The sequence below is a fragment of the Cricetulus griseus genome, chromosome 3 (assembly GCF_003668045.3).
Source record: "Cricetulus griseus strain 17A/GY chromosome 3, alternate assembly CriGri-PICRH-1.0, whole genome shotgun sequence".
Classification (NCBI taxonomy): domain Eukaryota; kingdom Metazoa; phylum Chordata; class Mammalia; order Rodentia; family Cricetidae; genus Cricetulus; species Cricetulus griseus.
In genome coordinates, this window is record NC_048596.1 from 218,983,458 (window position 1) to 219,044,405 (window position 60,948).

Below are 60,948 nucleotides of genomic sequence, written 5' to 3' on the forward strand. Positions count from 1 at the left end.
CACACCAGCGACAACAGCTTTGTCGAGCTCCCTGCCCTCAGCAGGTGTTAGCTGGAGTTGGGGCACAGCCTAAAAAGACAATCACTGCCCTTCCCTAGACCTGCACAAGGAACCTCAGTCCCAGCATCCCAGCCGCCTCTGCCGTCTCTTTGTCTCAGATCCTTCACACTCATCCTCTCTTCCTGCCACCAGAAGGGGCTAGAAAACTTTTTTAAAAGTTCAGGTGAAAAGCTCGAGTGGAGCCAGAAGGGAAATGTTCACTGCAAAGTTTAGGTTCAGGGTGGGGCCGCTTCCTCTGCTATCCTCCAGACAACCACCACCCCGGCCACATCCCCAAGGGCGTGGCAGCCCTCGAGCAGGGCCCAGGACTCTTCTCCCTCCCAGAGCCCCACCACTCGCGTGGATCATGCCTTACTTCTCTCGCAGCCGCATGATGTCCTCTGCCAGATTGTCACGCTCCACCTCGACGCGTGCCTTGTCATTGGTGAGCTGATCCACCTGCCGGCGCAGCTCCCGCATCTCCTCCTCATAGAGGTCGCCCAGGCGCGACTTGCCCTGGCCCTTGAGCTGCTCGAGCTCGGCTAGCAGGATTTTGTTCTGCTGCTCCAGAAAGCGCACCTTGTCGATGTAGTTGGCGAAGCGGTCATTCAGCTCCTGCAGTTCTACCTTTTCGTTGGTGCGGGTGTTCTTGAACTCGGTGTTAATGGCGTCCGCCAGCGAGAAGTCCACCGAATCCTGCAGCAGCCGCACGCCCGGCATGCTGCTCCGCAGGCGCACCGCAGAGGATCGGGTCACATAGGCGCCACCAGGGGATGAGGAATAGAGGCTGCGACTGGTGCTGGGGCGCAGCGCGCTGCCCAGGCTGTAGGTGCGGGTGGACGTGGTCACATAGCTCCGATTGGAGCTCGGCCGGCTCGAGGTGCCGGGACCACCGAACATCCTGCGGTAAGAGGACGAGGACACGGACCTGGTGGACATGGTTTCGAGGGCGAAGGTGGGCTAGGCTGCTGCAGCTGCAAGGACTGGCTCCGATAGGAGAGCGAGGGCACGGTGCAGGCGAACCGTGGGAGCGCTGCTGTCTCTGGGGTCCCCGAGCAAGAGTGGCAGAGGACCGGACCCCGCCAAGGGCGCTGCTTTTATAACACTGTTGGGAAAGAGGGTCCCCTCCCACTGTCATCCTAGCCGCGGGGCGCGCCAACCAATGGGCACCCAGAGAGAAGTGAGGAAGGCGGGAGGGGGAGGAGGGGAGGGGGGCTCCCTGGAGCCTTCTTCCAGGGCCGTCGGTGATCCGACACAGTCCCCTTACTTCTTAGACAGGGCTAGGACTTTCAGGGGCTTTCTGGATGATCACACAAATTCTCTGCTCACGCCTGGGTTCTAAGAAAGGAGGGAGGGATCGAGGGATGGATGTGTGGGGGAAGGGGAACTCCGGAAAGTTGAGCGAAGTGGTCCCTGGCACTGTGCCAAAGGGGCGTGGGACAAGGCGCGCCGGTGGGAGGGGCGCGGTCTCGGCGCTGCGGTCTTCTGGGACTGGGTGGGTGGGAAGACCTGTGAACAGAGGAGCAGGAAGAGCCAGCAAAAGCGGTCCTGCAGATCGGAAGGCGGGGAGAGAAACAAAGAGGGCCTGAGATTGGGGTGTGGGGCGGAGAAGCACTTAGCCTAGGATACCAGGTTCAGGGCCGGGCTCTTGGACACTTTGTAGAGGGCATGTTTTGGGTGGTCGTATCCTGGGATCTAACGGACTCAATCCAACTCCAGAGGGCCAGGATCCAAGGCCTCTGGAGTAAAGCCCAGGGGACCAGGGTGGGGTCGCTGAGTCAGTGGTGATGACTCACCCAGCCCTGAGGGTGAGATCGTCTAGCGGTTCAGGGAAAACCGTTAGTTGAGATTGACTCCAGACTCTGAGAACTCCAAGCTCATTGTCCCAAGTTTTTAACCAACTCTGAGCACGGCCACTCTTTTGATTGTTTTATGGAGACACCAGTGTGGTGAGTTCTCCTTAGGAAAAAGCCTCTGGGACACAGAAAACATCCCACCCCTCCCAGACCGCAAACATACTCAGAAAGGCTTTTCTTGCAAAGTTCCCTCCCGCGTTTCCCTCCCTTCTCTTCTTCCTGCATGAAACCACACCCTAAGTTCTGGGTGAAAGAGGAAACTACACTGGTAGTTTCAAAAACAAGCTCAATGATCACGGCCTTTTCTGAAAGTGGAATTCATTAAAAGATAACCCGAGCCAGACAAGAATTCATTAGGTATTGGGAAAAAAAGTCCAATTGTCCAATTTGATGAATGAGTTCAAATGAAAGGCAATTACGTAACTTAAGAGATACACTGAAGAAACAGATTTGTGTTGATTTTAGGGCACTGATGCAGGGGACAAGATTCTAGTGACTGGTCTGGACAATGTCACAGCTCCTTTCCCCCACCCCGCAAGAACTCGTGAAATATAACTTGAAATGGAGATGCAACTGTCCACAGAACAAAAGATTCAGACAGTGTTTAGATCCAGCGACTGCCACCTTTCAAAGGGAAAGCAACCGCTCAACCCAAGGCTATTGTTCCACTGTTAGCAACTAGGAAGGACTAAGGGATCTCCATTCTCCCAGGGAGATGGAGCTTCCAGGAAAGGGAAGACAGGCCCCTTGAGATTAAGAAGAAAAAAAATCAATCACAGTTGCTTTGGGGAGTACTTTGAAGGGGTATTTATGAAGTACCGAAAGAATTAATTACAAAAGAACTGGGAAACGGGTCCAACTGTGAACAGACAAGGAACAAGAGCTTGTGTTGTATTTTTGCTTTTGTTTTTCTTTGGGGCAGAGAGTATCCCCAGCTTACCTGGCAATTAAGAGAAATGGCTTAGGAACACTTGAAGGGTTTATGTTAGCATCTCTGTACAGGCCTCTTTGAAGCAGTGGTGTGTTTACCTCATCTCAGTTCTGGGCAATGTTGCTGCCAAGGTTGAGGCTGCAGGACCCTCTGTGGCCTAGCTCTCCTGCTGTGGCTTCCTTTATTCTCTCTTTCAATGAGAGGCTGTGGGTCCTTCCCAGAGAGCATTCCTGGGGTTAGCCTGTGCCTCACGTTACCCATCCTGTGTACTGAGAGCCTTTTATTCTAGCAAATGTCACCATTGTGAGTTTGCTTGGAATGGCCCATGATGAGAAAAGTGATTTCCCTGTGGGAGGAGGGAGCACAGCCCTTCCCCCTACATGGCATGTTGATTCCAGAGCAGTGCAGTGGCTTTGTCAGTGGGCTCCAGCTGAATGAGTCACTGTGGAAAATGAGGACTGGATTCTGGTGTGGTGTGGCAGTGTGCCATGTGGGCACCCACAGCAAATTCCTCAGGTTGTGATGACTTCTTCAGTAGGCTCTGGTCCCCTTCATCACCTGAAGAGTATCCCTTCTCTCTGGCCAGTTTCCCTTCTGTAGACTCGGGAACATCTACAAATATTCTCCTTTTACTGTTGATGTTTGCTGATCACTGCAATGGATGGAACTGTGTGTTTACAAGCACACACTGTTCAATTTATTCTTCCTCTTAGAAGTTTTTAATAGGTAGACAGACAAGTGAAAGCTACTACAAAATATTTTTACTCATTCATGGAGAAGTGGAGAAGTAATGAGAGTTGGGAAATCATTTGCTTCACTTTACACACACACACACACACACACACACACACATGAGAGAGAGAGAGGAGAGAGAGAGAGAGAGAGAGAGAGAGAGAGAGAGAGAGAGAGAGAGAGAGAGAGAGAGAGAGAATCTTACACAGCACTATACCCAGTAGGTGATATTCGCAAAAGATAGAAGTCAGTATGTTGAAATGAGTAGCTTCACCATCACTCACTATGTACTCACTTTTGAAAGTAAACAGTCTATGAACATAGCTTTCTCAGTTTTCATATTTATTTTTAATTGCTACGAAAGTCTATCTCAAGTATTTTTAAATGTTGGACTTATGTGTGATGCAAGTTTGTACATTAATAAATTAAAGGTCATATGATCTGTAGGCCAGGCAAAACATTATCACATGTAAAATACTAACAGTGAGTTTGAAATTTGCAAGCTTTGGCCATGTCAATTGAAAGTGGTGACTTGAGCTGACAGACCAGCCAGCCGTGTGTGGTCAAGAGCTTAGTGGCCTATGGAGGCTTTTGAAAAGCTGCCTACAGGAGGTCATATCAAGAGGACTGCAGCTAGCAGAGCTTCTGGATGAATATTAGGAATGAGAAGGCAAATAAAATGAGGCATAGTGATGCCAACCTGTAGTCTTACTACTTGGAAGATTGAGGCAGGAAGATTAGGATTTTAAGGCTTTTTTTTTTTCTCTGCATAGATAGCTATTTCAAGGACAACCTGAGATCCATGACACCCTCTTTTCCATCTAAACAAACAAAATACAAAAGCATAAGTATCACATAGCATCCTATAAATGCATGTAGGTTTTATGCATCAAAATTAAAATCAAAGAGGCTAAAAACACGCCAAAACCGAAGTCATGATAATAAATAATAAAAAGTGTTTTGATTTTTATACCTTCTGGATGGTAGGTATTGTATGTACATTGAATTTAACTTAATGCTGCTGCAGCATCCATCAAGCTATACTTGATCATTCTTTCAGGCAGATAGTGTCTTTTCTATTTGATTTCATGGTGATAGTTATCATACCATCAACTTAATTCAATACATGAATAACATTGAGGCATTTACTATGTCCCAGAAACTAAACAGACAGAATAATTACTTAATATCTTGCTGGTAGGTGCCAGACTCCTAGAGGTGTTTGGCACAGGTGTACAACAGGTAAATTGTCACTGAACATAATCAGTAATGGGTGGGATTTGTTTTCACCTTCACCCTAAATGCATATCTTAATAAGGAGTCAAATATTTTCACCTAAACTCTGCTCTGTTTCTCAAGTATCATTCTAAGCAAAATTAGACAACTCATCTCAAACCCTGAAACCCACCATCCACAGCAGCATCCCCAATTTCACTCTTTGGGGCATTTCAGTGATGAAACAAGACTGGACACTTTGCCATTTCCTTACTTTGCATCTCTTAGGTCCAGAGGGAATGGTGTCCCACTGATACCTGCAGCCAAGTATCTATTTTATTGCTGTCACTCAAGTTCAGGTACTTAAGTCCTTTTGTACCTCCTACCTGTGATACTATAGCTGACTTTTCACTTCATCCAGATGCCCAGGACTTCCACCAATGCATCTGTCCATCTTAACTCCATTTTCTTAAAAATTTTGATTTTAAAATTCCAAGATAATCTAAAGAGGACTACTCATCCCTCTGCTACGACACAGGCACTATGAAACGAAAGTTTCTTCACTATTCTTCACTGTTCTTTTTCCAGTGGCTACAGGAGAATGCTTGTATGAAAGGGAAGAAAGGGAGTGAAGCTAACATTCAGTGGCATTTGTTACATTCATTCAGTATACTCATTTCTTTTTATGTGATTGATCTCAAACTTTATGGGAAGTTATGATCTATATATTTTATTAATATATTTGGGGTATATTTATTGAATATCTAGTCAGTGCTAGACATGCTGCCACAAACTGGAGAAGACCAGTGTGGTCCATATCTTCTTGCACCATTATATGAAGTCTGTGTGAGTATATGTATGGTACAACAGAGACAATACTCAAAGAAAGTTTTTTTAAATTAAAGACCATGATACCCAAAGATTAAACAAAATAATTTGTATCTGTTTTCTCAACGGTATCCCATGCTTCTCAGTCAAGTAAGGTAAGTCAGAAATTTTTCTTACATGTAAGGAATAATAAAGGAGCAGGAAGAAAGAAGCAGGTTGGGTATGCCTGTAATCCCAACACTTGGAAAGTGGAGGTATTAGGCTACATACCTAGTTCAAGGCTAGCCTGGAGAGGTGAGAGCCTGTCTCAAAAAACAAAACAAAACAAAATAACAAGAACAACAAAAAAACTTTGTAGAGTGTGATGAGTAGTAAGTGAGAACCATGGTGGAGATACAAATGGAATGCTGGAGGGTTTAGATGATGAAATAATATCAATTTGAGGGAGACCAGAAAATGTATGTAATAAGACATTTTTGAAGAATGATATGGTTTCTACAATAGGTCATGGTGGAGAAAGTATCTCCTAAGCTGTCCAATCAGCATGGGCAAAAATAGGGGCTTCTAAGGAATACCAAGAAGCTCAGAGTTGCTGCGTTATGACAGAGGTAGGGGGAAGGGAACTGGAAGCTAACATGGGACCATGCGTTGGAAGACCAAATGCCAGGGAGAGGAGTTGGTAACTGATGCAGTGGGCAGTGTGAATTCACTGTGGTTTCTGAGGAGAAAGGCATCCTTGTTGCTGCACTTTAGGGGTTTGCTGTGGCATGTTGTTGATGAATTGGGTAGACTGACTGGAGAGCTGTTTGTAGTGGATCAAAGGAAACTGAAGCGAAGGTGATTCTTAGAGGCTGGAGTTAGAGGAAACACAAAAGCAAACACACCTCTGGGCTCTCTGGACAAGGCAATTAAGAGAATGAGTATATTCTAGGCAGAACAATTTAGGTGGGAAATTAATTTGAGGAAAATGATTATTCATTAATGTCTCTCACCAAGCAGGCTATTTACTATTCTAATCAATGTAGATTAAAATCTCGTAAAGGTGAGGTAGAATTGTTTTCACTCTACATCATTTCTTACCCCCTCACAGGAATAGTTTATGCTAGTTGCCTTTGACTTCCCATTATCTCCTTTTAGTGTGTTTGGTTTCCATAGCTACAATGATGATGTCTTTGGTATCTCAACACTATTCTTAGAAGAATAGAGGACAAAGAAACTTCTCTAGAGATGTCTTTCAACTTTGGAAAGGAAAAGCAGATAGTTTTCCATAAACTTAAACATAAAGTCTAACTTCTTAATTGCCTTGTTACAATCTGCAGTAGAGGAAAAAAGGTGGAAAATGGGTAGACGGAAGGAAACATTTAGCTGCCCTGCAGAAAGGAAATCTAGTGTAGATACCAAAACAGTCCCAGAAAATGCTATAGGGAGAAGTACAGCTGGATTCTCTGAATTTGTTCACTTATTGAGGGAGGAGAGAGGAAGAATGAGAAGAGAAAGAAGATTGGGGAGCAAAAGTCTCCACCAGCCCAGTTACATAATTTAGATGCCACATCCCTAAATGAAATTGTTGTAGTATAGTTACTTATCAAGACTACTGTAGCAAAACTCATACGTATTTGTACAGTGGCTTATAATGTTATTTCCATCACTGTTTAAAGATTAGGGAAGGGCCAGAAGTTAGCATCTCTCAGGTAAAGCAGCCTTGGCTGAGAGGCAGGGATGGTACAGGCTTCATCTCATACCATGACTTCATTCCTGCAGCCATGGAATGAAGGAAATCCAGGAGGAAGCCGACCCCCAAGAAGAAGATGAACCCTAGAGACCCAGTTCACTTGCCCCTTCTGCAACCACAAGAAGTCTTATGACGTGAAAATGAACTATGTTTGCAACACTGGAATCATCTGTACTGAAATCCTAGAGGAATTCCAGACACCCATCACATACATACCTGTCAGAACCAGTGCCATGAATACAGCGATGGGAAAGACACCTTCAAGACAGACAATCAGTAGCAATATCAAGGATCTTTCCCTCATTAGTCCCATACATGGTTGTAGGTACAGGGCTTTGACAGCCCTCCTTCTGTGTGCATGCAGTGGATGTGAATGAGTAGATGTGTGTGTGGCTGTTGATATGGCTGTAATGGCAGCCCTGGCTGTTTGTAAATGGGATGTAGGTGAAGGGTTTCTGGGTCTCACCACGCTGCCCAGGGTGGCCAGCTTCATCACCAGCACCTTGCTTTGGGGGAACTGGATTTCCTGTCCTTCCCACCTCCTTGTGCTTGTGGTCTTGGAGTCAAGGCTGCTGACTACCCTGGTCCCTTGGTTGGACTTTGCCAGGGAGCCCGTTTTCATCATCTTTTGCTTTTGTATAAAAGGTAGGGGCTGGACTTGGGACAGCTGTCACTCACAAGCCTGTAAATAAAGCAGCCAGTATGGAAGAAAAAATATATTATGGGATAATGTCATCTTTTGGGGGGTGGGGTTGGTTTTTCGAGACAGGGTTTCTCTGTGTAGCTTTGAAGCCTATCCTGGCACTCGCTCTGGAGACCAGGCTGGCCTTGAACTCACAGAGATCCTCCTGCTTCTGCCTCCGGAGTGCTGGGATTAAAGGTGTGCCCACCAATGCCCGGCTGGGATAATGTCATCTTAATGTTAGAAAATTTGCCAGTTACATTGGCATCCTGGCAAATTGCTAATTTGTGGAAGTCATATAGTTCCCAAGTGGTGGGAAGTTACTATTTTTTGGGGGGGGGTCTGGGAAGTATTTATGTAAGAGATCTGTAGGGAGACACCGTAACCACACCTCCTAAGGGATGGCTACAGGTGTGCCTGTCCACACCTGTCAAGGTGTGGTCAAGGTGAGGTCAGGATGACTCGGCATGGGCTCTGAAGGGACCGCAGAGTGCATGGTAGCCTCTTATCCTGCCCCTGCTCTCTGTCCTGGCTGCTTGCCTGCCCCTGGTATGCTCTGGCTTGCGTTTGGCTGGTATTTATCTCAATAAAGATATCTTGACCTTACGGATTACAGATTGTCTCCTGGATCACGTAATAGAAAGCAGGTAATAATAAAATGGACTTGTTCTGTAGCACAGTTTTCTTTTATAGAGCTGAAAACATTGTTGTTACTTTTCTTTATTTTTGAAAGTTTCATACACATATGTACTGTATTATGGTTATATTAACACCCCCATTGCCCTCTACTATAACCTCTTCTTTTCCCTCTGGACATCGTTTAATTCCCCAGTAGCTACAATATGAAAGAAAATCATACCCCCTTCCCCAGTGACAGCTAACAGTCAATTATTCCTTAGAAAGGGATGGGCCTTCATGGACACCTCCTCTAGCCATTATGAAATGTTGAATGGACTAATCTTATTCAGGTAACCATAGCTGCCTAGTGTTCATGATTGCAATATTCATGTCATATTTGAGCCTTAGCATTTCATGGCATTCTGCTCCATCTCCCAGCTGTTAATTCTACTTCCTGTTCTGTGTTGTACTCCATGCTTTAGGGGACACAGATGATATAAATGTTCCATTTAGGACTGTACCTCAACAGTTGCTTAATTTCAGCACTTTGTCTATATATGACTTTCTGCATCAACTGTCATTCTTTGCAAAAGGGAACTTTTCTGCTCCAGATTCAGAGCGATACTAGTCTATGGCCATGAATGTTTAGAAGACAATGTGACAATATATCCTTTCATGGATACAACATTAGTACCCCTTCCTTGTTCAGCTTATGAGATCTTCAGATGCAGCCTTTTGGCCAGGTTTATAATACCACATGTGTACTCCTTCCTATGGGGTAGGTATCCAATTCACTCACAAAACTGTTAGTTATCTATGAAACAGTAGTGCCGCTATCACAGAAGTACTCACATCTTGCTTGGTGTGTCAGTATTGTAGTATGCATGTCCTATAGCTTGGTGATACTGTTGATGAGTTTCCTCCCCCAGCACCCTTCATGTCACCTTTGTGGCAGGATGAATGCTCATCAACAGGCGGGGGAGGGGGGGTGCTGGGGTATTTTTGGTGTTCCTAGCATAGTGTCTATCTCTTTGAAGTTTTCCCCCTGCTCTAATGAAGCAACAAGACTCATTTTAATTCAGAGAATGCTGTGCCTTTACAGAATCATCACAGAATTATGGACAATTTTAGGGGTTTTCTGTATAAATCTCATTTTCTATTTTTGACTCAACATGTCAGAATGAGTTGATGGTGATGTCACTTGGTTCCTGCAATTAAATGAATAAAAATGTTGGTTCATGTTTGTTAATGGGAATGAAATAAATGGGGCAGAGTTTGAGAGTTTATTGCTTCTACAAGCAAGAGCCCTCCTGCTGTTTACCCAATCTCTATTAGTTTGAGTGCAGGGGAAATTTTTTTTTAACAATTTAGTCCTTCAGGATACTAATATTGCACAAGCTAAGAATAACACAAGAGTTGCATGAAATGAGACGAGGCTCAAGAAGTCCAAGGGAAATCGGGAGTGTTCAAGGCCAAGCCAAAGCATTGCTGATAGAACATGTAGGCTTGCTATCTAGTTTTAATTTTTTCTCATTCATTTTGTTGCTTTTACATATCAGAATTTTTTCCTAAAGAATGCTTATCAACATTTGCTTCATTTAAGAAAAATAGAGCATGCTTAAAGTATTGGGTATGTAAGAGGGACACAACCATCACCTATAGCAGTGTAAGCAATAAATAAAGGGAAAAATAGCAAGTGCGTCTATTAAAACAAACACCCATGAAATCCCAAAGCAATAACGGCATCATTACTAACAGACTGGATTGTTATGAGAGAACCTGAAACTCTCGCCTGCTGATATTTTTTGAGTGCTTACATGTTCCATACTCCCTGCTGGCTGTTGAGGACACAAAAATGTTCTTAGATACTGTGTCTTCTACTTTCTATAAAATAATTTGTCTCTAAGGCTTACATAATGATGTGTCCATATTGAGATCCAAGTGGATTTCCTCATAAAGTCATAAGGCCCTGGGGAAATAACATTGACTTTTACTCCCCAAATCCATGGAAATGTAAACTTTACTGTTTTGTTCTCTTTTGCAAACTACAGTGTAAGTCTTGGTTGCTGGGTTACTAGCTCAAACACAGGCTCCAAACTGCAGCCAGGGAAGTGCAGTTAGCAATTAAGTAAAGGAAATGACTAGTGGGTTTGAAACCCAACATACTGTCCTATTCTTCACATAGTGAAGTATCTCTGTTACCTAGACAACTTTTATTGCTAAGGAAGTACTTGTGACTCATCCTCATACAGAGTGACTTATTTAAAAAATCTGAGTGTTCACTAACTTTACCATTATGATCCTTTCCTTTCTTTGGACTAAGGCAGAAAAAAAAAAACCAACCTACATTTGGATGGCATATTATTCATTGGCTCACCTATATGTCATAATGCAATGGGCTCATGGTGATCAGAATAAAAAGGTCAGTGGTTCTTGCAATATGTGAATGTGTTAATGTGGTTGCTAGAAACTTATTTCCTAACAAGAGATAAGATAACATTTCCCATCAGTCATTTTGTGCTGAATGTAATATGCTATTTGAAATTGTAGTCATACTTATGATAACTAGAATGCAGAGTTGTTTTATAACATAGCATAAAAGACCTTATTTTCCTCCACAGAGATAAAAAATGGAATTAAAAATCTCCCCTGGGTGGTGTGTAGAGGTGATAATTATACAAAGAAATGCTAAGGATATTACTTTGCCAGACTCTCCAGAATTTAATCTAACTACTTGATTTCATAGATGTTGCTTATTGACAATTGACTTTTTTCTGTGAAAAACACTAGAGAAGTTGTAGAAAAATATTATTTTAAAGAATGGATCTTCAATAATATATCTGGATAGCTACAAGGGAAAAAATCTTACCATTGACAGTTACAACAAACCAAAAGCCAAGAATGTGAGCTGGCTTTTGAGCTCCCTTAAAGAATCCTCTGACTTGGGCTTGGGCTTTGGCTTTGCTGGGAGCATTGTGGTACCACTCTCCAGTATGGTGGAGGTGACTCCCTATTAGAACTGATTTCAAGAACCATGCGCAAAGATCCTGAAATCTTGACAGTGTTACTTTAGCACATACCATGGTGCTTTCCCTGGAACTCTTCTGTTTCTAATTTGGTGGCTGGAAAAGCTTGAAAGAGGCAATGTGTCATGACAAACATTTCTCTTTTTCTTCCAGTTACAAGCTTCCAGTGTAAGGCCAAGTCATGTGGTTGATACGTGTCTGAGTCTTGCCATCTGAACCCTTTTCTGGAGGGAAGCTATGGAAAGAACCCTTGTGGGGAAGTGCTAGTGCAGTAGTTCTCCAAGAATGGTACCCTAATGATGAACATCAGCAAATACCACCTGGGGATTTGTTAGAAACAGTCCCCATCTCAGACAAACCTGGGTGGGACAGTACTCAGTGTTTTAAGAAGAATCAGTGTGATTCTGAGAATCTTGATCATAGTGAATCATTGGTGTTCGTGGGCATATTAAGTATGAATCATGTTGTGGTTGGAGATTGAGGGAAACTGGCCAGTCTTTGCTTATGAAGGAAGGAGAAAACGATTAAAAAAAAAAAAAGCAGGCTTTGGGTGGGCGTAGCAGTAGTCTGTAGTCCAAGCACTTGGGAAATAAAAGCAGGGGAACCAAAAGTTCAAAGCCAGCCTCCACTACACAGTGAATTGCAGGTCAGCTTGGGCTATATTAGATAGCCCTGTGTGTGTGTGTGTGTGTGTGTGTGTGTGTGTGTGTGTGTGTGTGTGTTTCATGGATCACTTGTTAGTGTTGAGGGTATGCATTCACGTGTGCTCATACGTGTGGAAGAGAAAGTTTGCCATTAGGTGTGTTCCTATTCACTCAAACTTATGTCTTTTGGGACAGATTCTTTCACTGAACCTGGAATTCATTGATGGCAACTGACAGGTTAGCCACTAAGTGCTAACAATCTTCCTGTCTTAGGCCTCCCTCTTCCTGCATTGGGACCACAGGAAAACCCAGCTATACCTGACATTTTATGCTGATTCTAGGTATCTGAACTCAGGTCATCAGGCTTGCCAGGCAAGCAGTTAACTGACAGTGCCATTTCCACCGTCCCAAAGCCCTATCTCAAAAACATAAAATGTATTTTTAAAAGGCATTAATTGAATTCAAAATAGAAAATAAATAATAAAAGTCTGGCCCTTAATTTGTTGACTAGTTGCTTGCATGAATCTCAGAGGTGGCAATCAAGATGAATAGATAATTATAATATATACTATGACATGGTTCTGAAGTTCTAGAATAATTGCTTTATTTACAAAACGGCATTCTGCCAGGTGGTATTGGTGGTGCACACCTTTAACCCCAGCACTTGAGGGGCAGAGGTAGGTGGATCTCTGTGACTTTAAGGTCAGCCTGGTCTACAGAGCAAGTTTTAACACAGCCAGAACTACACAGAGAAACGCTGTCTCAAAAAAAAAAAGAAAGAAAGAAAGAAAGAAAGAAAGAAAGAAAGAAAGAAAAGAAAAGAAAGAAAGGAAGAAAGAAAGAAAGAACTACCTGAGAAATGCATTCCTTTCCATACTAGGGCAGAAATTTAATACAGCTTCATAAAATCCTATACTAGTCTTATATTCCACTGACTTAGCCAGCTGCATCTGTCTCTTGAGACTGCAGTTTCTACAGCTGAAGACCATATGCATTACCATTCTCCATGACTTATATCATTGGAATGGGACAAGGGAATCAGTGTATGTAAGAGAGACACTGTGAAGTATTGTGAGTATCAAGAAATAAAAACCATGAAGATTGAGAAAGTTTCTGACATCTAGGGAGTGATTAGAAATTGACACAAAAATTACCTGCTTATTTGAATTTCCCTGTGATCTATATGATGTTAAGGTTTTATTTGGTCATGCATTACTTATTTTTAACTGTAATTTTATGAACTTCCAATTTTCACTTCTCTATAAAAATTACATTATGAAAACTACTCACAGAATCATTGTGAAAACAAAGTCAAATAAATATGAGAAGGCAGTTTTGAAAACGCAGACATTACCATTTATAGATCTTGTCCTTGGGATCTGTTATTTGATGTGGGTTGAAGAAGTTTCATGAATGTTGACATACGGACATCATCCAGGAGTTGGGACTAATTATGTGCATCAGCAGATTTTATGATTACAAAGGTTATCTGTGTTTATTTGTGTACTAATTTGGCTTCAGTGGAATGTTTCAATTTCTTACGAAATGGGGGAGATTCACAATCATTTCATTAGTGAAAGTGAGTCTAAACTTGGTATTATTTCAACTAGTAAATAAGTCATCTGTCCTTTCAAGGAGAGACGGAGACTTAGATGAATTTAAAAGAAAAACAGCAGACATAGGGATAATTCTCAAAGGGAAATACACACACACACACACACACACACTTCCTGACATACCAGGAAGAAAGAAGAAGTCTCGTGCAAGTATGTGGTTCAGGTTATAGGTTCTCAAAAAAAGTATCATAAACCAATATGGAAGAGAAAACCAGATATTTATAGAAAAGTTCATTTTATCACATTAATTATGCATGAAAATCACTTTATTAAGCATGGAGAAGAACCGTAGACATGAACTTTGCTCATTTTCCCGAAGGACCTCCTACGCTGAAACAGCAGAGTAGATGGCAGAGGAAGAGTACATTTATTTGACTCAGAAAATGAAATATTTTGTGGATCATAAAACATAATAAACCTAAATGGAAATATGATGGGGTGGGTATTGTTTTTAATATGTGAACAGCCATGTGAAAAATGAAAATAAAATGTGATAATTGAGTAAGAAATACATATTATTCCAGTAGGGAAAGGACAAATATCATAATTGACAAAATAAAAGAATTTCATATGGCTGATAAATGAATAAGCATCCTGATATCAATGCAAAACAAGTTGAACAAACATGGCTTTTCATCTTTTAGCTTGTAAAAGAAAACATTTGTTTAAATGGATGTAGAAGACAACAGGTCCCTGTCATTGCTGGTAGGATTCAGGGTTCTTCCCTTTCTGAAAATCAGTCTGTTCACGAGTTTAGGAAATAATTATATATTTTTTAACAAAGTCACCCCAATTTTAGAGTACCTGATGAAAATATCAGAAATCATTGAATGTTAAAGTCAGGAATGTTCCTTCATACTAATTTTTGTTCAGAAGGAATTTCCTAGATATTGAATACTAAGAAAATAGGAAAATGTATTTTTTATTTTTATGAGCCATCAAAACAAGGTGAAAAACACACTCAGAATATGTGAAATTAACAGCTGTGAGAAAACAAGAGACATTCGAGATTTACAAAAGATGTCCTTTTATTTATACACTTGCATTATTTGTTTTATCCTTCACAATAGGCAGTAAAGATAATATGTAAAAGTTGGTGTGTCTAATGAAGTGCAGAGCCAATAATGATACAATATGAAGAGGCTGAGATTGTGTGTGTGAGTGTGAGTGTGTGTGTGTGTGTGTGTGTGTGTGTGTGTGTGTGTGTGTGTGTTAGGTACAAGATTTTGATTTGGGTAAAAGATAATTAGTGCAGATTAAGGTGAAACATTAAAATGTCAGCCATAGGCATCTCACATCTCCTTTTCTCTTTATACGTGTTTCCCTATATTTTAAATGATGTGCAATGGCATTAGTGTGTTATCACTAACCAAATGGAGAGAGATTGAGCAGATGAGAGACTCTGGAATTCAAATTGAATTTCCCACATTCTGGGCATTTCTGGTGTGTGTGTATCAGTACCTTTAAGAGACTTTTTAAAATCCTGAATCAAATCAATGATATTAAGTAATTTGCATTTTCAAAACCAGAAACTTTTCAAGGATATATAGGCAACGTTCTTTCTCTCATTCTCTCCCCACCCTGTTCTAGGATTTGTTCTCAACTGAAAGGAGTTCAGAAAGCTGTGCCCTGCAGATTCCTGACATTCCTTCCTAACCAGAATCATCTTGAACTGCTAGTGTGAAATTCTTCCTCAAAATACACGCTGCTATCCTCTCCTCCTTTATTAGTGGGTGATGTTCATACATTTTTCATAGCTAGTGCTATCATATCATTTTCCTTCTTCAAAAATCTGACTGTGATTTACAAATGAATCTGTTAACCTGATGAACATCAACTCATGTGACATTGAGCAAATGACAACATTTTCTTTCTTTTTTTATTCCTTTTTGTTTTCTTGCAGTGCTATGGATTAAACCCATGGCACTGCATAGGCTACACAAGCACTGTACCACTGAACCTCACTAGCCATCATTCTTCTACATTTGTGTGTGTGTGTTTGCTATTGTTACCACTATTACTGTTATTATCCCTTTTTGAGAATAGGAATTGGTTGACTTGGATCTTGCTATGTAGCCTATGCCTCATGGCCATCCATCTGCCTGAGCTAGCAGAATGCTGGGATTACAGGTTTGCACTGTCATAATAACTAACACTCAGCCTTTTTACTTTCTAAAAGTCACATATTTTAAAAAGTTAAAAAGATCAATATTAAATTTTAATAATCTCTATCCTCTTTTTTGGGGGGGGGGATGGCTCAAGACATGGTTTCTCTGTGTAGCTTTGGAGCCTGTCCTGGAACTCACTCTGTAGACCAGACTGGCCCAGACTGGCCTGGAACTCCCAGAGATCTGCCTGTGTCTGACTCTCAAGTGCTGGGATTAAAGGTGTGTGCCACCACTGCCCAGCCTTCTCTGCCCTTCTAATAGATTAGTGAACGTTGTTGGACTTAATGTCAGTTTGTTAGTAGAACATTCTTCTGCCATCTATAGAAATGTGGCTGATTTTAGCCACTTAGTCCAAGTCCCTTTGGGGAATTTAGATATTTTAACTTAGTAGGGACTACCTAAGATGGAAAGGAGGAACTCAGAGTCCAGCTTCAGGAAAAAGTTGATGCTGCAAAATAAGGGATTGACAGTCTCTGTGTAGCAAGTATGGAAAGCAGTTTTGAGGAAAAAGCTATGTTTGTTTTAGACTCACATGGGTTACTTGGAAAGTTAAACATATCACTTTTAACAAATTAAAAGGAATATAAGCTTTTCTTATATCGAGTAGAGGGATGTAATGAAGCCAGTTATAAGGAAGTGCTGTTGCAATTAAATTGTTTTACGTAACTGTTGGGGCATATGCAAATGATGTCAAATAACACTGCTGTGTATCTAAACTAATACCTAAAAAACAAGGGCAAAATAGACAACTCTTGTATGGGATCTTTCTTTGGGTTGTAGTTTATCAGTTTTGATGATGTATCCAATAAACTGAAGATGAAAAATATGAAGAACAGAAGTTTTCTGGAGTCTGCGTGCATGAGAGTGTTTCTTTTTCCACACACTGCTGGGTCTGCTTGAATGTTGGTTACCTTTAATGGGCTCTAAATGCTCAAGTGAATTTACTAGAGCAAAGAAGTAACAGCTCTTGATGCCATGAGGCTCTTTTCTGTGGTTCCAACATTTGCCATATTTCCCCCACTTGGAAGAATGAAGGCTGTAAATAGGATATAATAAGGGAAGATGTCTTGTTAAGTAACTCACAGATTGACCTCTTGGTAATATATCCTTTGGGGCAGTGTGTGTGTGTGTGTGTGTGTGTGTGTGTGTGTGTGTGTGTGTGGTGTTTGTGTGTGTATGCTGGGAATTGAACACCGGGCCTTGTGCATGCTAGGCAAGCTATTACTCTATCACTGAACTACACATTCCTTTTGGCAATGTAATATAGTATTATTAGAAATAATGGGCTAAATCACTTGTGGCAAGCCATTTAGGAAATACAAAGAGGACACACAAGATGGTTCAGCAGGTAAAGGAGATTGCTTTCAAGCCTAATGACATGGGTTTAATCTCAGATGTCCATGTAATGGAAGGAGAGAATCAACTCTTGCTGATTGACATCTTATTGCCATGCATGTGGGTGCACACACACACACACACACACACACACACACACACACACACACACACACACACTTCAGTAAATATGGGTAGAGAAATAAAAGGGCTGTAGAAAAGATTCTGGTGCATCATGAGCTGGACTTCCAGGTTCTCCCCACAGCAGTGGCATCAGGCATGATTCACAAGCTTTCAGAGTCTCCTTATTTTATCTCGACAGCTCAGGCTGGGTTAAATCAGTGATTTACAACCCAGTTCCCATGAAGTCATTTAGAGGTAGCCACAAGACAGATGGGGTAGAAGAGGTGATAAGGTATTATTCTCACTGTGTTAGCATTAGTGCTTCAACCGCAGGGTAGGTGTGTGTGTGTGTGTGTGTGTGTGTGTGTGTGTGTGTGTGTACATGTGTGTGCATGTGTGTACATGTGCTTATGTATGTGTGTATGTATACATGTGTCTATGTGCATTTGTGTCTCTGTGTGCATTGTGTCTCTATGTATACATGTCTGTGTGTCTATTCTGTTCTTAGGCATGTATGTTTCTATGTGTACATTTCTGTGTGTGTGTATATATGTATGTCTATGTGTATCTCCATGTATCTCTATGTGCACTTGTTCAGTTTTACCATAGCTCTTTACACTGATTCTAAATAAAAATTCTTTTGAAAAAAGTTCTATCTCTAAGAAGTAGCAGGAAAAACACTAGATCAAATAATTATTAAGGTGCCTTCTAGCTCAAACTTTCTGTGAACCCATGAAAAAGGTTTTAAAGACAGACCCCATTATTTTTACTAAAACATAATCCTTAAAATTTGCATGACACATTTTTCAACTAGGAATTTCAGAAATGTCAAAGAACAAAATCAGTATCATAACCTATAACTGAAGTAAGCAATCAGGCTCATGGTTTCTACATTTTCAGAGAAATTAAGTTTCCTTTTAAAATGTGTCACTTTTCTTTTTGTGGGAAGCAGGAGATGGTAATATTCACAGCTGTATATTGTAGAATATACTTTTCAGCAGGAAATTACTTATCCTTAAAGTCACCAGGAAGTTCATTTTCCATCTGGTCTTTTTCTCTTGAGAGTTTATCCTGTCCTGGATACAACATATTTTCTTTCCTGTTTCTTTTCTTAGGTGACAATCTATCAACAAGGCAACTGGACCCTGGAAATGAGACAGAATGTTTGGCTGAAAAATTGCTCTTGAATTCCTTTTTTCCATTGTTTTTGAGATCCCTATTTTAAAACAATGTTTAGTTTCCTTTCTGTTGTGTGAAAATACTGACTAGATGTAACTTAGGGGAAGAGAGGCTACAGTGCTATTTACATTTCTGGATCATAACCAATCATCAAGGAAAATCAGGTAGAAACTCGAGTCGAAGCCTGAAGTAGAAACTATGGGGGAAGGCTGCTTGCTGGCTCTCAGGTTCATGTTTATCTGGCTTTTAAAATACAGCTTAGGGCCACCTGCCCAGGGAATGGAGCTGCCCATTGTGGGCTGGGCCCTCCTACATCAACTAATAATCAAAACAATCTGCCACAGACATGCCTACAGGTCAATCTGATCTGGGCAATGCCTCAATTGAGACTCCTTCTCAAGTGACTCTAGACTATGTCCAGTTGATAGTTGTGTTCAGTTGACATTCAGTGTCTAACTGTTAATTAATGGTTTGAATACAAAATGTCACTTAGTTTCACAGTTTCGGGCAAAGGGTGGCTGGAGCCATTGCCATTGCTTTAATTCTGAGGTGAGGGAGAACATCATAGAAGTTGGAAACATGAGGAAGCTGTTCACTTTATGATGTCCAGGAAGCAGAAGAAAGATAGGAAGGGGCCAGGAAAAAGATGTGCGTGTCGAAGACAGAAACCCTTCCACTTAGTCCTCACAACCTAATGGTCCATTCGCCTATGAACAGTCTATTGACAAAGTCAGCATCCTTGTGTTCCTATCACTTCTTAATAGTACCAACACCAACAGGAAGCAATCCTTCTACACATAACACTTGAGGGCATTTTATCTCCAAATAATAATGTTAAGCTAAGTATTTTTAATCATCATTGGATATTTAAAACCCTGTGTACTATTATTGCTGTTTTTTTTATGTTCTCTTAGTCTCAGAGAGGTTAAATGACTCTCCTCATACCACATTGGAAGGAAATGTAAGGCTGTCATTCCTATCTGTATTCTGACTCTTGAGATTGCATTCTTGTCCATAACACAATTCATTATAGAATCATTTCTTCAAAGTCAGTACAGAGCATACTATGAAAGTAACTTCCGAACATTTCTTCTGAATATAATTTCCTCTCTTGAGGATAGTTATTGTTAATTTATTCTAAATGATGACTTTCTCATTTCCTCTGCAATCTATTAGAACAATTCTTCTTTAGTGTAAACGCTACTTGATCTTTTCTAAAATTGGCATAAGCAGGGTGTTGTCTCTTGAGATGTGAACCTATTTAGGAATCCAAAACACATATTTTTAAGTTTAAAAAAGTTTTTTTTTCATTTTATATACCAACAGTTCCTCCTCCCTTCCATTCTCCCATCCCCCAGTTCCCTTCTTCCCAGCCAACCCTGGCCCCATCCATTTCTCAGAGGGGGTAAGGCTTTCCTTGGGGAGTCAACAAAGTCTAGCATACCAAGTTGAGTTGAGACAGGACCAAGACCTCGGGCCCCCCCCTCCGCCCTCGTATCAAGGCTGAGCAAGGTATCCCACCATAGGAAATGGGCTCCAAAAAGCCAGTTCATGCACCTGGGATAGGTCCTGGTCCCACTGCCAGGGTCCCCACAACAGAACAAGCCACATAACTGTCACCCACATTCAGAGGGTCTAATTCTGTCCCATGAAGGTTCCCCAGCTGTCAGTTCATAGTCTGTGAACTCCTACTAGCTCCCGCCAGCTGTCTCTGTGGTTTTCCCCATCGTGATCTTGACCTCCCTTGTTCATGTGATCACTTCTTTCTCTCTTCAACAAAACTCCAGGAGCTCAGCCCAATGCTTGGCTATGGGTCACTGCAAAAATTGCTCAACATCCTTAGCCATCAGGGAAATGCAAATCAAAATGACTCTGAGATAACTTCTTATACAAATCAGAATAGCTAAGATCAAAAACACAGATGACAGCTTATGCTGGAGAGGATAAAGAGTGAGGGGAAAACTCCTCCATTGATGTTGGGAGTGCAAACTTATACAGCCACTTTGGAAATCAGTATGGCAGTTTCTCATAAAATTGGGAATCGATCTACCTTCACACCCAGCAATACCACTCTTTGGCATATACCCAAAGGATGTGCAATCATACCTCAAGGACATTTGCTCAACTATGTTCACAGAAGCTTTTTTATTTTTTATTTTTATTTTTTTTGCAGGTGGGAGGGGAGTTCAGGACAGCGTTTTTTTCAGTGTAGTTTTAGAGCCTGTCCTGGAACTTTCTCTGTAGATCTGCAACCCATGGAGATTCACCTGCCTCTACCTCCGAAATACTCGGATTAAAGGCAGGTGCCACTACCGCCTGACTAGAAGCATTATTTGTAATAGCCAGCACCTGGAAACAACCTAGATGCCCCTCTTCACAGTAAGAATATTTCCTTTACTCCAAATGGCTACTTAGTCTCAGTGTAAGGTGGAGCCTCCACAAATCAACCTGGAACTGTATATTGAGGAACATAGCCCTAATACTTGGAGGCCTAGAAAAGGTGGCTGTGTGATGTTAATAGCATAGTGGGTCATTTTGAAAAATTAATTAATTTTTAGAACAGTAGTATTTAGTTCCTGGTCACCCAGCAGTGTTGGGTATGGGTTATATCTCATGGAGTGGTCCTTCAGTCAAATCAGATATTGGCTGGTTACTCTCACAGAATTTGTGCCACCATTGCACTAACATAACTTGCAGGAAGGACAGAATGATAGACTGAAAGGTTTGATGCTGGGTTGGTGTTTTTATTTCTAGTGTGTAGAGTACCTTCTTAACCCAGAACTAATTTCCAACTAATTACCACTTGCAAATGAAAATGTAGTTTCCTCCAAGGGAGTCTCACTGGGGAAACAAACTATTCTTAAAGGTAGGCTGCATGCCCAGCAGTAAATGGCCAACAGAAAATGCACTCAATGGCACCTTTGGAGTTTCCCTGTCTCTAAATGTTGTGTCAGGGTTCTTCCTTCCGTTTTTTTTAAATTATCTTAATATTTTAATTTTATTTATATATTTTTCTTCTTTTTTACCTACTAAGGTCCTTTGCATATATATTATAATTTCCAATTTAGTGTTTTTATGAGAGTGCAAATAAGTAGGTCTGTTTCTTGTGCCTTCTCTTGGGCTCTTTTTTTTTTTCTTTGCTCAATATCAATGTGTTAGCTTTTGTTTTTATCTTATTTTATTATTATCCTATAGAAGCCTAATTGTTTTCTGATTAGAGACAGGGAAGGGGTGGATCTGAATGAGAGGGAGATGGGGGGGAGATAGAAGTAGAGAGAGGGGAAACTGTAATCCGGATATATTATGTGAGAAAAAAGAATTCAATAAAAGAAAGAAAAAACAGCCTATGTTGGGGGTATTTCCCAAGGTAAAATAGAATTAATTCTATTATTATTTATAGCCAGGATCCTTTATATTATTAATGCACCTCCAGGGCTCTGCTGTAAGTACTTAATTCCGGAGCCTGCTTTAGGGAAGAGCCTGGTAAAATTTAATTCCAAAGTGAGAATCACACCCCTAGAGAAAGTAGCCAGGATTTAACTCTCTACTCTAACACAGACACACCAGGAAACATATGTGCTTGAGTCCTCATAGAAATGTTTGATCAGTTCAGACTTCAAAAGAACAAAAGGAGCCCGCTTGGGGGGTGGGGATATGGGGCAACCAGAAATGACTCTAGTCAGCAATTCACTTCAAAGCTCTCTACTGAGGAGTTTCTCCCTCAAGGCCACATAAAAACAACAAACAAGGAAGGCAAAGCACAAATCAGGCTACGAAGAGGCTGCCTCTCACTTGGTAGGCCTTATTAATAGTTGAATGTCCTTTGTCCCCTTCCTCACCCCTGCCAGCCCCAAGGCTCCAAGCAGCTATCTTAGTCTGCAGCCTGAGCAACAGGAGGTTGGGGAACTGAAAAGGCGCGGAACTAGAAGCGAAGTGGGCGGAGCGGGCGGGGGGGGTAAGAGAAGCGGAGGACCGGTAGGCCTAGTTTCCAGGCCGCGGTCGCGGTGGCGAAGGGATGGAACCTCTGCGTGTCCTGGAGCTCTACAGTGGCATTGGTGGCATGCACCACGCGCTGCGAGGTGAGAGCGGACAGAAAACTTCTCAGATTCACTCGGGACCTCCGGTTCCGGCTATCGCGCCGCCGAGGGGCGGAGCTGCGGGGCGGGACCTGGTAGTAGCCGACCTCGGTTGCCCTGGAAACCACCTCAGCGCCGCCCTGGACCGCCCCTCAAGGCAGCGACTCCCCTACTCTGGCCCCAAGCTTTGTAGCCTAAGCGGACTGGGAGCCCCAGAGTACTGTTTGTGAGGCAGAATTCTTGGGCCTGTGAAGTCAAATGAACCTAATTTGGTTCAAAGTTAAGGGACAAGGCGAGCCCTTTGTCCACTGCCAAGGTCCAAACTCTAGGCTGGCTGTCGCTGACCCCGGAGGAAGTCACGAAAACGGAGTTTGGTTGGAGCAAGCCCATAACTACAATTCAAGATAGAAATTTTCAAGTATTAGGATGTAGGGGAAGCAAAAGGGGGAGGGAGCATGGTTTTTAAGTCTGTGGAAAGAAAGTCTGTGCTTTCTAAAGGCCTACCCAGAAGGCAGAGAACTGGGATCAAATTTTGCAGTAGTGCAACTTTGGCCTTAGATTTTTCGAACCTGTTGCTTGGTTTTGAATGTGTGAAATAGAACTTCCAGAAAGGCACCTCGAGAATTAAAGATAGAGTGAGGTGCCTGACACATTGTAGCTATTTAGAAATTAGGTTGCTGTTGCCTTCATTTTGAGGATGTTTAGTTTCTTTTCCATCTATCCACTTTTCGTGATATTGACTCAAAAACACTTATTTTGTGAACACCATTGCCATGTACCGTATGCTAGACACCTATATGTAGTGACAAGCTTTAGTGTGTGTGTGTGTGTGTGTGTGTGTGTGTGTGTGTGTGTGTGTGTGTGTGTGTGTCTGTGTGTGTGTTCTCAAGTTGCTAAGGCAAGGACAAAACAGAAACTTCTCTGCTTCCCTTTTTAGTACCACAAGTAATGATAGGCTAAGAAGCATACAGTTTCTAGTGGTTTGTGCTTTTACATGTTTTTCAACAACATTGCCTCTTGAATCTATCTTAGGTTAGAAATATTGCATGTTTTACTACTTATTTTTCTGGTCTTTACATTCATTTATCGTATTAAAATTAAGCAAGTTAGAGAAACTTGTACTATCTGCTTTATTATTTTGCACAGTCATATAGTGTTAGCATTTCCCCCATATCTTGAAAGTTTTTTAATTAACACAATTTTAAAAGCCACTTAGTACTTTATTATAATCTATATAATACATTTTGAACTTGTAGATTTCTCCTAAGTTTTTTTTTTACCCCAAACACAATGTGCTGCAAATAAATCCTTGAATTTAAATCTTGATTCTTTTTTTCTTAAGATGTGCTTATGAATTTTGGATTAATTCATCCAACAATGAAGGTTAGAATCACAGTCATTTCTTATCTCGACTATGAGCTCTGTTTTCTTGCTACCCAGCTGCCCTCCTGTCTGTCTATGCTCAGTGGGTTCGGTAGGCTATCTGTGTTCCTTCCCTCTTCTAAGTCCCTTCTTAGTTCTAGCCTTTACTTTTTCTGCTTTTGCCACTTGGGGTATTTCATACCCAGACTTTTCTGTGATAGATTTTTTTTCACCCATCTTATGTTAGTTAATATATGGCCTATTAAGAGATGTCTGCCCTGTTATCCAAAGCAGCTTTTATCTCCCTACATTCTTGGTTTGAGGTTTGCTTATAAAAGAGGTCTTGATCATATTAATGAAAATATTTTTCTAGTGTTTATCTATTTGAGGAACTTCAGTTTTAAATTGATCTGTAATGAAATACACTCTGGTGTTTCCTCGTATTTATGTAGCTAATAAAGATTAATAACAATGACAAAAAGCTTTGGCTTTTATCATGTCAGGACCTGTTCTGACTCTGTAATAAGCTAGCTTAGTGGTAGACCCAGTATCCCAACTTAGGTCTGTCTATCAGATCTTTTAACCATTTTGTGTTGCCATCATTGGTTCCATTCACTAACTTACTTGAAGAAGAGCAGTAGTAAGAATGTTAAATGCCCATTTGTCTACTTCTAGACAATGTTTGCAATGGGACATTTTATTGTTGTAAATGTGTATCTATACCAAAATGTATCACTTTGTGTTTGAGTGTACAGTTCAGCAACAGCAATTGTGTTTATAGATTCCTACAAGCATTACCAATATTAGCTTTCAAAATATTTTCAGTATCCCAGACAGAAGCATTGCATCCACTTAGAAATATCTCTGCACTCCCATCCCCTGTCCTCAAGCTACTGAAGTCTCCATTCTACTTTGACCTATGAATTATCTATTCTAGGTATCTCATAAGTGGAATCAGCTAACTATCCTTTGATGTCTGGCTTATTTTAACACTTCATGTAGTGCTTACAAAGCTCATCTATGTTGTATTATGTGCCAATACCTCATTCCTTTTACAGATGAATAATATATTGGTATATATATATATAACAGTCTTGTTTATTTTTTAATTATTAGATATCTAAAATTTTCAGCCTATTTGCTATTGTGAATAATGTCTTTCTGAATACTGGCATATAAGTATCTGTTTGGATTCTTGCTTTGTATTCTCCTGGGTATATACTTAAGAATGGGCAAACCTCAAATGTGTTCTGCTTCAGTATCTTCCATAAAAACAACAGAATCTTCCACAGAAATAACCTCTATATCAGAAGGGAGTTTTAAGAGTATAAATTCATTTTTAAGAAGTATTTATAGGTCTTGGAGTTGGCTCAGGGGGCAAGAACACTTGTTCACCAAGCCAGAGGACCTGAGTTTAAACCCAAGCACCCATGAAAAAAGCTGGGTATGGTTATGTGTACCTGGAGGCACAGCATTCCAAGGGGAAGACAAGTGGATCCTAAGAGCTTACTGGTCGGCTGAAAATGACATCTGCTTCACTGGAGACTGTGTCTCAAAGCATTAACATAAAAAGCAATAGAGGAAGACACTCAACGTCCTGCTGTGGTCTCTGTGCGCATGGACACATTCGGACACAAGCTCATACCCGAGCACACACATGCACATACGGACAAGGCATTTACATAGTGCTTAAAATGTAGGAAGTACTCAATACATATGGAGCAACTTATTGTTGTTCATGAGCCAGAAAATTATTACATATTGTTTAAAAATATCTTTGGAAGACATTGATAAATATTTAAAGTTGACTGACTGTTGAAGGATATTTGATCATTCTGGGAATGAACCCCAAGATTGTGTTATTTATCGGAATAGCCTGTTTCTAGTTGTGGTGTGGCTCAGCCCTAGCACACACCTTTAATCCAGGAGATTTCTGCTTGAATATTGTAAACTGGGTTAAATGAAGTCAACCATAGGTCAACAGTAGGCAACCAGTTGACAGGAAGTAAACATAAGATTATTAATTAAAAGCCCAAGGAGAGTAAGAGGGAGTCAGGAAGATGGATAGAGAGATGAACAGGGAGTAGAGGTACTATGAATCTGGGTATATTTGTTTGGGGGAGGAACGGATGGACAGACAGGACAGGCTTCTAGGACAAATGCAGAGGAGGCAGGTCAGCTGGGTGCCTTTTCTACCTCTCTGAGCTAGCAGGCTTTCACTCCAGCATCTGGCTCCCAAGTCTTTATTGGTAAAATCAAACAATTGAGATTTTGTTAAAAAACAACACCTGGCCTTCCAATATCATGTCTTTCTTTGAGAGATAAAATCATGCCTTTATTTTGAAGTCAGATGAATGATAATTGAATCCATAATGCTTGTGTGAAAACTTGAGTGTAGATGCCTTATCTATGAGATGGACTACATTGTAAGAGTTAAGAAAAAGATGTAAGAAGTATAAAGGTACTAAGTAAATGTTTTCTTCTCTCCCCACCCCCAGTTAACTGGTTTCACTCTGGTGTTTCCTTATTGATAAAATAAGATCACAATTATGTTAACTTTGTAACATTTTGTATTATAGAGTTTGAAATGCCAACTTAATATTGATGAAAGATATATGCTTCCAAAAAGAATTAACTATTAAGCAAACAGAACTCAGAATGATAAATTGAAATGGAATTTTCAGAGGTTAGTTTGGGAGAATTTTATGAGTGATACCATAATTGTTTATATATTATATATGTTACACACACACGCGCACACACACACACACACACACACACACACACACACACACACACACACGCTGGAGGAAGCAATTAGAGGTTGTTAGATTTCCTGGTGCTGGTGTTACAGGGGGTTGTGAGCCATCCAACAAAGGTGCTAGGAACGGGAAGAGTAGTAATTGCCCTTAACCACTGAGCCATCTCTCCTGCTCCTGTAGTTATATTTTATGGCAGTTTTAATAGTTAACTGGAGATGAAATACTATTTTGTGCTCTCCTGTAGTTTTCATTTGACTTTTACCTGAATATGTCAAACATTGTGAAAGTATTGATTATTGACAAAACATTATAATATTTTACACAGAACACTGTAAACATTTTATAGTGGTGGGGCATTTACCAAATTATTCTGTTCCCTCAAAGCAAATGGACTGGATCCCAGGTGTTTACATTACTTGTTCACTATTTACATAGTTTATTTCCCTTGAATTTTGCATGTAAACATTAATTGTTTTCCTCTCCGCAAAGGACTATAAAAATTTTAACTTTTATTTTTTTTCTTTTCATTGTGTCAGTGGGATCATGTCATGCATTGCTTTACTGTTGCTTATGTGTGTGTTCACAGCCTAAAAGATGTGTTTTGAGGAGTATCTTTTGTTGCTTATCTTTGATATTTTCTTCTTATTTCTCAGGCTCATAACAAAAAGACCATTGAATTCTTTTATTCACATATCAGAAAAGTTAATGTGTTTGTTTGCTTTGTACTGATTGTAAAAGTAGTACATTTTCTGGGTCATGGTGGAGCATGCCTGTTATTCCAACTTGCAGAATATGTGCCAGGGGATAAGAGTTTAAGGCTAGCATGGGCTACATAGTGAGAGCATGTCTCTAAAACTAATTTATACCTAATAAAATAAACAAACCAAGAAGCAGTTCATTCTTACTGACTTAAAAATTGAATAGTACAAAGAGACAAAGATTCTATCTCCTTCAAATTTCATCACGAAGATAGCCTCTGATAAGATAACATTTGCTGTTTTCCCTGTTGTGATATGCACAAACCACACACATAGACTTCAACGATTAGGTCATGACTCAACAGGATATTCTGTAATTAGCTCTAGCAGTCAACAGGATGGTTTTTACTTTGTATCAATAGATGTGGATTGTCTTTAAATATATCTGTTCTCAAACATGCATGCAGTGTAAAAGTATATCTTCTCACATTTTTCCACGTTTTTCTTTAGTACAAATTTCCAGGTAACTAGGTCTGATAATTAGAAAAATATGTAGACTGAAATAATATAGGACTGAAAATATTACATGTTCTCCAAAAAATATTGGAGATACCATTTACTTACTGTATTTAGTGTCCACATATAGAAATAGGTTGTGAGTTGGTCTGTGGTGAAGCACTTGCTTTCATCTTGAAGAATCCTTCCTTCTTAACTCAATTTAGGGCACCTAGGAAATGTTGATTAAAATATGTGATTTTGTTTGAAGATGTGTATCTAGTTGATTAATCAGGTTGTTGTGCTGATAGGTTCCTGCCTTGGGAGCTGACTTTTTTTTCTTCTTTCTTACATGTATACTTTTTAAATTTTAGAAACAATCTTATTTTACATATCAATCCCAGTTCCCTCTCCCTCCCATCCTCCATACCCCGCCAGCAACCCATCTTCCACCCACTCCACAAGGATAGTGAAGCCTTCCATGGGGGATCATCAAAGTCTGTCACATCATTTGGGGGAGGGCCTAGGCCCTCTTTCATGTATCTGAGCTGCAATAGTACTCCTCCATAGGGAATGGGCTCCCAAAGCCCATTTGTGCACTAGGGATAAACACTGGCTCCACCGTTAGAGGTCCCATAGACTACCCAGGCCTCCTAGTTGGCACCCACATTCAGGGGGCTTGATTCTGTCCAATGCTGGTTCCCCAGCTTTACAACTAGGGTCTCTGTGCCCTCACTAGGTCAGGTCAACTGTTTCTTCGGGTTTCTCCAGCACAGTCTTGGCTCCTTTGCTCATCCATCCTCCCTCTCTACAACCGGATTCCAGGAGTAAGGTTCAGTGTTTAGCTGTGGGTGCCTGCTTCTTCTTCTATCAGCTACTGGATGATGGTTCTAGAATGGCAACTAAAGTAGTCATTAATCTCATTATAGGGAAGGGCATCAAAGGCAGCCTCTCCACTACTCCAAGATTTTTAGTTGGGGTCATCCCTGTGGATCCTTGAACATTTCCCTAGTGCCAGACCTGGCTCTAACCCTGTTCTGTCTCCCTCTATCAAGGTATCTCCTTTCTTGCTCTCCTCTATTCCTCCCCTGTCTCAGTCTTTCCGATCCCCATTTAAAATGCATTTCCTCATAGAAGCAAAGATGTGTCAGTGTGCATTCACTTGAGTGTCTCGTAGGAGTGTTTTCTGCAAATGACAAAACTCACCACAAATTAGTTGACATAAAAGTTTTAAATATAGACTCATTTAAAGGTTGCCTCTAAATTTGGGGTAGAACTTGAAGTGGTGACCCAAATCATGTCATCAGGAATTATTTTCTTTATTTATACATCTCAGTTTTACTCCATATGGATTGGCTGAATGTACAGCCATCCTGAATTTTTATGCTTGAATTTGGGTTCAAATTCAAGCACTCCTGGTTTCAGAGCAAGCCCTCTTACCCAATGAACCATCTCATGAGCTCCCCAACCCTGGACCATTTGGCTAACAATATAGTTGTTAGGAAAAGCAAATGGACAACAACAGTAAAGGAATTTTCCTCTTGCGTTAGTTTTCTGCTTCTAACTGTGAATTTGACACTGAGGTCTGGGTCACAGAATGGCATGTCATGGAAGGTGATCTGAAGATCCACTGTCTTTTCCTAGATACTGAGTATTGGGGGCAGAAAGTTTCATTAGAAGTTTTTCATTTGGACTATCTTCCTGCAAATTAGACAAGTAATACATATTCTGGAGAAAGGGTTGCCCACCCACTCCCTATTCTCTCTTGTCAGCCCATGGGTTGACAGCAAGGCCAGGAAAGTTTTGCTTTTCTCAGTGCTGTTCCGAGGTCACACTGTAATCAGTTTTTACTTAATATTTATAGTGGTGGTTAAAGCCTTCTAGTTACTATTGCAAAAACTTTCTGCCTATGATACTCTAAAATCTCGCAAAAAATTACTTCTGAAGTTTGTCTCTGAATAGTTACAACTTAAATTTTCTCATTGGTCTAATTTCCTAGCTTTAATAATGATAAAAATTACATCACCACCATCACTATTTTGTCTGTAACTTTTTCAGATAAGTGCTAAGTGGTGACTGGGAATTTTAATAATTACCAAGTATCTCCTCATGCTAGAGATTTTATTGACTCTGTTTCATTTATTTTTAATAGAAGTCCATTATGGGAACTGTTTTAAATATCCATTTTATTAATGAGGAAATTGAAGTTTAGAGGATTAGTACATTTATTTCCCAACACTGTGTAGCTTGTGAGAATTTCAACATGAATTTCTCCTCCACTGTTTGCTCACTGTACAGTGCTGACTGCTTGCCAGGACTTCTCTTGATGAGCCTGGTGATTATAAGCTCAGTATGGATGTCATCAGCCAAATGCAGCTGTTTACATTTAAATTAAGATGACATTAGAGAGAAATTTAGTTCCTTACTTGTGCTGGTCTCAGGCTAAATGCTTAATACCCACCCATATGTATGTCATATCAGACCGTGCAAATATGGAATGTTCCTGTTCCATCCTTCATAGAGTCCCATTGGATGGAGGAGCTGTTTTAGATCAACTCTTAATTTCAGCTACATATATTTAGAAACAAAATTTTTAGGGGCAGTGCCTGCCCTGGGAAATCAAGACTCCTTAACCATAAGGATTATGTCTAAGGACTTAGGGTAGAGTTGGTGCTGGGTCACACTATGTAGCCCTGACAAAACAGACTCGAGTGACCTTTCTCTGTTGATCTTCTGAGAAGAGTTCCAGGGCAGCATGAGGAGCAGACAGGAACCAGGAACCGGGTGGGTGTGGGAGGGGGGCTGTAGTGGCTGCTTCCTCACAGGAACACTGCATTAATTGAACTTTGCCAAACACTTCCAGGAAAAGAATTTTTGTGCCTTAGTTTCCTTTCTCAAGTTCCCCTCAGAATTCATCCCTGCTTTTTTGTGTTGCATTTTCTAATGTGACATCTTTACTTTTTTATGCCTGTAAGCTCCCTCATGTGTTCCTTTTTATACAGTGCCTTTTTTATACTTGCCAACTCTCTCTCTCCCATGTCACTTCTTCAGATCCTATCTGTCTTTCTCTATTTTATTGAAAAATAATATCTAAGTTCTAAGATGTAGCATCAAGGGCATGATCAGATCTCATGCACATATCTCAGCACACTCTTGCATGGTGTGGCCTTCTGTACCAGTGGGGTGTTGGCAGCAAAACTTTAAGGAGGGCCTTGACCCAGTGTAAACATGGTTGTCAGTTAGCTAAACTTGTAAGGCTTTCAGAAGAAACTAAGTGTGTGTGTGTGTGTGTGTGTGTGTGTGTGTGTGTGTGTGTGTGTGTGTATGTATGTTCCTAATTTTCATTTTATGTGTTGAAATAATTTCTTAGCAGTGTCTAGAATCTAAGGAATATATTTGCTAATAGCAATAAAAACATTTGAAGGTGATTGTATGTATGTATGTATGTATGTATGTATGTATGTATATATGTATTTTGGGAGGTATTCGAAGCACGTTCGATTGTGTGGGTGTCCATTCTCTCCACTTTGTAGTTGCTGAGATCAAGTGTATATTGTCAGGCTCAGCTGGCAGAGATGCTTTTGCAACTGTCTCAATGACCCCAGTTGACAAATATTTTAAATTAAAAGTCCTTACAGGTTCACTTATACCTAGTGTTCTTATTCCTAATTAAGCTGTCACTCTGAATAAAAGAATAGACCTTGGATATACTCATCTGATCTACCATTTCACAACTAGAGGTCAGTGTTAACATACCTACCTGATTAAATGTCTCAGGTGTGAGTCTAAGGTCATTCAAACATTTACCCAACATTTATGAGGGCCAGATCAGAAAGTAGATGATAAAAAAAGACAAAAGTTCTTAAGTATTTATTTCAGCATGAACTGCTTAATTCTACATTTTAATTTAAAAACTTTTGATATTTCTCCCAGTAGTAACTGTTCATGAACAGTTTATATATTAGGCCAGGCATAGAATGATTTGCACCTTTTACTACCAGCTAAGTTCTTTCCTATAGCTTCGCCAGAAGCCTCAATCAGAAAAAGAAGGAAACTATTGCCACTCAAAGGTAAACCAGTCTTCAGAAATGGAAACATAATGTCCTTGTCATTTCCATATAGATCATACCTTATAACATTTACAACAGTGTGCATTGTTTCTCTGACAAAATGTCTCATCTTTTTTAAAAGCTCTGCTTCCTTTTAATAAATATGAAATCCAGAATATTAACTGAAATGTCATGGATACAACCCATGCACAGCACTGGATCAAAGGCCAGAAAGCACATCCCCTGCCCCCTCTACTTCCAGAACCCTACTGGGTTCTTTTCCCAGTTCTAGCTCCTTTGAGAATTACTCATGGGTCTCAAGTGAGAGCGCTCACATGGCACAATTCTAGAACATTCTTTCTACCTCTACATTTTCAACTTTGCATTTTCAAAACTTGTCTCTGCTGCTCAAAGGTTTTTGGAGCCTGTGGACTTAAAACATTTTATTAGAGAATATTAAGATGGCTTTCTTTGAAGTTCAGTTTAGTATGTTGCCCGAAACTGATCAGCTTGCTTTTTCTATTGTTATACAGAGTTTAATCTCTCCTAAGAAGCATACTTAAACATGTTTTAAATACCTAAACATACCTAAATGATTTTTAAAAAAAAAAATCAACTTGAAGTTAGCATTAGTAATAACTAAGTATAGGATGAGCATCCCAATCTAAACAGCAAATTGTGAAATGCTCCAAAATCAGAGACTTTTTAACAGTCAACTTGATGCCACAAGTGGAAAATTCCACTTGATCACATATAATTAGTTGGAGTAAAAAAAAATGCCCAGAAACCAATTTTATGTAAAATTATGGCCATTGAGATGGATCAGAAGTGGCTCAGAGAGTAAAGGCTTACACACACATAATAAACCTACAAATAAGCAAATAAATAAAATTTTTAAAATTAAAATGATCTTCAAGTTATGTAGGCATATAGGAAGCAATGAATTTTGTGTTTATACTTGGTCCTACCCTCAAGCTATCTTGCTGTGTATATGCAGATATTTCAAAATCGGAAACATGCCTGGGTTTCCGACACTCTTCCTCTGTGTCTGTGTGTGTGTGTGTGTGTGTGTGTGTGTGTGTGTGTGTGTGTGTGTGTGTGTATTTTCCTAATAGAAACAACTTTTCTGATAGTGCAGTAGGCTCTAATTTTATAACAATGTAAAGTGTGTGTGCCAGTCCACTAGAGCAGTGCATTTGCCTATGACTTTAAAACTCCATTCTTTTCTGAGAATCACTTTGCAGTTCATCAGGTTTTGGATCTCCACATGAAACACTCATTTGGCAGTTGCTTTTTGTCAGGTTTTATGCCCACTAGGCATATAACACAAGACCATAAAATTACTTATTGACTATGATATGGATTCAGCACATGATTAGATTTTCAGTCAACCTGAAAAAAGATGAAAGTCATGCTAACCACCTCCAGGCCATCCCGCCTGCTTTGGTGGGGAATGGCTGCACCATGGAGATTGTAATCCATCTTATTTAGCAAAGTTGAATTCTGAGTTCTCATAATGGTTAGAACTAATAAGTGTTGTGATTTTTAAAATTAATCTTTGTATACCTTTTGGCTTAGAAACCTTTTTACTTTAGGTTTTGAAGTCGTTTGTGCTTTTAAACAAGGATATAATTTAGAACCTCAAATATGTCCCAAATCAAGAAACTAGCTATTAAATTTAAAGTCAGCCAGAGGCAGCCACCTGTGGTGTTAAGAAGTTTAGTGCCTATGTGTAAGGCACAGAGGACTGTCCTTTTCCACAAAAAGGAAGTGCCTGCGGAATAGCTGAGTGATTTTGGACCTACCAGATGAAATATTTACTTGGAGATGTTTATGCCCCTTTCTTTTGAACCTGTCTTTTCTAGGTTTCAGTGTAAGGTTGCAGTGGCTTTCTGGACATGGGGGTTTTTCTCTGCCTTTTGTCCTGTGATCTGTGCAGGGGCTTGCTTTGTGAGTTCTAGCTCCTTCCACCCTGATTTTCCTTCTCTTTAAATGTCTGGACCAAGTAAAGGGAAGATTGGTAGTTAACAAATGGCTACTAAGGAGAGCTGTTGGACCTACTGGTAATCTCCTTGTGTTGACCAGTGGTTTTCCCAAGTTTCAGGTGCTTCAATGTTTAAAAGTCCCCATGTTTTTTACTGATTTTGAACAAGGTCTATGTATGATTGGTTTTGTACATGGTTTGAGGTAACAGGGTGGTAGCCATGAGGTATAGCAACAGCCACACTTGCAAAGTTCAAACTTTTAATTACAACCAAAAACACAGACAGATTCTTTGAATAGGAAGCTGTGTTGAGAATGCATTTTCTCAGTAGCAAGGTGTACAGTAATATGAGTGTCTCCTCCTCTTCAGTCTGTTTTTAAATTAATTTTTATTTTAATTAAAAACAATCTTATTTTACATACAAATCCCAGTTCCCTCTTCCTTTCGTCCTCCCATCCCCCCCAGGCCCCATCCCACTACCCCATCTACTCCTCAGGTATGGCGAGGCCTTCCATGGGGGTAATCATCAAAGTCTGTCACATCATTTGGGGCAGGACCTAGGTCCTCCACTGTATATCTAGGCTGAGAAACTTTCTCAGTCTCTTACGTGCTGTCAAAGACATACGTTTTTAGGCTCTAATCCTTTTACATTTGGACACAATGAATTGACCTCACTTAAAAATTAAACTCTAAGCAGGCTGATTCTGTTGTATCTAAGTTATATCTCAGTAAAGCTGTAATTACAAAATAAACTTATATTAAAAGCATTTTCAGCGGTATTGTGAATAAGCTTTTTCTTAATATGGGAAGGTGAGAACGAACACATGGTCATTTATTTATATGAAGTTCTGAATAATTGGGCTTCTAGAGTGTATTATGTGTTCCTGTTTTTTATTTAACTTGACAAACTGTGTTTGGCATGAAAATGTGGCTTAATGAGAAAGGAAAGCTATCATCTCCTAAGACAACGTAAGAAAGTTGAAGTCTTATTCTCAGCACTCAGCCTGCTGCCAGAATCGACCTGAAAGTAGTTCTGGAAGCCCCAACTTCCTGCCTGCTCCTCTCACCTGGTGCTTTATTATGATCTAAGATCAAGCTGGGTAGCTGAAGGAGAAAGTCGGTGCACTGCTGGATTCTGCTGTTTCAGCTTTTCTTTATGATGGATGATGTTGAAGACTTCTGAAGATATTCCATTTGTCATTACAGAAAGTTGTATCCCTGCCCATGTGGTGGCTGCTATTGATGTGAACACTGTTGCTAATGAAGTATACAAGCATAATTTTCCTCACACACACTTACTGGCAAAGACAATCGAAGTGAGTATATATTATTATTTTAATACATATAATAGCAGTGAAAATGTATATTTCTAACAATTCATAAATACTGGTTTCTGGTGCCTTACTTGGAAAATGAATCATGCAAATGAAAGTTTAGGAGAAAAGGAATGAATGTTTTAAAGTATATCAAAAGGGAGAGTAAATTAATTTAAAATTTAAAGAGTGAGGTCAAGATTTTGGTCTCTGAAAGAAAAGATTGACAGGGAGACACTTAACTTCCAGATGCTTGGTTCTGTAGTGACAGTAAACTTCAATGGTTCACATTCGGTTACTAGTTATGTAATACTTACAGCACATGGTAACAGTGCGGAAGGGATTCGTTGGTTCTTACTTTTTGAATGCTCATCAACAAACTTGTCAGAGTTAGTTCACCTACCATGGACTCTGTTTTAAAAAGAGTATCAGCAGTAGATGACCAACACAAAATGAACTCGATGGTATTTTTGGAGATTTTGTCTTATAATGCTTTGAGTGGACTTTTTGTTTTGTTTTGTTTTCTTTGCTTGCTTGAGCTGTGCTTATCTATTATGATTCCCAACTTTCGTTTTTATGGGGTGTGTGTGTGTGTGTGTGTGTGTGTGTGCTTGTATTTCTCATGCTTTTTCTTTCTTTTCTTTTTTCTGTTTGTCTGTTTATTCTATTTCTTTTTTAAAAACTTTTATTATTGGCCTGTTTGTTTTCTAAAGAGAAAGAAGGCATGGAATTGGATGGGTAGGGAGGTGGGGAGGACCTGGGAGGAGATGAGGGAGGGGAAATCATGGCCAGAATGAACTGTTTGAAACAACTATTTTCAATAACAATAAGTAAAAAATATGAACATAAACACCCCATTCTTTCCGTGTGTGTGTGTGTGTGTGTGTGTGTGTGTGTGTGTGTGTGTGTGTGTGTGTGTGTAGGTCAGAGGACAGCTTTCAGGTATTGATCCTCTATTTCTACTCTGTGGCTTCTGAGGATTGAACATCAGGCTCAGGGACAAGTAAGTGCCTTTACCCATGATCTTATTGTGGAAGACTAGCAGCAGCAAGTGTCAGCTTATATGTGAGTTTTCTCATTGGTGTTGATGGAAGTAATGTAAGGTGGTTAAAGCACTTTGGAAAACTTTGTTATCTCCTAACTTTGAAGATCATTGTCATAACAGCCCAGTAATTCCATTCCTAGATGTTTATCCACAGGGAAGGAAGGGGAAAACCCATCAGAGACCAGTATTTTTTACTATGAAAATATAGCCTCAATTTCTTATTGTGTAAATTTTACATGCAAAATTTCATGAAGCCATCAATTATGCACAGTAAAGTGGTATCAAGGCAAAGTGTGCAGTTTGTATTACCTAATTATGTAAGGTATATATGTTTTCCAGGTTAAATTTATTTGTTCAGAATGTGTGTAACAAATACTTTCTTTAATTCTATAGCTTGTCTTTTTATTTATTTAGCTGCTTCCATCAAAGAATAGAGATTATAGGAATTTGTTTTTCCTACACAGGACTTTTTTCAGTGTACTCTGTGAAATCTTTTCATTCTCCCAAATTTTCTGGTTTATTTATTTTTTCTTTTCTAGATTTGTAGGTTTGTTTTTGCATTTGGATCTATGATCCACTCAGACTTACTTTTTGCATACAGAATGCAGAATGGGTTAAGCTTTTTTTTTTTCCTTAAGAGAATATAAAGTCAATCATTTGCTGACGAGTAGTTTTCTCTTAGTCAGTTTCCCTGACATGTTATAAGAAATAAGTCAAATATTTATGGGTACATTTCCTGGCCCTTTTCAATTCAGTAGATTTAATTCTACATCAATTCTTACTTCAATAACACACAGCTTTGATAGTGGTAGTTTTTTAATACACACTGAATCCAGGCAATGTAAATTCTCTGTTGGATTACTGCCATACATACCTAGGTTCTCTACTTGGTACTAAGTGATTCTTAATATTGTGTAAAATCTGACCATTATATCTCTTCAGTAATTGTTCTTTTCCTACTAGATGTTCTTTGCTCCATCTTATGACGTCATGACTGTTATGTGCACAGACTGATTGATAGCCAGAGACTCATTAGCACAGCTGTGCAGATCATGTGTAGCTTCCTTCATTCTAGTCACCTTGATCTTCATCCCTGAACTTCTTCCTGTCTCTCCCCCACTTGTTTTGATTGCTTGGTTCTGTTTGGGAGTTGCCTCTCTTCACTGCTGTCTAGAAATAATTACTTACCAGAAAGCTGAGGCAATCGTAAGATCCTACTTTAATTTCTCAATCTCCTCCTGGCAGTGGGAGCCTGCACTACCTGAAATCAACTATCTACAAACAGAAGTGGCTCTTACTTACATTTAGTACAGCTTTGGAGGGCTTCAGAGCTTGTTTTGTTTTTTTTTAAAAAAATGAAGGTTAAATCGTTAGAACTTAAACTCTTATGGAGTTTCATTGTCGTTCTTATAGTCTTTCACTGCCAGGTTCTTTCAGCCTTCCTGGACCCCCTTTCAAAATGATCCCTGAGTTGTGTGTGTGTGTGTGTGTGTGTGTGTGTGTGTGTGTGTGTGTGTATTATAGAGGTCTCATTTAAGGCTGAGCATGGCACAGTCTCTTATTCTCTGCACTTTGGCCAGTTACGGGTCTCTGTTAACCTCTATCTACTCCTCCATCTTCTCTGATGGGGCTTCAGAGATGCACTAATAATAATAAATCATCAGGAGTCAGTTTAATACTGTGTCAGTTTAGCAGAGTAACAGTAGTAGGTTCTCACCTAAGACCCATGACCTGTCTAGCTACAGATTTTTTTATTTTATCTTTTATTAGTTCAAATTTGGAACAAGGTTGCTTCACATATCAATCCCTTCTCCCTCTCTCTCCCCTCCTCGCAACCACTCCCCATGGAGGATAGGGCCCACCATGTGGGATCCCCAAATTCCACATCATCATCCTGGGCCAGGCCTAGGCCCTCCCCAATGTGTCCAGGCCTACAGGGCATCCCTTTAAGTGTGATGGGCTCTCAAAGTCCTTTCTTACACCAGGGAAAAATACTGATCTACTTCCAGAGGCCCCATAGAGTGCTGAGGCCTCCTCATTGACATCTACTTTCAGTGGTCTGGATCAGTCCCATGATGGCCTCCCAGACAGTAGTCTGGGGTCCATGTGCTCCCCCTTGTATAGGCCATCTGTTTCTGTGGGATTCACCAGCCTGGTCCCGACCCCTTTGATCTTCATTCCTCCCTCTCTGCAACAGGGTTCCAGAGTTCAGTTCATTGTATAGCTATGGGTATCTGCCTCTGCTTCCATCAGCCACTGGATGAGGGCTCTAGAATGGCATATAAAGTAGTCATCAGTCTCATTATAGGGGAAGAGCATTTAGGGTAGCCTCTCCACCATTGCCTAGATTGTCAGTTGGTGTCATCCTTGTAGATCTCTGGAAATCTCCCTAGTGCCAGATCTCTCCTTGGACATATAATGGCTCCCTCTGCTCTCCTCTATTCTTCCTCCAACTCAACCTTTTTGTTCCTCCATTTCCTCCTCTTCCCTTCTCTTCTCCTCCTCTCATTCTGCCAACTCCCTCTCCCCTACCCTCATACTCCCAATCAGCTCAGGAGATCCTGACCCTTCCCATTCTCTGGGGACCATGCATTTTTCTCTTAGAGTCCTTCTTGTTTCCTAGTTCCTTTGGTGAAGAGGATTGTAGGCTGGTAAATCCTTTGCTCTATGTCTAAAATTCATATATGAGTGAGTACATACCATGTTTGTGTTTTTGTGACTGGGTTACCTCACTCAGGATGGTTTCTTCTAGTTCCATCCATTTGCCTGCGAATTTCAAGATTCCATTGCTTTTTTCTGCTGAGTAGTACTCCATTGTATAAATGTACCACATTTTCTCTATCCATTCTTCAGTTGAGGGCATCTAGGTTGCTTCCAGGTTCTGGCTATTACAAAAAAAAATGCTGCTATGAACATAGTTGAACATATGTCCTTGTTGTATGAACATGCATTATTTGGGTATATGCCCAAGAGAAGAATTGCTGGATCTTGAGGTAGACAGATTCCCGTTTTTCTGAGCAACTGCCATACTGATTTCCAAAGTGATCTTACAAGTTTGCACTCCCACCAGCAATAGAGGAGTGTTCCTTTTTCTTCACATCCTCTCCAGCATAGATTGTCATTGGTGTTTTTGATTTCAGCCATTCTGGCCGGTGTAAGATGGTATCTTAGAGTTGTTTTGAGTTGTATTTCTCTGACGGCTAAGGATTTTGAGCACTTTCTTAAATGTCTTTCAGCCATTTTAGATTCCTCTGTTGAGAATTCTCTATTTAGTTCTGCACCCCACTTTTTAATTTCATTGATTGGTGTTTTAGTGGCTAGCTTCTTGAGTTCATTGTATATTTTGGAAATCAGGCCACTGTCAGATGTCAGGTTGGTGAAGATCTTTTCTCATTCTGTGGGCTGTCTTACTGACTGTGTCCTTTGCCTTACAGAAGCTTCTCAGTTTCAGGAGGTCCCATTTATTAACTGTAGATCTCAATGTCTGTGCTACTGGTGTTATGTTCAGGAATCGGTCTCCTGTACCAATACATTCAAGGGTATCTCCCACTTTCTCTTCTAGAAGATTCAGTGTGGCTGGATTTATGGTGAAATCTTTGATCCATTTGGACTTAAGTTTTGTGCATGGTGACAGATATGGATCTATCTGCAATCCTCTGCATGTCTGAATCCAGTTGTGCCAGCACCATTTGTTGAAGATACTATCTTTTTTTCCATTGTATAGATTTAGCATCTTTGTCAAAAATCAGGTGTTCATAGGTGTGTGGGTTAGTATCAGGATTTTCATTTTGATTCCATTGATCTATCTGTCTATTTTTGTGTCAATACCAAGCTGTTTTCGGGAATATGGCTCTATAATAGGCTTGAAGTCAGGGATGGTGATGCCTCCAGAGGTACAGGGTTGTTTTGGCTATAATGGGTTTTTTGTTTTTCCATATAAAGTTGAGAATTATTCTTTCAAGGTCTGTGAAGCACTTTGTTGGGATTTTGATGGGGACTGAATCTATCGATTGCTTTTGGCAAGATTGCCATTTTTACTATGTTGATTCTACCCATCCAAGAGCATGGGAGATCTTTCAATTTTCTGGTATCTTCTTTAATTTCTTTCTTTAAAGACTCAAAGTTCTTACTGTACAGGTCTTTCACTTTTTTGGTTACCATTACCCCAAGGTTTTTTATGTTGTTTGTGAATATTGTGAAGGGTGATGTTTCTATGATTTCTTTCTCATTGTGTTTATCATCTGTATATAGTAGGGCTACTGATTTTTTGAGTTAATTTTGTATCCTGCTACTTTGCTGAAGGTGTTTATCAGCTGTAGGAGTTCCCTGGTTGAGTTTTTTGGATCACTTATGTAAACCATCATATCATTTGCAAATAGTGAAAGTTTGACTTCTTCCTTTCCAATTTGTATCCCCTTGATCTCCTTTTGTTGTTTGGTTGTTTTTTCTTTAGATTCTTGATGAGAATTACTTATTTCTTGAAAGTTTTTGGTTTTTTTCTTCTATTTCTTTGTGTGGCTTGGGTATCAAAGTTATTGTAGCCTCTTAAAAAGATTTTGCCAATGTCCTCCCTGCTTCTATTGTGGAACAATTTGAGGAGTACTGGAATTAGCTCTTGTTTGAATTTCTGGTAGAATTCTGCAGTGAAGCTATTGGGCCCTGGGCTTTTTTTTGGTTGGAAGGCTTTTGATGACTGCTTCTGTTTCATAAGGGATTATAGTTCGATTTAAACTGCTTATCTGTTCTTGGTTTAATTTTGGTAAGTGATATCTATCCAGAAAATTGTCCATTTCCTTTAGATTTTTTAATTTTGTGGAGTACGAGTTTTCAAAGTGTGACTTGATTATTCTCTGGATTTCCTCAGTGTCTGTTGTTATGTCCCCCCTTTCATTTCTGATTTTGTTAATTAGCATGCACTCTCTCTGCCTTTTGGTTAGTTTGGATAGAGGTTTGTCTATCTTGTTGATCTTCTCAAAGAACTAACTCTTTGTTTCATTGATTCTTTGTAATGTTTTCCTAGTTTCTACTTTATTAATTTCAGCCCTCAGTTTGATTATTTCCTGGTGTCTACTCCTCCGTGCTGAGTTTGCTTCTTTTTGCTCTAAAGCTTTCACTCTCGTGGTTTAACTGAAGCTTGGGTTCTTTGACCACTATTTTCAACCCATTTACTCTTTGCCTCTATGCATTTGACTTTTTCACTTAACATATACAGGTGAGGTCATAAAGTATCCCCCAGAATCTAACCTAAGAGAAAACACTGATTTACCTTGTGTCCCCATGGATCAGCACCAAGGTGGATGCTGTCACCCTGCTTACGGTGTGAGGACAGGGTGAGTGGGAGGCCAACAAGTAGAAGAGTGTGTGGTACTGAGAGAGAAAGTGGGGAAATTCTCTAGGTCTCTTCCTCTCTCTAGCAGGCATTAGCAGGTGACTTCTGATAAGCAAATTTTCAAATGAAGAAATGAATTCATTTATAATGAATGAACACTCTGGGACTAGGAAGATAACTAGTGTGCCAAGAGCATGGTTGTCCGGGGCAGCAAGACCTTGACAACAACTCCCTTCAGAGACTGGGTTATAGTCTTGGCTGTGCACCGGGTCTGTCTTGAGGGAAGGCAGCTTTCTCCAGAAAGCCTGCATAAAAAGTTGTCATCCGTGGTCAGGCTGAGATATTACACATAGGTTCATAACCATGGCAGAACTCCTTATTTAGAAAGCTATAGATAAAGCCAAAGTACTCAGCTAATTTAGATAGCTAGCAAGTGAGAAGTTATTAGTGACTAGTGTGTAAATGTCATGAGTAGACACTTCATTGAGCTTTTTCTTTGTTGTATGCAACCATGCCTGCCATGTAAATGGTACTCACAAATAATAATGAGTTGATTTATAAAAATTGCTTAATGAATGAACATATTGTACTTACAAAGTAAACAGAGAAATACCAGGAAAATACTGATAAAGGATGAAAGGGGGTTCAAAGCTGACATTGGATAAATGATTAATTGGTAATTCGTGCATGAAACACCTTCATAGGGCAGGACAGGATAAGAAATAGCCTGCCATAAGTTTTCATTGTTTATCAAGTTTGTGCTACAAGACAGGAAAACTATTGACTTGTGAGTACAGACTCTATAGTTACAAATAAAACATGATCAAGTTGATCAGAAACACATCTAAAGGATGCTCACAGTGCACCCAAGGTGGGCTTTCTCTCAGAAATGCACCAGTGTCAAAAGTAAGGATTCTGTTGATATGGTTTAATCAAATACTTATTGAAAAGAAGAACACTATGTCTGAAAGCCTTCATAAAATTTGGTGTCTTTTTCTGAACATTTTAATATCTTGAAACAAAATTAGAAAAAAATGAGCACTTCTCGAGATTCATATGCTACTTCTTGGCCTTATACATGTCACTAACTTTTAATTCAGTGGAGACAGCTGACATGTTCCTAGGTTAACTCACTCTTCACAGAATTCAGAGTATAAAATTTCCTGCTTTATCAAAACATTTAAGTGTGTTAGAGATTTGTTATAATAATTAGGAAGGTTGTGATACTGAGCTATTCTTTTTACATTTCTGGCCAAGAGTGGTGCTTAATGAGAATTGGCAAATCCCTGACATGTGTTTCTCATTGTTTATCTTCTATGTGTACACATATTATATGTTTTTTATATGCATGTGTAAATGGAATCAATTAGGGATCATTTTAATTAATCTTGTCCTCTTACAGTTACTCTGCTAAATTGACACAGTACTAAACTGACTATCCTGGCTGTTCATTACATCACACTTGAGAAACAGAGAAGTACATTGGTAGATAGATACTTAAAGATTCTCCAGACCTTTGCCAAATTCGGTCAATTACAAAAGGTCCCAAAACAGTAATGTTACATTCAAGACCTCCTAGAGGAACCAGTGTGGAGGAAGTCACTGTTTTTCCTGACAAGATTGCTTTGGGAAGTTGGTGTAACTGAAGCTGCACTGTGAAACACTGTGTTAGGTAAACCTACGATTGCTGATATCCTTAGTTCTAATTGTTTAGTATTTTTCTCTTCACTCTATGCATGTTTTTTTTTTCTTCCAAATGTTCATTCCTTAGGGTATTTCACTGGAAGAATTTGACAAGCTATCTTTCAATATGATTTTAATGAGCCCCCCATGTCAGCCATTTACAAGGTATGTATAATAAATATTTTCTATTATGGAAGAGTATGTGTGGTTTGAGGGTATAGCTCAGTGGCAAATGCTTGCCTAGTATGCATGAGGCCCTGGGTTCAAATCTTAACACACACACATACACAGTCCACCACAAATAAGAAAAGAAAGGTGAGAGAAAGAGGAAAGAAAGGAGAAGGGAAGAATGAAGAACTTTAAAGACCATAAGCTGCACTTTTGTAGCTTTAAAATACTTTGTAAATGTTGCCTTTTCATTCACTCATATTTATAATTGTGCACCAAGCATAGGAATTGACAACTGTAATCAGAAGAGCAAAATAATTTGATCAACAGTAAGTGTGTAATACTATGTTATAGGTATATCCAAGGTACATTTATTTTGTTTCAAGTTACCTTCATTGCTTTTAACTGTTGGTTTTGAGCATTCAGAGCCAATTCTGGTTAGTGAAACTGAGAAATATTTCATTTGTAAATTACTTTTGCAAAAAAAACTAAAAGCTAGTTTAGCATATGTTTGCAAATTGTAAATTTCTCAAAATTAACATTATAATTCAATTTTTTTCCACAGCCACATTATTAGATTTATATAGCAATTGTTAACAATGTGTCCCAAGGAATAGTGTCTTAAACCAAATTCATTTTCTTTATTAAATAAAATAAATTATTTTAAGTAGCCATATTAACAGAGTCTTATTGTTACTATTTTGTAGATTAGAAACTGAATCATAGAAAGGTTAGCTTTCCCATGACTATACAGTTAGACAAAGTTCAGACCCATTATTTTTTAATAATTTATATGTTTTGCATTAATATTACTAGCTGAAGTATTATATGTAACAAATATTTTGATTTAGATCAATATACTTTGTTTTTGTTTTTGTTTTTTGAGACAGGGTTTCTCTGTGTAGCTTTGGAGCCTATCCTGGCACTTGCTCTGGAGACCAGGCTGGCCTCGAACTCACAGAGATCTGCCTGCCTTTGCCTCCCAAGTGCTGGGATTAAAGGCGTGTGCCACCAATGCCCAGCATTAGATGAATATTCTTATGCTGTATTTTAACATCTTTGAACTTGAGGAAGCTTATCTCCCTAAAGGTTATTGTTCCCATATGCCATACAGTATCCTTGATACTGTAGTTCCTGATCTTTGGAGTTTATAATTGAAAGGAATGACTCATAAATTAGTGTTATATAATTGTGACATTTGGTCCTGTAAGAACTGTGAAAGTGCCATGAGAACACTGAGGAGAAAGTGGCATGTGTCATGCCCAGAGAGGGGAATTCTTCCAGAGTTGCCATCAGAGCTGTGTCTGAAAGCAGTGTGGGAGTTTATCAGAGAAGGCAGAGGACATTGCATATGAAGGTGGCTTTAAGCATATGGGAGAGTGTGGCCTAGTGTGCAGAGAGCAGAATTCAGCCTGAGTGTGTGTACTGCTGCAGTGCGCCCAGGATCTTCCCTCCTACCATCTTCACTGTATGTTAGAATAATTCCCCTTGCTGATGTCAGCGCTGATTCTATAGTTGTTATCTGAACTCTGGCTGGAAAGGGACAAAATATAAAAACTGAAGATTTGCAAGGAATCTGTTTAAGTCCAGTTTAATCCCCAGCCTTTTAGCCTCAGACCCACTGATAGATTGACAGGGATGTCACGTGGCTTAGGACCATGAAGCTACTGAGCACCGAAGTAGAGACCCCATCCAAGTGTTCCTTTCTACTTGAACCTTGGCCATGCTGTGAACTTTGCCTGGTTTGTTTGCTAGCCCAGTGCTACCAGATTCCATGTACTGACCCTAGGTTGTCTAAACCATGAGATCAAGGGTCTGTTTACACCAGACAAGATTATCTCAGTATCCCTTATTGTCTAGTCTGCTGAAATGGTGGTTATCGCCAGTGTCATCTGTTCCAGATTACTGGATACCCAACCAGCTTGTTTTTCTCTTTTCTGTTTTGTTTCTTTTGGTGAAGATCAACTTATTTAAGTTCTCTTAGTTAACTAAGTCTTTTTGGTATCATATACAATTTTTGATAAACTTTTTTTTGTGTTTTCTTTGCTTTTTTAGAATTGGCCTACAGGGGGATATGACTGATCCAAGGACTAATAGCTTCTTGTATATTCTAGATATTCTACCAAGGTAAAAATTTAGATTTTTGTAAAGTTACCTTAAATTTAAAACTTTGAGTATGGAAGGATGCAATGTTTGTCATTTTGTAAAGATTAGCAGTTGCCACATGCACCCTTCTTTTGTCACAACTAATAAAATCACGGTAAATGTTTCAAAATTTCATGCTTGCCTTCATAGTGAGTGACAGAACTGTCAGTAACCAGCTAAGTTTTGTTGCCTCTTCTCATTCAGTCTAGTTATGCAGATGTTGTGAATGCCTGTGACCATGGCTCAATGGCAGCTAATGCTGGTGAACACTGCCACCATGGCCAAGTAGCAGCCAGTGCTGGTGACCGCTGCCACTATGGCTCAATGGCAGCCAGTGCTGGTGACTGCTGCCACCATGGCTCAATGGCAGCCAGTGCTGGTGAACACTGCCACCATGGCCAAGTAGCAGCCAGTGCTGATGAACACTGCCACCATGGCTCAATGGCAGCCCTTTGAGTTGTGCTGTACAGAAGCCCTGTGAAAGCCAGACTTTGAGAAGTGCTTCAATGGAAGTTACCTCTTCCATTGTAAACGTTTTCAAGTATATCATGCCTTGGGAAAAATGAACAAAATAGGATTTAAAATTCATTTTTAAAAAATTAGAAAATTATTTAAACCTCCATTTCTCACAAGTTGTGATTTTTTTACTTCTTTGTAATAAAATATTTGTATTTATGTTTGTTTGGTTTTTAGATTGCAAAAATTACCCAAGTATATTCTTTTAGAAAATGTTAAAGGCTTTGAAGTATCATCTACAAGGTAAAAAATATATTTGTCTTGCATATGTCTTAAACTTGGGGAAAGAAAGTGTGGTCAGTGTGTAATATATGAAAGACTTAAAAACTAAAATATTTCCTAAATTGAAAAATAAATAAAAAATAAAATGCAATTTCTCAAATAATGACTCTAAGTGGCTTGAGTGGAGTTGGGTTTTTCCTGATGATGAAGTTTGTGTATGCAGTATTATAAAAATACCATGTCTCATCAAGGGCTGACTCCTTTTCTGTCTTACTCCTTTTCTCTTTGCAGAGGGCTGCTGATACAAACGATAGAAGCCTGTGGCTTTCAGCATCAAGAGTTTCTATTATCTCCTTCCTCCGTAGGTACCACAATTACAAACCCTTATATAAGTGAGCATTTAAGGGCCTCCCCTGATGGGAATTTGATGTAATAAACAAAATAGATCTGTTTTTAATATTTCATATAAGTGTTAAATTGGCTCAGACATGGCTCTTACTTTCTGAAGAATGTGGTACATGTTTTGTTGATTTGCTTGTACATAAAAATAGGTTCATTAAATCTCCTGAACTTTTCTTTTAGAAAATAAACAATTGTAGGTTTTGAAAATGAATGGAGTCTTACATGAATGAATTAGGTGTCTAACAGGAAGCAATGCTCAAAGTAATCCAAGTTTGAAAGCAAAGTGGACATACTATTTATAATTCCTTTTTGTTACATGACATTAGGTTGCAAGTGCTGGTTTCATTTTATGTCAGAAATCAAAGCACTTGTTATTTAAAAGATTGACTTTGTAAATGTTGTTGTGTTTGCTATTGATCTTTTTAGTTTCTTATCATCATTAGTTATATTATATAGTTCTTTGACCACAAATGAAAATAAAAATCTAGTTTAAAAATTTAATATATAAATTGTCAAAACTGACAGTGTAACTAACTGATCTTTTTTAAAAAAAATTATTTATTATATATTCAGTGTTCTGCCTGCATGTATCCCTGCATTCCAGAAGAGGGCACCAGATCTCATTACAGATAGTTGTGAGCCACCATGTGGGTGCTGAGAATTTAACTCAGAATCTCTGGAAGAGCAGCCCGTGCTGTTAATCTCTGAGCCATCGCTCCAGCCCCCTAACTGATCTCTTTAACTTTATTTTAAATCATTGCCTCTTCTAGCGTATAGTAAAAGTAAAAGTAATAACAAGAATATCTATATTTAAATTTAATGCTTTTACTACCATTATATTATCAATAACAAATACAAAATGTCTCTGTTTCCTCTTACTTGTGAATTATGACCCAGGAATACATAAATTGGCTGGGATAACCATCATTCAATGAAAGGTACAGAGCAGCAATATTGCTGGCTTAGATTCCTCTGTAGAGAAGTCTTCCAAAAATTAGTAGCAGCATTTGCTCTGGCAGACATGAGGTGCATATCTGTCTGCCTCTTTATGCTAAGTGCTGAAGTTGCTACAAATCTCCCTCATTTCATATGGTAACTAACCTTTCTGTTTTGCTTGCAGCTTGGTATTCCAAACTCAAGGCTACGATATTTTCTCATTGCAAAGCTTCAGTCAGAGCCTTTACCTTTTCAGGCCCCTGATCAGGTATTGCTGCTGCTGCTGCTGTTACAGTTTACTTGTGAATGAGTCTCAGTCTGTCAGTTTCTTCTCAGTAACTAATTAGGACTTCTGTGCCTATAGAGTTTATAATACTGGTCATCTTCATGTCCATTTCCAGGCCTCTGCTTCTCCTAGTGTTTACTTTTATATCTCTCCTCTCTTTAGTTTTCACTAAACTAAATAAAACTAAAACTCAAAAAGGTTTTGTAAGATTAAAAATTATCACTAGTATTGTTATCCCTTGTCTCCCCCATAACTTCAAGTACCACTGACTTTTACATTTGTTATTTTCTCTTCCCAGTTAAAGCCTTGATTATTTCTCTAAAATGTAATGTGCTGACTTTAAAATGGCCTGCTTAAACATATTTATTATACTTGCCCTGATGCCAATATTACTTACCTTAATTGGTTAAAATGTAATAATTAGTATAAGCTGATCATTAGCTTATACAAATTCTCAACTGCCAAGTTGGAGTTCTTGATGAATAATTTTGTGTTTTCATAAGAAATGAGGGAAGATACCAGAGTTTCAGTGCCTCAAAGAGCTTTGTTCTGCATAGCCATCACCAGCAGAGCTCAACAGCCAGTCAGTCTACTAGTGAAGACCAGTTACTGTCTTGACTCTCCTGTGACAGGACAGATGCTCTTTCTCATACTGGACAGTTCCAGAAACAATGTAAAAAGTGTGTTAAGGAATACTTAGCTGGGCTTTGGTGGCACACGCCTTTAATCCCAGCACTTGGGAGGCAGAGGCAGGCGGATCTCTGTGAGTTCGAGGCCAGCCTGGTCTCCAGAGCGAGTGCCAGGATAGGCTCCAAAGCTACACAGAGAAACCCTGTCTCACAAACAAACAAACAAACAAAAAAAACAAAAAAACAAAAACAGAAGGAAGACTTAATCACTAAAAATTCCTTGGGCATTTTTCTCATTTGTAAGATAGAAGTTTATATAAGATCAGGAGTTTCCAAATCAAATCATCCCCACTGCCCACCCCTCCCCCATGGGGCATACCTCAGTGAAAAACACTGAGTTTTGTTTTACATTTGAAGATCTTGCAGCATTTCCTTTTTAATGAAGGAGCTTGGTAATCTTTAATTCTATGCACATTCTCCAATGCCAATATTGCTTTTTTAATCTTCTTTTCCAGTTGTGCTACTATGTTTATATTTTGTGAACTTTTCCATTAATAAGCATACCAAACAGGAATTTTGTGAAATAAATCCTCTGCAGCTTACTTTGAATATGGCTGTATGATTAATAACTTCTGACCATAACTCATAAAAATACAAGAAAACCACAATTTTAATGTCAACCTTAAAGAGGCTAAAAAGGTTTCCATGTGTTCTGTTGACACTATTGATTTATCTCTAAAATAAGATAAAACTTTTGACAGTTTGTATTTTTCATTTAATGCCAGATACTGATGGAGTTTCCTAAAATTGCAACTATACAGACACAAAGCTATGCAGTAGTTGCAGAAAATACATTAAGAGTGAAAAGACCTGAACCAAGCACCTGCTTTGATAGCAGCAGCACACAGTATTCCAGAAAGGATAGCATTCTTTTTAAGCTTGAAACTGCAGAAGAAATTGACAGGAAGCACCAGCAGGACAATGACCTCTCTGTGCAGATGCTAAAAGATTTTCTTGAAGATGAGGACACAAGTCAATACTTTTTACCACCAAAGTTACTGCTTCGATATGCTCTTTTACTAGATATTGTTAAGCCCACTTCTAGAAGGTCCATGTGCTTTACCAAAGGGTAAGTTTGAAAGCGATTCCCTCCATTTTGTGTCTCAAATAATGTTTCGTAGCTTGTCTTTTAGCTTTTCTCAGAACAAGAAGTGTTTGATAAAATGTTTCTCTTAGACTGACTTCTTTCCTAACTGCCAGTAGAACACAAGTGAACATTCCTCGTGCAGAACATTCTGGGCACCACCCACAAAGTGTCCATGGAAGACAAGGTCATTTGTGATGGCCTTTGTACAGCTTAGTTACTTGTCTCAGCATGATTTCTGTACTTTGTGAATTGGTAATTTTACCACCTTTCTTTATGTAAGACACATCAAACCTCGAGAGTGATGTTTATCCGTGTGTCAAAAGAAATTATATTTTAAAGTAATAAAATTGAACCATCCAGTTACAATTTAAATCTAAAACTTAAATGAGTCTTTAAATTATTCTCATGTTCCAAAATTCAGAAGTTATCAAGATTATAAAACTCCCTACTATATCTGTCTCTTGGCCATCTAGTGTCTTTTGTTACCACCTTGTGGTATCAATGTACTCTACCGTCTTCCAAAGGTGTTATTGCTAATACTGCTTCCCAGGATGAACATAAAAGAACTTTTTCTCACCATGGCAACAGTGACCATGCTCCTAATGTCCCAGCCACAAACTGAGACTTGATTCCATCAAAGTTTACTTTTGAGAACCAGTGAGTTAATTGGGCTTCCTTCCAGAGCACAGGTGAGAGGTTACTTAAAGGGGAATGGGTACTCCTGAGCCCCAGCAGGCTGCACTTGGAAAGTCTTTACCCAATAGGGATGATGGCTTGCCTGTACCTCACAGAGGGAGGATCCTGTATCTAGTCTTCCAGGGCCTATGTACTCTAGTCCTCCCCAGTGCCATGTGCAGTGAAGGCAGAGTTACACAGAACAAGCAGTAGGGAGCAGTGGATACACAGGTGAAGTCTGTGGTCCTCCCCACCCCTCCACAGGGGACAATCTTTCATAAGAGGACACAGATGAGTTTCCAAAATGGTGGCTGCTGGCTTGGAGGATAGTCACTCCTAATCTTCTTTGGATATTGTTGCAATGGTAATATAAAAATCTTTTTTATGTTCATGGCAAAAGAGGATCATAGTTTGTTTTATTGGTTACCTATAGTTGAACATTTAGTGTTTTGCTTTGGGTTCTTTCTTGACTTATGACAAATTTTGACAATTTAAAAAAAAAACTTAGAATAATGGGGAAATTGGAACTTTTAGGGAAAAAAAAAGTTAAAGATGCTGACTCTATTTTGTGCATGCCCCGCAGCTTCATTCGTTGGGTAGGCAGTTGTGTGATGTGACAATTCAAACTATCTTTTTGCCTGCTCATTTTTATATGTGGGAACTGCTTTCCTACAACCATATAGACTCAGGCTGATTTTATGATCTGCCCCCATGGCTTCTAGGAGAAAGGGTTTATTACTTTAAAAAGACTCCACTCAGCTGTTGTCAAGTCCAATAGATTCTGTTTAGGACTCTCATAAAATAGCACTTATCAGTTTTGTAATAAAAAGAAACCTTGATATTCCTTTGTAATAAAGATGACATAAAGAAAGCCTTACTGTGGCAGTCTCTTCTGCGAAAGATGGCACACACATGTTTAACTGTGTAGTACATATGAAAAGCCAGTGTGAAACAGTTATTTTCTCATGGTGTACTTTTCTAGTCTATAGTTTAAATTGTCCTTATTGTGAAAAGAAAGTGCTCATGTGATGGAAAGCCAGCTTAGCAACAACAGAAAAATAATACTATACCTTTCATTTCTGAAATATTTTATACTTATTATACAATTTTGAAACTAATTAATTCTTAAATGAAAATTATATTAAAAGGATACTGGGCTAGAGAGAGTTAGTCTCGTTGTCAGTGAACCATGTCTGTGTGGAATTAGGGAGCCGGAGATTTTCAATGCTGAGAAGACTTATAATTTAGGCATTATAAAAATAATAGCAATATGTTTTCATCTGTGCATTTGGTTTAATGTGACAGGGACCTTTGTAATATAGTGTATACTTTCTAGCAGGTAACATTGCAGATATGACAATTAACACATCATTCAGTGGCGTTTATACAGCTCAGCTGCCACATTGTTTCTGAGAAGTTTAAATCAAATTATGTCTTTTGTCTTATTTTAAATCACAAAGCATATTTATATGATATTATTAAAGTTGTTTCAAAGAATATAAATGTATGTCATTCAAGAAATATTTGTGTTACTTAAAGTATTTTTTTAGAAAAAGATCTTAGTGGATTCTAGGGTCAGTACAGTGTTTTTAATAAGCACAAGGGCCAGAATTAGAACCCCAGAGCACATGTCAAATATAGCTTAGCATGGTGGTATGCACCTGCAATCTCAGCTCTGGGGAAGTGAGACCAGCAGATCCTGGGGCCTTGATGGCTGACCAGCTTAACCTATTTGGTGTGTTTGATACCAGTGAGAGAGCCTGTCTCCATAAAACAGTGGACTGTGCTTCAGGCATGACACCCAAGGTTGTCCTCTGACCTTCACACACATGCATGTACATGCACACCTACATATATACATAAACAGTCACACAGACTCACACATGAATACACACACACACACACACACACACACACACACAGAGAGAGAGAGAGAGAGAGAGAGAGAGAGAGAGAGAGAGAGAGAGGAGAGAAATTAAATTAAAAGACGTGAGGTGTTATATATTATTCATGTCAATTTTTCAGGTATGGAAGCTACATTGAAGGGACAGGCTCAGTGTTACAGACAGCAGAAGATGTGCAGGTACCATGTATGTTTTTAAACCACAACTTTCCATTTAATAACATTACTTTTAATATTTAAGAATATTAAAATAATTTTAAATGTTCAGCTGAGAGTGGCTATGTGTGTTGATGATACACAATTTCTTTTCTGTGAAGTTATTCTTATACTTATTGTTTTTCTTGTTAGCATTATGAAATTGACTTTGCTGGTTGACTCAGTTTCCTGTATGTTTTTATACCTTTCTAATTGATATATATACTGATGTGTCTCAGTTTCCTGATCTATTCAATGTGAGCCTTCTCTTTTTCTAAGTCTGTTGCCATTATTGAGCCATTTCTACAGCTGTTGCATAGAGATGCACACTTATACATTTTGTTACCAGCAGACTGCTTGTCCACTGCTCTTAATGCTAAGTCTGGTCCTACAGTATTTTTTAATTTCTCATGGATGTCTTTTTTAACAGATTGAAAATGTCTTCAAATCTCTTAATGATTTGCCTCCAGAAGAAAAGATAGCTAAGTTGTCAACACTTAAACTGCGATATTTCACACCTAGAGAAATTGCGAATCTCCAGGGATTTCCTCCAGAATTTGGTATGTGGAATCTATATAGATCACAGCTTTCTTTCCTTTATTAAATCTCTCAGCATTTCTTAGGAACTCACTTGTGTATTTTTGTGAATGAATCCTCCCTCCTTTCTGCTGTGACAGCTTTGCTGTTTTTCTCACTTGTCTCCACTTCAGTCATGTTTCAGTCAGTTCCCTCCTGACCCTATTTTTCTTTTAAGTCCAGTAGTGAGTCTACTTAGGCTGAGGTGCATAATGGTGACCACTAATTCGCTCAGGCAGTGGGTAGAATCCCCTTTCTATTTACATCTTTGTTTCCATAGGTCTGAACTTGATAACTCCACATGAGATCGTGTGTGTGTGTGTGTGTGTGTGTGTGTGTGTGTGTGTGTGTGTGTGTGTGAATCCCTTCAATTGGCTTATTTTCTTGTTATTTTTATTAACTCAGGGCCTTAAGTATACTAAACCAAACTACATTCCCCTCCCCTTCCTTTTGTATTTATTTTTATAATGAGACAGGCTCTTTTTTAAGTTGACCAGGTCTGCTTTTTAAAAACCCAAGTGGTCCTTGAAACTCATGATCCTCCTGCCTCAGCTCTCCAGTACTGGATTACAGGCTGTACAAGCAGGCTCAGCTAGGCTCCACTGGCATTTTCACAGTAAGAAGGTAAGGAGTAGCTAAGTTAACCAGTTGTTGGACAGGGGCTGTCTTTGTGGTTGTTTTTTCACTTGGGCAAAGATACATTATCAGTTATTTGCCTTTGTTCTTACTATAAGGAATGTAAAGGGCACGCAAGAGCTTTAGGGGATCTGCAGCAGGGGAGTGTACAAACAAAAGCAAAGATAGAAGGAAGACAAAGTCCTAACTCCACCATAGTGCAGGAAATCCAGGGATTAGGGCCATGAAGCCTGGACACTGCCCTATGTGCTTACTGTGGCCCCCAAGCCCTGCCCTGTCACATTGTCACCAGCCTCTCAACTCTAAGAGATCCACGTTTTCTTACACAGGGGCTCAGAGTGCTCCCCATACCTGGCTAAACAGGCAAAGGGAAAACTAGAGCTACCCAGCATGCCTCCAGGTCTGAGGAGGAGGAAATCTAAGAACTCTGCTTGAGGATTTGAATGTAGAAGGGAAACTATTAAGTCCAGTAGAGTTGTAATATTTGTGCATGTTTGTGAGGTGAATAATGGTCAAAAGAGATTGGGTTTCAGATTCTAAGTGATAAACTTACAGATGAGGTCTTGGAACCCAATCCTCTTGTCCACTGACAGTGGCTATCCCACTTAACTGCTGTCAGTATTTGCTTCTGTGAGCATAATCACAGCTACCAGGCTGATTTTCCACTCCTTGTCCTTGAAAAGTTTATCACTGTTGCAGTTTGTATTTACAAATTCAGGTATTTGTGTGTGTGTGTGTGTGTGTGTGTGTGTGTGTGTGTGTGTGTGTGTGTGTGATAACAATTGAAAAAGAGAGACCATGATTTTGAGAGGGAGGAGGGGTGGGGGCATAGGAGAGAGAGGTGGGAAGAAATGGAAGGCAAAATGCTATAATTGTGTTTTTTTAATTTAAGAAAGAAAAAATTACTATTTTTCTCTTTTTCTCCCTTTTTGGTCATCTCATTCGATCCTCAATGTTTTAGAGATTGTTACTAAAGAAAGGCAGACTTTCCTTGTCTTAGTACATGTCACAAAGGGAGAAAATTGTAGGATATGAGGGTTGGACTCATCTCAATTCTGCCTACCAGTCTGCTTTCCTAGTTACTATTCTCTTCATATTTTGAATGAGCAGATGTACTCCTCATACTACTTAAAAGAAAGGCTATTGATTGTCTAATCAAAATGAGTTCCTAAGTCTCAGTATGCTGACTATTTTACCTCTATTACCATGGTAATATTGAAACTCAGGAAGGGATTTGGAGAGCCAGAGTCAGATCAAGCAAAAATCTTTTTTCTTTTAGTTTACTTGTTTGTAAAATGTAGATAATTATAACACCCACTTTATGAGGTATTATGACAGTTGACTGAGTTAGTGTATTTAAATGCTTATATAATGTCCTAGGAAAATTATGTCGATTTTTTAAATTCTTAAGTTATAAAAAATAATTTTAAAATATTCCATTTATTTCTTTACTTGTGTATGTGTGTACACATATGTGCATCTGCCATGATGTGTGTGTATAGTATACATTACAGGAATTGGTTCTCATAAGGGTCTCATGAACTCATGTCTTTAGGTAGTGGCACTGGGCCATCTTGGTGGACCCTAGAGATGGGTACTTTTTATTTTGTAAATTTCATAAATACTTTTTCTGTTTTGAAATTTGAGGTGAATACAATAGAATTTCTTGAGGTTTTTTTCACACACACACACACACACACACACACACAATACATATGAAGAGTCTTAATTTTTATTCAATTTAATTCTTAATTTTTTTAGGTTAAAATATAATCACATCATTTTCCCCCTTCCCTTTCATTCCTTGAATCCCTCCTTGTACTTTCTCAAATTCATAGCCTATTTTTTTGTTACTGTTACATATTTTAAATTGCTGAATGACCTTTAAAAATATATGTATTCTTGCATTGACAATCTTGCCCAGATGCTACCACAGAACATGATACAGCTGTCCTTCATGTCCTTTGTACCCCATTGGCTGTGGGTATGGTGTGAGCTATTTGTCCCCTGGCAATGATAGATTCATATAGATTTTTCTGTTCATTTTGTCCTGGTGTCTTGTGACTGACAACTAGCATGTCTGTGACTAGCTGGCTTTAGAAGAGAGCACAACCTTTAAGCTGTCTTGACCCTATGCATTGTGTGGTTTCGTTTTTGAAGACTATCATTACTTTAATATATCTATGCTTTTTAAAAATTGTCTTTTATCTTAGAAACTGTAATTCCATCACTTAGTTTAGATTTTAGTATCTGTATAAAATAAAATTCTGTTTCTAAATTCATCCTTCCCTTTAGTGTAGTCTTAATATTGCAAAGGATCATTCCCTGGGATATTGTAAAAGTTTATTTGTAAACACATTTGTATGTCTGGTTTTTGAAACTAATCTTTGAGATTAGTAATGTGCTTGCCTGTGGCTCACTATCTATAGGATATAAGCTTTACAGTCATGCTTAATTGCAGATGACAGCTTTATTGTAGTCATTATTGTTATCTTATTACAGTTAATATGGAGTCTAGATTTGGTGAAGATACTTTACCTAATGGTCCTTCATTACAAATATATGAAATTGTACTACTCTTTTTTAAATTAATTTTTATTTAAATTAAAAACAATCTAATTTTACATACCAATCCCAGTTCCCTCTCCCTCCCATCCTTGAATTCCCCCGACCACTGCTGCCATCCACTCCTGAAGCAGGGTGAGACCTCACATGAGGGATCATCAAAGTCTGCTACATCATTTGGGGCAGGACTTAGGCCCTCCCCCTGTGAATCTAGGCTGAGAGAGTATCACTCCATAGGGAATGGGCTCCCAAAGCCCTTTCGTGCACTAGAGATAAATACTGATTCTACTACCAGAGACCCCACAGACTGCCCAGACCTCCCAACTGACACGCACGTTTAGGGGGCTTGGTTCAATCCTATGATGGTTCCCCAGCTGTCAGACTGGGGTCAGTGAGCTCCCACTTTGTCAGGTCAGCTGTTTCTTTGGGTTTCCCCAGCATGGTCTTGACCCCTTTGCTCATCACTCCTCCCTCTCTGTAACTGGATTCCAGGAGTTGGGCTCAGTGCTTAGCTATGAATCTCTGCTTCTGCTTCCATCAGCTACTGGGTGAAGGCTCTATGAAGGCATTTAAGGTAGTCATCAATCTCATTATAGGGGAAAGGCATTTAAGGTAGCCTCTCCATTATTGCTTAGATTCTTAGTTGGGGTCATCCTTGTGGATCCCTGGAGATTTCTCTAGTGCCAGATTTCTCATTAAGCCCATAATGGCTCCCTCTATTAAGGTATCTCATTCCTTGCTCCCCTTCTCTGTTCTTCCCCCAATTCAACCTTCCTGATCACTCATGTTCTCCTCCCAACTCCCCTTCTCCCATCGTCTTTCTCCTACCTTCCTTCCACCCTCCCCCCATGTTCCCAATTTACTCAGGAGATTTTGTCCCTTTCCCCTTCATGGGCCCTGAGGGGGCTATGTATGTCTCTCTTATGTTCCTCCTTGTTTCCTAGCTTCTCTGGGGTTGTGGATTATTATAGACTGCTTATCCTTTGATCTATGTCTGATATTCACTTATGAGAGAGTACATAACATATTTTTCCTTCTGTGTCTGGGTTACCTCACTCAGGATGGTTTTTTCTAGTTCCATCTATTGCCTGCGAATTTCAAGATGTCATTGTCTCCCCCCCACCCCCCGGCTGAGTAGTACTCCATTGTGTAAATATACCACATTTTCTTTATCCATTCTTTGGTTGATGGGCACCTAGGTTGCTTTCAGGTTCTGGCTATTCCAAATAATGCTGCTATGAACATGGTTATTCTTAATGTCTTCATGATTTCATTTATCTTATTGTCTAATTTTCCTTTGCTTCACCTGTTATGCCAAGTCACACTGAATAACTAAATCAAATAAGAGAAAATCAGTTTATGGAAGCAAACTATGAAAACCAGCTATCTACAGGATATATAAAGAATTCTTACAACTCAACAATAAAAAGAAAATAATCCACCATAAAAATGTGAAAATGATTTTAATATATATTTCTTCAAAGAAGATAGGCAAATAGCCAATAAACACAGGAAAAGGATGTTAAACACCATTAGTTATTAGAGAAATGTAAGTAAAACCACAGTAAAATATTTCTTCATATTTACAGAGTGAAGTGAAATATTACTAACATCTCTACATGCATTAAACTAATATATGATGCAGAAGTTTTACCTCTAGATACATATCCTAGAAAAAACTTACACAATATGTATATAATATTATATATAATATCCCAAAGTAGAAACAACTCAAATGTTTACCATTGAATGAATAAAGTTTGTCTTATCTATGAAAATATTATTAAGTAATAAGTAGTAAGTACTAGAATTTGCTATAATGTGAATGAACCTTATACATATAACTGAAAAAAGACAGACATAAAACATTTCCCTTGATTCTATATGTAGGAAATTAGAATAGCCAAATCTGTAGTAGAATCAAAAAGTAAATGTTGGAGATGGACAAAGACAAGGAACAGGGAGTGACAGTTGATGGGTATAAGAGTTTTTTATTTTGAAGTAATGAAAATGAAGATGCTGAGAACTTTATCCTAAAATGCATGACACATATACTTTAAAAGGGTAAATTGCATTGTATGTAAAGTAGAGCTCTGTAAAAGTGTTGTTAAGTAAATAAATTTACCAAGAAAAATAGTAGCAACCATTTTTCCAAAGTGTAATAGCACATATTTCTGTGAACTGAGTGTGTTTGCATTTAACATAGACATAACTGTGTTATTTAACACCTCATTGTATTTACATTATAGCATGATGTTACACAGTATTCAGGCCTCCAAATTCTCATTTATTTGTAAAGCCTCATGGCCATATTAGCAATTTACCATCTTTTGTGTTTAGCTATGAGTATACTTTCTGAATATTGTGTCTTTAGGCAATTTCATGTGTGAGCATCTTAGAGTATGCTTACACAAACACAACTACAATGTCACAAGGTAGTACATTGTATAGGTGCTCCATTATGCATAGGGCCTTCATTGACCATGACACTGCCAAGAAGATGTGAATGTATTTATAAAATGACCATTGTGCCTTTACTAAAAGGTATCTTTTATTTCTGGAAATTAGGATTGCAAGTGACTGTACTGTAAACACCACCTCTGTTTTCTAGGATTTCCTGAGAAGATAACAGTGAAGCAGCGTTACCGTCTCCTTGGCAACAGCCTCAATGTGCATGTAGTAGCAAAACTTATCACAATCCTGTGTGAATAATTTGTGCATACCTCTGAGAGGTGTCATAGTGTTCCTCCAATTCTAGACAGTAATTCTAAAAGATTTGAACTAATTCATATAAAATTTAACTAAAGTATTTTACTAGCATTTTAATGGGTAATTGGGAACTTACTTGATACATTCAAATTGTTTTCTTAAATTTATATTACTATATCCCCAAAACTTCACTTTACTGTATTGCTTTATGGGCAAATATTTTTAAAGCTTTTAAATATGTATATTAAATATCTTTCATATAATGCTACAAGCAAATTAAGAATGCTTAAATTTTTATATTCTTTCTAGTACTTTATAAAGTCTGATGTGAATAATATAATGATCCTTAGAAAATCATTTTTGTGTGCTAATTTTAAAATTGTTTTATGTATGGAGAAACCAAGCAGTATGGACCTGGAAGCTTCATCCCTTCTGACTAGCTTTTATAGTATTGGAAGGTGCTATGCATGCTACTGGAAGGAAAACAATCATCATTCTTAACTAGCTGTGATCCGGGAAGCTACAATAATGACTGTCCCATTAAGATGTGCCCACGAATGTTATGAGAATAACCAACTGCTCTCTGACTTGATTTAAGGCCTGATCCATGAGATGGACCCCATGTCTGGTACTGTTGTCTAGTTCAACAACCTGTGGCCAGATAGGTCGTGGGCCCTAGGGGGTAACCTACTAATATTATTCTGCTAAATGAACATAGTATTAAATGATTCCTGGTGGTTTATTATTATATCATAGATTAGTTTTCCCCTCAACACTCATCAGGGAAGCTTCTTGTAGGAGATGGCAATACAGAACCCAAAAGTGGTTAGCATGCAGAGACTTAGAGACTGGAATTCGCAGTCCTAAATGGGACACATCACACTCCTCCCTGCTATGGCTAAGGGATCATTGCAGAAGAGGGAACAGAAAGATCATAAGAGCCAGAAGTAGTTTAAGAAACCAGTGTTTTCCAGGCACAGCAGGACAATGCACACGTGAGCTCATGGCCATTGTGGCAGCATGCACAACACCTGCATGAGCTTAAACCCCACACAGGCTCCCAGCATTGAGAGTGCTAAAGTGGGTATCCAGTCACATTCTAGCCGAGAAGGTATTGGCATTTGATAGCTGCTGGGAGAGGAAGAGTCGTTTCTCTTCAAGGGTGTGATTCCTGGAATTTGGATCACACTCCAGGGCAGACTTATACTCAAGATGATTTGAGCATCACAAATTGCATTTTTAAAAAGAAGATACAAAGTGAGGTGTTGGGAGGGAGTGTGAATATGATCCAAATAAATTGTACATTTTCTCAAAGAATTGGTATTTTAAAAAATAAAACACTTTTTAAAATCTTACTGTTTGTTGTTAATTTGTCCTAACTGAAATTCTCATTCTAGCCTATTGAATGTTTTACTGAGTTCCAGTCTCTTTTAGACAAATACATACATTTTAAACCAAACTATCATCACCCAAATAAGACATCAGTCTGAAGAACTGAAGAATATAAATTCTTAACTATATCTTCGTCAAAAGGCCTTAGAAATGCAAATGCAGGTGAATTCTCTATCTCTTCATTAATTTTTTTTTTTTTTTTTTGCAACTGGATCTCACTGTGGAACCCTGGCAGGCCTTGCTATGTAGAGCTGTCTGGCTTCTAACTTAGAGGGATCCATCTCTCCCGCCTGAGAGCTAGAATTAAAGGTTCAGTACTACTAAAC

General features: G+C 39.2%; 2 protein-coding genes across 8 annotated transcripts in view; one reads left to right on the forward strand and one right to left on the reverse strand.

Annotated features, from left to right (window-relative positions):
- The window catches only part of Vim (vimentin), a 7,817-nt gene extending 6,692 nt beyond the window's left edge, over positions 1 to 1,125 (reverse strand). The window contains exon 1 of the mRNA XM_027405246.2: positions 416 to 1,125. Within this exon, the coding sequence (XP_027261047.1) occupies positions 416 to 978 (563 nt within the window). The 5' untranslated portion in view covers positions 979 to 1,125. The remainder of the gene's footprint in view (positions 1 to 415) is intronic.
- Positions 1,126 to 10,913: 9,788 nt separating this feature from the next.
- Trdmt1 (tRNA aspartic acid methyltransferase 1) lies at positions 10,914 to 60,585 on the forward strand. 7 transcript variants are annotated; one of them, XM_035442816.1, is made up of 12 exons: positions 10,914 to 11,055; positions 35,357 to 35,466; positions 43,240 to 43,509; positions 43,609 to 43,685; positions 45,744 to 45,815; positions 46,527 to 46,592; positions 46,863 to 46,932; positions 48,094 to 48,177; positions 49,610 to 49,953; positions 52,672 to 52,729; positions 53,175 to 53,304; positions 53,810 to 56,534. In XM_035442816.1, exons 4-12 carry the CDS (start codon positions 43,648 to 43,650, stop codon positions 53,914 to 53,916), a joined length of 969 nt encoding a protein of 322 aa, XP_035298707.1. In that variant the 5' UTR covers positions 10,914 to 11,055; positions 35,357 to 35,466; positions 43,240 to 43,509; positions 43,609 to 43,647; the 3' UTR covers positions 53,917 to 56,534. The 7 variants fall into 7 exon arrangements, with proteins under 7 accessions (XP_035298707.1, XP_035298706.1, XP_027261044.1 ...); XM_035442815.1 differs by lacking the exon at positions 43,240 to 43,509; XM_027405243.2 differs by lacking the exons at positions 10,914 to 11,055; positions 43,240 to 43,509; positions 53,810 to 56,534 and adding exons at positions 22,659 to 22,803; positions 59,133 to 60,585.
- Positions 60,586 to 60,948: the final 363 nt, after the last annotated feature.

What these genes read in the sequence shown, in the direction of transcription:
- Trdmt1 (XM_035442812.1), top strand. Translation starts at nt 22,740, where the DNA reads ATGGAACCTCTGCGTGTCCTGGAGCTCTACAGTGGCATTGGTGGCATG. An exon ending in TACTGGCAAAGACAATCGAA is followed by an intron (nt 35,467 to 43,608) that starts GTGAGTATATAT and finishes TTCATTCCTTAG; the next exon opens with GGTATTTCACTGGAAGAATT. An exon ending in TCCATGTGCTTTACCAAAGG is followed by an intron (nt 49,954 to 52,671) that starts GTAAGTTTGAAA and finishes TCAATTTTTCAG; the next exon opens with GTATGGAAGCTACATTGAAG.